Source organism: Salvelinus namaycush, chromosome 10 (genome assembly GCF_016432855.1).
Source record: "Salvelinus namaycush isolate Seneca chromosome 10, SaNama_1.0, whole genome shotgun sequence".
NCBI classification, from domain to species: domain Eukaryota; kingdom Metazoa; phylum Chordata; class Actinopteri; order Salmoniformes; family Salmonidae; genus Salvelinus; species Salvelinus namaycush.
This window is the reverse complement of record NC_052316.1, coordinates 3,198,668-3,270,756: the sequence shown is the minus strand read 5'-3', so window position 1 is coordinate 3,270,756 and position 72,089 is coordinate 3,198,668. Positions and strand designations below refer to the sequence as shown.

At 41.0% G+C, this 72,089-nt stretch overlaps 1 protein-coding gene across 5 annotated transcripts; it reads right to left on the bottom strand.

The window, feature by feature from the left end:
• Positions 1–31,333: 31,333 nt before the first annotated feature.
• Positions 31,334–65,614, bottom strand: vtg3 (vitellogenin 3, phosvitinless). 5 transcript variants are annotated; one of them, XM_039002063.1, is made up of 28 exons: positions 65,499–65,614; positions 65,393–65,413; positions 65,138–65,289; positions 64,656–64,907; positions 64,380–64,541; positions 64,077–64,225; positions 63,318–63,468; positions 63,011–63,168; positions 61,662–61,827; positions 61,148–61,279; positions 60,699–60,917; positions 60,090–60,307; positions 59,899–59,996; positions 59,643–59,767; positions 59,461–59,559; positions 59,221–59,340; positions 58,870–59,059; positions 58,679–58,766; positions 56,561–56,746; positions 56,325–56,460; positions 56,066–56,234; positions 55,613–55,722; positions 55,422–55,517; positions 54,979–55,191; positions 50,528–50,673; positions 39,705–39,847; positions 31,831–31,939; positions 31,334–31,622 (listed from the first exon to the last, which is right to left on the bottom strand). In XM_039002063.1, exons 1-27 carry the CDS (start codon positions 65,536–65,538, stop codon positions 31,887–31,889), a joined length of 3,792 nt encoding a protein of 1,263 aa, XP_038857991.1. In that variant the 5' UTR covers positions 65,539–65,614; the 3' UTR covers positions 31,334–31,622; positions 31,831–31,886. The 5 variants fall into 5 exon arrangements, with proteins under 5 accessions (XP_038857991.1, XP_038857990.1, XP_038857989.1 ...); XM_039002062.1 differs by having other exon boundaries at positions 31,334–31,595; XM_039002061.1 differs by having other exon boundaries at positions 39,709–39,847.
• Between the last annotated feature and the right edge of the window lie 6,475 nt (positions 65,615–72,089).

The window sequence follows — 72,089 nt, the reverse complement described above, 5'->3', positions numbered from 1 at the left end:
GTGGATAGAGATTCCCGTAGAAACCTGTAGAGTGGATAAAGATTCCTGTGGCAACGCTCTTGTAAATGGCCAACCTCAGATGGCTTTTGGGCTGGCTAATTTAGGCTCCCTAATGAGCTGTGTCTCAGTCGGAGTAAGTGAGAATAGGAGAAAGAGAGAAGCGAGGGGTAGGCCTATTCTTCTGAATCACTAGATTTTTCATTTGCTAATGCCTTTGTTCAAAAGTCATTGTCACACCTCTCTGCCTAATGAGATCAGTACAAGGTCTGGTTACCCTTGTCCTTTCTGATGTGACATGTCGACTGATCTGTAACAGATTGTGTGCATTCAGGAAGAACAGCATTGGGACATTAGGTAAATCATAATGTGATGTTAGATATGTAAACTTGAACATAATAGTGCAGCCAATGTTCCCGATTATACTCACCCTGTTTGGATGGTGATATATTTTCTAAGCTTAGCACCATCTGGCTAAATTATCTCATGATAACTGAAGCCATAGGTGAAGTCATGGTAACGGTCTATGGCTGCCAATGTTACTGATGACAATGTCAATTTGTTCAGTCACAAATATGATAATACGTAATGAGGCTATCACTTTATGGTAAGGCAGCCAAATCATCGTCATGGAACTGTATGTTACATTACTGTGACCAACCACACCTGAGAGTATTCAATCAAATGTGAATGTGATGGCCACGCAGCGTAAATATCCCATATTTATCCCAATATCCCTTTGCACTTCAACATTAATTTGTACCAAACATTTTAGTGACCAAACAATTAAGGGAAAGGGGGGCGGAACGACTCCACAAATGGTTTTAATTTCAAATATCACAAGCATAACTTTATTACATTTTTGGGTCCCGCTTTAAATGATGTTCAGCTTATAAGGCTGCATAAAGCCTTCTTAATGCCTTCACAAGTGCTACATAAATGTTACAAAGCATCTATAACCATATGTCATGCTTTACAAAGGGTTTATAAATATGGCATAACCGTGTGACATAATCACCAATGTCAAATATGATATGAACATGTGCTTTATAAAGGGTGACGTGCTCTAAAGTGATGTCACATTACACCTAATCTCATTCCCAGACACTTCCGCCCAAGTGTGCAGAAGGTCTGGTGGAACAACGCATCAAACTTGGCCTTCATTAGTTAGGGTTAGGCTTACAATTACATTTTAAGAAGATAAATTGTGTAAATGGGCAGGGTTTAGCAATAATGACTTTTTAACTGTGTTAAGTAGTGATGATGATAAATACTTTACTCGGTAAGGTCACTCCTATAGAATGCTATCGTCACTCCCACTAAGGCCAACTTTAAATGGTTTATATCCCAGGCTTATATGTGCTGTTTGTGCAATAGCCTGGGGACAACGTTACAGCAAGAAACACTTACCTTGATGAAAGCCCCCAACCTAAAGACATTGAAAGTTTCTTTCTTCTGGAACCAAGTTACATGTTCCTCAGTACGCAAACATGCACACAACAAAAGAACGAGCCATACTGCACAGTGTTTTGGCCCAGTCAGGTCTTTGACACATTCACCCTCTCCCCCGCTGAAAGATCCGCCACAAAATGTTGGCACCATTGTAACAGGTTGTAATCAAGCCCTCGTCTCCAGCGCGGTAACAGAAGACGAATATCTAATGCAGTAGTCTCAGGTTGGAATACAACAAATTATCTTAGTTCTGATACATTCACACACCTACAAAATGCAACATTTGCAGGTCCATCAGCCTATTTGAATACCTCACACCCTACAGTAACCCATGGATCATGAGAGAACCTTCATAAATCAGCAGAACGTTAATAACCTATTTATTGACACTTAATGTCGTGTCCTGTAATGCTTAGTTTGAAGTGAGACACCTTCAGTCATTCATAACACATCCATAAATGTATTCTATCATATGACGCTGTACTTACAATAAATTCAGACCTATTTGGTAATTTATAACACCAGTCAAAAGTTTGGACACACTTATTCATTCCAGGGTTTTTCTTAATTGTTACTATTTTCTACATTGTAGAATAATAGTGAATACACCAACTATGAAATAATACATATGGAATCATGTAGTAAACAAAGTGTTAAAAATCTAAATATATATATTTTTTGAGACTCAAAGTAGCCATCCTATGCCTTGATGACAGCTTTGCACACACTTGGCACTCTCTCAACCAGCTTCATGAGGTAGTCACCTGGAAATCATTTCAATTAGTGTGTGCCTCCTTAAAAGTTAATTTGTGGATTTTCTTTCCTTAATGTATTTGAGCCAATCAGTTCTGTTGTAACAAGGCAGGGGTGGTAAACAGAAGAAGTAAAGTAACAACAAATAAAGTTAGCAGGTCTGTTAGGAAATGCCTTTGTTACACCATCTGGATAAGGGCATTTATGTGCTGCGCCAGAAACTAAATGGGAAGATGGGAAACTCCATTAAATTCATGTTATTATAGTCCTTTTTCATTTACAAATATCATTATGTGACTATGAGACATGGCTGTAATCTAGGTGGATTTGTATTTAGCTGAGCCTGCTATCTAGCTAAATTTAGTCTAGCTAGCAATTGCTGTGAAGTCACCGAAATTATTTGAAATAACAATTGAGGTAGCTACAGTATGTAATGTAACTCAACACTTAACTACTACAAACTAATTTAAATTTCAATAAATAAAGGTTAAATTAATAGGTTTTTCGCTGTCCAGCGGCAGAAAGGATTTGATTTGCTAACTCATTACACTCATCACATAATCATCAACACTAAAAAAGTACTTCCGGGTCCCCCACGTAATAGTAGAAAAGTGTCAATAAACATTCATGATATATGAAAAATAATTGTCTGAACTTTAACAGTGATGCATATGTGTTCATATTTAAGTGACATTTGCATTAAATGTGGATTTTAAAACATGTTCCAAGGTCAAATAACTGCCCCCAATGTGAATAACTGGATTTGGATACATATTATATTATTATATTATACATATTGTCGTAGAGGAATAACTATTCTGGGTGCAACAGTAAAAGTATTGTATACTCAGCAGGGCCTGTATAATGTATATATGGTTTCATTTCATGGGTGTGCATCTACATTAATGTGCATGCTACCATGATTATATATAATCCTGAATGAATTGTGAATAAAGATCTGGCTCCAGTGTCCAGGTGGGAAAGGGCAGCGTGGAGTGCAATAGAGATTGCATCATCTGTGGATCTGTTTGGGCGGTATGCAAATTGGAGTGGGCCTAGGGTTTCTGGGAAAATGGTGTTGATGTGAGCCATTACCAGCTTTTCAAAGCACTTCATTGCTACAGACGTGAGTGCTATGGGTCTGTATTCATTTAGGCAGGTTGCCTTTGTGTTCGTGGGCACAGGGATTATGGTGGCCTGCTTGAAACATTTTGTTATTACAGACACAATCAGGGACATGTTGAAAATGTCAGTGAAGACACCTGCCAGTTGGTCAGCACATGCCCGGAGCACACGTCCTGGTAATCCGTCTGGCCCCGCAGCCTTGTGTATGTTGACCTGTTTAAAGGTCTTACACATGTTGGCTACGGAGAGCGTGATCACACAGTCGTCCGGAACAGCTGATGCTCTCATGCATGCCTCAGTGTTGCTTGCCTCGAAGCGAGCATAGAAGTGATTTAGCTCGCCTGGTAAGCTCGTGTCACTGGGCAGCTCTCCGCTGTGCTTCCCTTTGTAGTCTGTAATAGTTTGCAAGCCCTGCCACATTAGACGAGCATCGGAGGCAGTGTAGTATGATTCAATCTTAGCCATGTATTGACGCTTTTCCTGTTTGACGGTTCGTCGCAGGGCATAGCAGGATTTCTTGTAAGCTTCCGGGTTAGAGTCCCGCACCTTGCCCTTTAGCTCAGTGCGAATGTTGCCTGTAATCCATGGCTTCTGGTTGGGGTATGTACGTACAGTCGCTGTGGGGACGATGTCCTCGATGCAGTTATTGATAAAGCCAGTGACTGATGTGGTGTACTCCTCAATGCCATCGGAAGAATCCCGGAACATGTTCCAGTCTGTGATAGCAAAACAGTTCTGTAGTTTAGCATCTGCTTCTGCTTCATCTGACCACTTTTTTATAGACCCAGTCACTGGTGCTTCTTGCTTTAATTTTAGCTTGTAAACAGGAGGATAGAGTTGTGGTCGGCTGTTTACAAATATCCACAGACCCCCCCCCCCCCCCCCCCCCCATCTTACCGGAGTGTGCTGTTCTATCTTGCCGGTGCAGCGTATATCCCGCTAGCTGAATATCCATGTCGTCATTCAGCCACGATTCCGTGAAACATAGGATATTACAGTTTTTGATGTCCCGTTGGTAGGATATTCGTGATCGTACCTCGTCTAATTTATTGTCCAATGATTGCACGTTGGCGAGTAATATTGACGGTAACGGCAGCTTTCCCACTCGCCTTCTGCGGGTCCTCAACGGGTCATCCCGCTCTGTGTACCCTGTACCTGCGTTTCTTCCTCTTGCAAATAACGGGGATGTTGGCCCTGTCGGGTGTTTGAAGATTGTCCTGTGCGTCTTTCTTGTTGAAGAAAAAATCTTTGTCTAATCCGAGGTGAGTGATCGCTGTCCTGATATCCAGAAGCTCTTTTTTGCCATAAGATTCGGTTGCAGAAACATTATGTACAAAATAAGTTACAAATAATGCTACAAAAAAACACATAATAGCACAATTGGTTGGGCGCCCGTAAAACTGCTGCCATTTCTTCCGGCGCCATTTTAACACAAAATTGCTGTCATTTCTAAATGGTTCACCCGATATGGATGAAAATACCCTCAAATTAAATCTGATAGTCTGCACTTTAACCTTTGCCATTGTATCACTACTGGAGTACAGAGGCAACCAATAGATACAACAATTTCACTGTCCAAATACTTTTGGAGCTCACTGTATATCATAAGGCCTTTCTTTTATGGACTAATTTCACCCTAACATAGCTGTCTGAAACTCCTGGTTTACATACCACATCAAGCCTGCAAGTCACATCATGCTGGCTTGCAATGTGATGTGTAATTCTTATTGGATTCCAGCCGTAGTGAGGATATCCAACAATTGGAACTTTTAAATCACCCGCAACCTGCATTCAGAATGACTGCCAGGGTAGGGAGATTGTTGAGATCATAGAGAATACCTAAATCATAACTACTGGAACAGCCATCTCAGTTACGGGTGCAATACGTCTAACTACTAAAAGATTAGATTAGTATAGAAAAATATATGTTATTTATGTTTGTGTAGGATAAAACGAATCAACCAATCAAAGTATATACATGCAAAACACAGGTATTGAAACACAATTCTGAAAATCAAGCTGCAAGAGCACATGCTTGGAAATATGATAATGATCGTCGTGGATTTGAATTGTTTTGAACAAACATGAATATGTAATTTTACACAACATGCCTATTCAAGCAGAGTTTGTTGAGTAAACGCATTTGAACACTTTTTAACACAAACTCAAATTATTGTATTTTTGAAGTCTAATCAACTCACAGAATAATATTGATTTAAGTAATTGGTTAAGTTGGCTTTTTTACAGTACACTTGAAAACACTAATTATTTACTGACTGCCTCGGACCACTCATAGAACAGCTAAGTGTGTCGTTAGTCTTTTTTGCCAGTTAATACACCGAAGATATGCACTAAACATAGAATCAAGATGTTTATCTTTATCTCTGTGACCGCCAATTACTTCAGAGCAATGTTGATAACTTATACAAAGCTATTTTTTGCAATGTTACTAACAGATTCAAATGCATATCGAGATCTCTGCACTAAAAGATAAATACAGTTTAGGCTACATAGGCCTTTATATTTCAGTTGCATAATATAGCTAAATCACCTTAGATATATTGTGCTAATGTCTTAGGCTTTTTGCCTCAATAGGTCTATTTCATGATGTGTAACAACAGGTGCGCAATGATGTGCCAAATCTGTCATTGAATGCATTATTATAGGGTAAGCATAAGAGTAGTATTTTCTGGGCTCTGATCCGTTGTCAGTATTGTGTAATAATTCTAATGGTAAGATTCGAATGGAGAAAGCTGCTCTGTGAGCAGCGGTACCTTTCCTTCGATTCTATCGGTATCGACACATGCTCAGACGACTCACTTCGTGATCGTTCTGTCTACGTTGTGTTTTGGGAAACACGTTACTTTTTCAGCTGTTATGGAAATGATGCATCGTTAAAACACTTGGCAGCTTAATTCCATTGCTATCAAGAAACCGGTTCCTGGCCAGCGCACTCCCTTCATATTATGTGGGCTAACCTTATGGCTTCCGTTAACCCTTTACTTGAGTTGCTCACCCTGTTCTGTTATGTAGACCTCGGTTATACATTTATCTATGTTGAGGCTTTAGAACAAATGAATTCTCTTTGTCAACAATGTCAATTTGGTAAAATAGAACCCCTAGTATTTGCACCCTACTCAGTTGTCTCTTTTTTTGTCTGTCTGTCTTACATTGAACGAGCACTCAAAATACAACTGTGCTCGATTAATTTGATCAGACAAAGTGAGTTGTTTAAAAATAGTCCATTTAATAATGATTTTACACTTATCTGATTCACCCAATCAACAAGTGTATGTTACATTTCCTGAAAGAAACCCAATAGACAAATTAATAATGCGAAAGTGTTTTTGGTCCGTTTGTGGGGTTTAAGAGCAAACAAGACCAAAGGCTAACATTCAGGAACTTGGATAACATTTACTTATTACCAAATCGTGACAGTCACTATCAGTCTCTCAAACAGAACATGTCAACAAGGCCTTGGCTTGAACACATAATTCTTTGATTGCAAGATATGTCATGTCAGTCTGAGGGTCATGATGAACGCTCGGCATATTTCAATGAAAAGCAGCATGGTTACTCTCCTGCTAAAGTTTTGTTAACCCCTAAGAGACTACGGAATTGTTTGAAGATGGTCATACCATGGATCATTTTGCTGTTTCATTTTACGATTCAGTAGGTATAGACTGTATTACAGTTTTTTTTACAATACACTAAACACACTAAAAGTGGTACTTGAGACACACTCAGTGAAACCATTAACTCGTGTACCTAATCGTCAGACTAAGTCTGCAAAACTGCAAGCACATCTGCTTCACACTCAGTTTGCAATTGTAAAACGCACTTTCTGCAAAACACTAAACCCAGTTCACTACATTAGACACATCATTCAAAACTAATAGGTCTTGTGTTTCGTTTGGAAAACGCCGCCATTCCAAATGCCACATTCATTTACCGATTATCTAAACCCAGTGCTGACATGTGAAAATACTTGCAGCTAAATTCTTCACTTAGAAATCAGAGCTTGAGCACTATAAATAGGCATAAGTTGGCTTTCTTGGTTTGGACAACAATGGGGGCCAATTTTAGACAGAGAGTTAGAGGAAGAGGATTGTGAGTAAGAGGGGGATGAGGACAAGGAGGAAAAGGAGGACAAGACAAGCCTATTTGTTTATCGTCTACTGTATTTGTTTTGTCTGTGACTGTTAATCCTGAAATCTGGATGAAAATACAATGTTTTGAGAAATAAATAAAAAATTCCCCCCCCTTGCATTTCTGTTTATAGTGTAAGTATATACTGAATATGCATACATACTGTATATATTTGTCCACATACATGTACGTGTGAGTGCTATAACAAACTGCCGTGGACTCCACTGAACATGCAAAAGACATAAGATAGTAGTGTTTTACATTTGTCACATCTGTGTTGTTTTGAATTAAGTGTTTTGTTTTGCAAAAGATGTGACGTTTTGCATGTTGTGCGTGCATTTCCGGGTTTTGTGTGTAGAGTCTAGAGAAAAGGAGCCATAGTTTCAGAAATCATGTTTAAACAATTGTCAAAAGCTGTAAAACATTTAATTTGGCCTTACTGCTATTAGAAGAAGAAAAACAAATGTTATGGGCCAGCTTAAATCGGTCTTATGTATCAACATTTGAAAATGTGTTTTTTACATTGGAGTAGAGACGCAGAGCTACAAAATGGTACTACAGTTGAGGTACAATGGGAAAGTAATTCTGCTTTGAAAGTTGATAACCTTGTAAACTCACTTTTGAGAAAATGGCCTTTGAATGTTTTGGTACTAATACTGGAAAGCCCGTCTTTGTCTACACCCATTCAGCACTGTTCACACCCTATTACGTTTTAGCCCCACCCATCTCTTTACGGGTTGATTCGAGCATTCTGTACTAACAGCAGTCAATCACCCAAAATAACTTGCTAGCTACTTCCAGAGAGAAGAGCTCACTGAACATTACTTAGGATTAGGATGTTATGTTATACAGAGCATTGGTATAACAGAGCATTGGTGACTGCAACTGTGCTGTCAGATTGTTTGTTCGTAAGTTCAGAACGTTTCGCTCTCGGAGCGTTCAAAACGCAAACTGGATGCTCTGGCTGATGATTAGGGTTGACCCGAACGTTCTGACCTCACAACGGCAGTCAAGTAGCTTGCTAGCTACTTCCAGACACAAATTAGAGAACATACCACGCTGACCATTTTACTCATCCTAGCAGAGCTGGTTAGGGTGTTTTGTCATGTTATCCAGAGCATTGGTGACTAACTGTGCTGCTGGCACAACTTAAATTAGCTTTTCTGGCTGAAGTTTACTTACACCGGCCATATTCAACAGGTGTTGACCGATAGTAAATTCTTCAGTTATTCTGCGCTCTGGTACACTCAGACGAGAGTGCTCTGAAATCAGAGTAGATGGCCAGACTGGATTTATGAACGCACCCAAAAAGGTTACTTGCACAGTGGAGTATTTTTTTAAGACATGTAGCTAGCTAGATATTAAAGGTCTGTGTTGCATGTATTTTATACATTTTTTGAAAATTTGATTTATTTCACCTATATTTAACCAGGTAGGCTACCTGAGAACAAGTTCTCGTTTACAACTGTGACCTGGCCAAGATAAAGCAAAGCAGTTCGACACATACAACAACACAGATTTACACATGGAATAAACAAACACAGTCAATAATACAGTAGAAAAAGGCTATATACAGTGTGTGCAAATGAGGTAAAATAAGGGAGGTAGGGCAATAAATAGGCCATGGTGGCGACGTAATTACAATATACAAATAAACACTGGAGTGATAGATTTGCAGAAGGTGAATGTGCAAGTAGAGATATTGGGGTGCAAAGGAGCAAGATAAATACAGTATGGGGATGAGGTAGTTGGATGGGCTATTTACAGATGGGCTATGTACAGGTGCAGTGATCTGTGAGCTGCTCTGACAGCTGGTGCTTAACCTCTAACACCTCCCAAACCCGGATCCGGGATCCCCCCCATCAAAAAAGCTGACTAGCATAGCCTAGCCTAAAGCCACAGGGATATCATATAATAAAATGTTCATGAAATCACAAGTCCAAGACACCAAATGAAAGATACAGATCTTGTGAATAAAGCCATCATTTCTGATTTTTAAAATGTTTTACAGGGAAGACAAAATATGTAAATCTATTAGCTAACCACGTTAGCAAAAGACAACTTTTTTTTTACTCCACCATTTTCTTACTGCATCAGTAGCTATCACAAATTCGGCCAAATAAAGATATAAATAGCCACTAACCAAGAAACAACCTCATCAGATGACAGTCTGATAACATATTTATTGTATAGCATATGTTTTGTTAGAAAAATGTGCATATTTCAGGTATAAATCATAGTTTACCATTGCAGCCACCATCACAAATCGACTAGAATAACTAGAGAGAGCAACGTGTATTACCTAATTACTCATCATAAAACATTTCTTAAAAATACACAGCGTACAGCAATTGAAAGACACAGATCTTGTGAATCCAGACAATATTTCAGATGTTATAAGTGTTTTACAGCGAAAACACAATATAACGTTATATTAGCTTAGCACAGTAGCAAACCAAACAACAGCATTGATTCCAGCCAAACATAGCGATAACGTATTCACCACCAAAATAATAATTTTTTCACTAACCTTCTCAGAATTCTTCAGATGACAGTCCTGTAACATCATATTACACAATGCATATAGAGTTTGTTCGAAAATGTCCATATTTAGCGGCACAAATCGTTCTTATACAATGAGAAAAGTTGCCAAGCTCCCCAGAAAATTTTGGGCGCCATCTTGGAGAGTCACCTAGTCTAATCAATAAATAATCATAAACTTGACTAAAAAATACAGGGTGGACAGCATATGAAAGACAAATTAGTTCTTAATGCAATCGCTGAATTACATTTTTAAAATTAACCTTACTGCGCAATACTGGGTGCAATACAGGGTGCGATAGCGCAAGGCTACATGGAAAATAATGTCGTCTTATGCATTTTACTTTTTCAACAGAACAACGAATTATCAGCATAAATAGTACTTACTATTAGCTGAACTCCCATCAGAATCTTGGGAAAGGTGTCCGTTGGCCAAAATAATCGTTGCTGGGTTGGAGAATGTTTCCTTCGACGTTGCAATTAGCAGTACACAATGGCATTCGAGAGAGAGATACCCAACTCAATACAACGTCAGAAAATGAAATGCCCGAAAATCGCAATATACTGACATAAACTGATATAAATCGGTTTAAAATAACAAGATTATGATGTCTTTAAAGCCTATATCGAATAAAAACAGAGCCGGATATATCTAGTTTTTAAAACCAGAGCTTCTAAAAAGACATGCCAAGACCCTCTCTGCGTCAGCGCGAAGTTCCAAAAGGCAGGGCACCTCGGTTCCAACCAATTTATCAACTTTCTGAACTGCGTAGAAACTCAATTTCAACTCTCCCTATTCGCTAACAACCAGGGGAAGGCGTATGCAGTGCATCTCAACCAATAGAAGACAGGCAAAGTTAAAGACAGGTCTCAGAGCAGATGAGAAAATTTGCCATTCTCACACAGACATAGGAAAAGTGCTCTAAGTCCAGTTCTCTTTCACTTACAGACATAATTCAAACGGTTTTAGAAACTAGAGTGTTTTCTATCCAATAGTAATAATAATATGCATATTGTACGAGCAAGAATTGAGTACGAGGCAGTTTAATTTGGAGACGCATTTGTGCTATGTCGAAATGGCACCCCCCTAGTGGCAAGAAGTTTTAACTTCTTATGGCTGCAAGGGGCAGTATTGAGTAGCCAGTTAAATCGTGTCCATTTCAAACGGCCTCGTACTCAATTCTTGCTCGTACAATATGCATATTATTATTACTATTGGATAGAAAACACTCTCTAGTTTCTAAAACCGTTTGAATTATTTCTCTGAGTGAAACAGAACTCATTCTGCAGCACTTTTCCTGACCCGGAAGTTCAAAGTCTGAAATCGATGCTCTCTTCCTCTTCCTGCCTATAAATGGGCACGAGCTATTAGTATACATGCACGTCATACACCTTCCTCTGGGTGTCAAGAAGGCTGTGAGAGAAGAAATGAGGTGATTATCTCGATCTGGGATGGAATAAATCCTCTTGGAATGACGTGTACCCAATTTCCGGTACTCTGAAGAACGCGATTTGGACAGTGGGGTTGCCTTTTGTTTTGCTGACGTTATAGGCGACTATTATTTCCGGCTTTGATTTTATTTGATACATGTCACCATATCATCGTAAAGTATGTTTTTTCAATATAGTTTCATCAGATTATTGACATTTTTTCGGGAGTTTTGCCGTGTTCCGTTCTCTTCCGTTTGTTTACATGGAGAGATCCGTGCAACCAGGCTAGCGCGCTTGCTAAATGGAGAGAGAAAGTTGCCATTCTGAATCCAAACAACGACTCATCTGGACAAAGGACACCTTGTTCAACATTCTGATGAAAGATCAGCAAAAGTAAGACCCATTTTATGATGTTGTTTCGTATATCTGTCGTAGTCGCCGGCGCCCAAGTGTTTCTGGCTATTGTGCTAAGCTAATATAACGCTACATTTTGTTTTCGCTGTAAAACACTTAATAAATCGGAAATATTGTCTGGCATCACAAGATGCCTGTCTTTCATTTGCTGTACACTATGTATTTTTCAGAAATGTTTTATGATGAGTAATTAGGTATTTGACGTTGGTGTCTGTAAATATTATGGCTGCTTTCGGTGCAATTTCTGAATGTAGCTGCAATGTAAAATATGATTTATACCTGAAATATGCACATTTTTCGAAAAAAACATATGCTATACAATAAATATGTTATCAGACTGTCATCTGATGAGGTTGTTTCTTGGTTAGTGGCTATTTATATCTTTATTTGGCCGAATTTGTGATAGCTACTGATGGAGTCAAAAACTGATGGAGTAATAAAAGTGGAGTCTTTTGCTAACGTGGTTAGCTAATAGATTTACATATTTTGTCTTCCCTGTAAAACATTTAAAAAATCGGACATGTTGGCTGGATTCACGAGATGTGTGCCTTTCATATGCTGTATTGGACTTGTTAATGTGTGAAAGTTAAATATTTAAAAAAATATATATTTTGAATTTCGCGCCCTGCACTTGAAGTGGCTGTTGTCATAAGTGTACCGACGTCGGGCTTGCACGCCAAACAGGTTAAAGCTAATGAGGGAGATATGAGTCTCCAGCTTCAGTGATTTTTGCAGTTCGTTCCAGTCATTGGCAGCAGAGAACTGGAAGGAAAGGCGGCCAAAGGAGGAATTGGCTTTGGGGGTGACCAGTGAGATATACCTGCTGGATCGCGTGCTACGGGTGGGTGCTGCTATGGTGACCAGTGAGCTGAGATAAGGCTGGGCTTTACCTAGCAAAGACGTGTAGATGACCTGGAGCCAGTGGGTTTGGCGACGAGTAAGAAGTGAGGGCCAGCCAACTAGAGCATACATGTCGCAGTGGTGGGTAGTATATGGGGCTTTGGTGACAAAACGGATAGCACTGTGATAGACTTCATCCAGTTTGTTGAGTAGAGTGTTGGAGGCTATTTGTATATGACATCACCGTCATAAGTCGAAGATGGGTAGGTTGGTCGGTTTTATCAGGGTATCTTTGGCAGCATGAGTGAAGGATGCCTTGTTGCGAAATAGGAAGCCTATTCTAGATTTAATTTTGGATTGGAGATGCTTAATGTGAGTCTGGAAGGAGAGTTTACAGTCTAGCCAGACACCTAGGTATTTGTAGATGTCCACATATTCTAAGTCAGAACCATCCAGAGCAGTGATGCGGGACGGGCGGGCAGGTACGGGCAGCGATCGGTTGAAATGCATGCATTTAGTTTTGCTTCCATTTAAGAGCAGTTAGAGGCCACGGAAGGATAGGTGTACGGAATTGAAGCTCTTCTGGAGGTTAGTTAAGTTGGCAGGTGGGACGGTAGCGTCCCATCTGGCCAACATCCGGTGAAATTGCAGAGCGCGAAATTCAAGTTACAGAAATATAAATATTTAACATTCATGAAAATACAAGTATTATACATCAAAATAAAGCTTAACTTCTTGTTAATCCAGCCGCTGTGTCAGATTTCAAAAAGGCTTTACGGCGAAAGCACACCATGCAATTATCTGAGGACAGCGCCCCGCATACATAAGCATGAAAAACCTTTTTCAACCAGGCAGGTGCGACACGAAAGTCAGAAATAGCGATATAATAAAGGCCTTACCTTTGAAGATCTTCTTCTGTTGGCACTCAAAGGTCACAGTGTCACGCTCGTCGTCCTCCTCGTCTGAGGAGGAGTAGTTGGAAGGATCGGAGGACCAAAATGCAGCGTGGTATGTGTTCATCATGAATTTAATAAACAGAACACTGAACAAACTATACAAAACAATAAATGAACAACGAACGTGAAGCTATATAAGAAATGTGCTGACACAAGCAACTAACATCGACAATCACCCACAACCCACAATGACAAAACAGGCTACCTAAATATGGTTCCCAATCAGAGACAACGACTAACACCTGCCTCTGATTGAGAACCATATCAGGCCAAACACAGAAACAGACAAACTAGACATACAACATAGAATGCCAACTCAGATCACACCCTGACCAAACAAAACATATAAACATACAAAGCAAACTATGGTCAGGGCGTGACACCCAGTTACATCACAAATGGTCCTTTTGTTCGATAAAGTCCTTCTTTATATCCATAAAAACTCAGTTTAGCTGGCGCGCTTCATTCAATAATCAACTGTTTCCCTCCTTCAAAATGCATACAAAATGAATCCCAAACGTTACCAATAAACTTATCCAAACAAGTCAAACAACGTTTATAATCAAGCCTCAGGTACCCTAATATGTAAATAAATGATACAATTTAAGACGGAGAATTGTATGTTCATTACCGGAGATAAATAAGAACGCACTTTCATCCATGCGCATGGAAACACTACAGCCAAAAAGGGAGCCACTTAGAAAAACTACAACTTCTAGCTAATTTTTCCAAAAACCAGCCAGAAACTCTTTCTAAAGACTGTTGACATCTAGTGGAAGACCTAGGAACTGCAATCTGGGAGTATTTCACCTCATAATAAACATCAAAGCCATTGGAAACAGTGGCAGGCTGAAATGATTTTTTGGATGGTTTGTCCTCGGGGTTTCACCTGCCATATCAGTTCTGTTATACTCACAGACGTAATTGTAACAGTTTTAGAAACTTTAGTGTTTTCTATTCAAATCTACCAATTATATGCATATCCTAGCTTCTGGGCCTTAGGAAAAGGCAGTCTACTTTGGGCACACTTTTCATCCGGACGTGAAAATACTTCCCTCTACCCAAAGGAGGGTAACAGTGTCCAAAGAAGGGCCAGATGTTTACAGAATGGTGTCGTCTGCGTAGAGGTGTATCAGAGAATCACCAGCAGCAAGAGTGACATCATTGATGTATACAGAGAAAAGAGTCGGCTCGAGAATTGAACCCTGTGGCACCCCCATAGAGACTGCCAGAGGTCCAGACAACAGGCCCTCCGATTTGAGACACTGAACTCTATCAGAGAAGTAGTTGGTGATCCAGGCGAGGCAGTCATTTGAGAAACCAAGGCTGTTGAGTCTGCTGATAAGAATGTGGTGATTGACAGAGTCGAAAGCCTTGGCCAGCTCGACGAATACGGCTGCACAGTAATGTCTCCTATCGATGGCGGTTATAATATCATTTAGGACCTTGAGCGTGGCTGAGGTTCACCCATGACCAGCTCTGAAACCAGATTGCATTGCAGAGAAGGTATGGTGGGATTCAAAATGGTCGGTAATCTGTTAACTTGGCTTTCGAAGACCTTAGAAAGGCAGGGTAGGATAGATATAGGTCTGTAACAGTTTGGTTCTAGAGTGTCTCCCCATTTGAAGAGGCGGGATGATCGCTGCAGCTTTCCAATCTTTGGGAATCTCAGACGATACGAAAGAGAGGCTAGTAATAGGGGTGCAACAATTTCGCCAGATCATTTTAGAAAGAGAGGGTCCAGATTGTATAGCCCGGCTGATTTGTAGGGGTCCAGAATTTGTAGCTCTTTCAGAACATCAGCTATCTGGATATGGTTGAAGAAGAAATGGGGGAGGCTTGGGCGAGTTGCTGTGGGGGGTGCAGGGCAGGGGGGTGCAGGGCAACGTGATATCTTTGCCTGATTCGCCCATCCCTTGTAATGCTATTGTTGGATGACTCCTCATAATTCCTTATGACACTGATGATATGACCGTACTGTCTTCCTCCGAGTCCACTGCATGGCCAGATGTCTTTTGTGTACCCCATTCCATTCCTCCTATGACACGGAGATAGAGCTTGACCGGGGCTAATGAGACACTTCATTATGAGCAGAACCTTATATTTTAACCTTTTGTCAATAGGGGGAGCTGTTAGCACTATTTTTTTCTTGACGTTTCCAAATTAAACTGCCTAGTACTCAATTCTTGCTCGTACAATATGCATATTATTATTATTATTGGATAGAAAACACTCTCTAGTTTCTAAAACCGTTGGAATTATGTCTCTGAGTGAAACAGAACTCATTCTACAGCACTTTTCCTGCCAGGGAGTGAGATTTCAGAAATCTTGGCCTCTGTTCCCAGGTCAGTTTAAGTCCCTGTGAATGCTGTGGGGCTACAAACACTGCCTACGCCTTCCTCTAGATGTCAGTAAGTGGTGACAACTTGAATGGGGTCGATTGCGCAATCTGGGACTTTATATAAGACCAAGATGCGGAAGTACCTTTCTTTTCAGCCGTGCGCTCGACGCAGAGTGGACGTCGGACTGGCCTCCTTCCAAGCTTTGGTTTAGCCACTTCTATATCCCCGGTCATGTTTTTATTCGTTATAGGTGTTAAAGACATCATAAGGTAGTTAATTTAAACCGATTTATAGCAATTTATATCCGTTTATTGCGATTTTCTGGCATTTCTTTGTGATGCACTTTCAAGAGTTGGACACTTTTCCAGTACATGCCGAACGTTAGTGGCCATTTCGACAGGACAAGAGGACATCTTTCGACCAAAAGACGATTAGACCGGAGAAAGGATACATTCCCCAAGATTCTGATGGAAGCTCAGCTAATAGTAAGAACTATTTATGCTGATAAATCGTTGTTCTGTTGAAAAATGTTAAACGCATAAGCCGCCATTTTTTTTTGGGTAGCTTCGCTTTGGCATACCCTGTATTGCACAGTAAGGTTAATTTTAAAAATGTAATTCAGCGATTGCATTAAGAACTAATTTGTCTTTCAATTGCTGTCCACCCTGTATTTTTTAGTCAAGTTTATGATTATTTTTGGATTAAACTAGGTCACTCTCCAAGATGGCGCCCGACATTTTCTGGCCAGTTTGGCTACTTTTCTCATTGTATAACCACGATTTTTGTGGCTAAATATGCACATTTTCGAACAAACTCTATATGTATGTTGTAATATGATGTTACAGGAGTGTCATCGGAAGAATTCTGAGAAGGTTAGTGAAAAAATTAATATATTTTGGAGGTGATAACGCTATCGCTCTTTTTGCCTTGAATCAATGCTGGGGTAATGTTTGCACATGTGGTATGCTAATATAACGATTTATTGTGTTTTCGCTGTAAAACACTTAGAAAATCTGAAATATTGTCTGAATTCACAGGATCTGTGTCTTTCAATTACTGTACGCTGTGTATTTTTAAGAAATGTTTTATGATTAGTAATTAGGTAATACACGTTGCTCTCTGTATTTATTCTAGTCGAGTTGTGATGGTGGGTGCAATTGTAAACTATGATTTATACCTGAAATATGCACATTTTTCTAACAAAACCTATGCTATACAATAAATATGTTATCAGACTGTCATCTGATGAAGTTTTTTCTTGGTTAGTGGCTATCAATATCTTTATTTGGTCGAATTGGTGATAGCTACTGGTGGAGAGAAAAAATGGTGGACTAAGAAAAATGGTGTCTTTTGCTAACGTGGTTAGCTAATAGATTTACATATTGTGTCTTCCCTGTAAAACATTTTACAAATCAGAAATGATTGCTGGATTCACAAGAAGTGTATCTTTCATCTGGTGTCTTGGACTTGTGATTTAATGATATTTAGATGCTAGTATTTACTTGTGACGCTATGCTAGCTATGCTAGTCAGCTTTTTTACTGGTGGGGGTGGTGGGGGGTGCTCCCGGACCCGGGTTTCTGAGGAAGTAGAAGTTAAGAACTGACATTTTCAGGTATCCATTTTCAGACAATGCAGAGGTGCCTTGACCTACTGTTTGTTTTGGACATGCGTTTATCAAAGCACTTCATGTTGATGCTTTTAACTTCTTTCAGCTAGGGGGCAGAACTTTTATGTTTGGAAAAATAACGTTCCCAAGGTAAATGGACTATTTCTCAGGTCCAGATGCTAGAATATTCATATAATTGACAGATTAGGATAGAAAACACTCTAAAGTTTCCAAAACTGTCAAAATATTGTCTGTGAGTATAATAACAGAACTGATTTTGCAGGCGAAAACCTGAGGAAATCCAACCCGGAAGTGCCTTTTATTTGGAAAAATCCCTCCATTGCCTGCCCCTCCTCCATTTAAAGGGGTATCAACCAGATTCCTTTTCCAATGGCTTCCTCAGGCTGTGACCAGGCTTTAGACATAGTTTCAAGATTTTATTTTGAAAAATGAGCGAGATTTTTCAAAACGCGTCAAGTGTCCTTTGATTAGTTCCTGCGAGTGAAAGATGTAGCTCGACATTTTCTTTCTCTGTAGTATTGAATAGGTTACTGTCCGGTTGAAATATGTTCGAATATGTATGTTAAAAACAACCTGAGGATTGATTATTAAAAACTTTGACATGTTTCTACGAACATTACGGATACTTTTTGGAATTTTCGTCTGCCTTTCAGGACCGGAACGAGCCTGTGGTTTTCTGAACATAACGCGCAAACCAAATGGCGGTTTTTGGTTATAAAACGAATCTTTATCGAACAAAAATAACATTTATTGTGTAAATGGGAGTCTCGTGAGTGCAAACATCCGAAGATTATCAAAGGTAAGCGATTAATTGTATTGCTTTTCTGACTTTCGTGACCAAGCTAATTTGAGGCTAGCTGTTCCTACTGTTTTGTCTAGTGATTGATAAACTCACAAACGCTTGGATTGCTTTCGCTGTAAAGCATATTTTCAAAATCTGACACGATAGGTAGATTAACAACAAGCTAAATGGTGTTTTGGTATATTTCACGATTATAAATATATTTTTATTTTTTATTTGGCGCTCCAATTCAGCGGTTGTTTACGAAAATGATCCTGCTAAAGGGATCCGTGCGGCAAGAAGTTAAATGAGTGAGCTCGGCGTCTCCATGTCATGCGTCAATGTGCAGCGGTTTGGGACGGAGTCAGGCGCAGGACACAGAACTGAGTAAAAGACGTACTTTACTCGAAAAGAAACAACAAAATTTCCACTCAGGGAAAACACACCAGCTTACAGAAGTCTTGAACACTAAACAAAGAACAAACACACACAAAACCATGTGGGAACGAGAGGGTTAAATAGGGAATAAATTATAACATAATGGGAACCAGGTGTGTACAATCAAGACAAAACAAATGGAAAAAGAACCGTATATCGGTGGCAGCTAGAAAGCCGGTGACGACGACCGCCCAACAAGGAGAGGCACCAACTTCGGCGGAAGTCGTGACAGTACCCCACCAGACGAGCGGCTCCAGCAGCGCGCTGACACTGGCCTCGGGGACGACCCGGAGGACGAGGCACAGGGCGAACCGGGTGGAGACGGTGAAATTCCTGCAGTAAGGAAGGGTCCAGGATGTCCTCCACCGGCACCCAGCATCTCTCCTCCGGACCGTGCCCCTCCCACTCCATGAGGTACTGAAGGCCCCTCGCCCGACGCCTTGAGTTCATGATAGCTCGCACAGTAGAAAGCCAGTGACGACGACCGCCGAACGCCGCCCGAACAAGGAGGAAGTCGTGACACTCCACCTTTAATTCAGAAGTGTGCGACTTGTTCACTCTCCCTGTTGCTAAAAGCCTTTGATTGTTGACAGCATGGCTCAAGGATTTTTTGGACCATATTCCATTTGATACATTTTCAATCCATGAGTATGTGGGCCAATATCAAATCATCCCCTAAACCCTACACCAGGAGTGGGCAATTACAGTCCTCGAGGGCCTGATTTGCCCCAGCTAACCTGACTCCAATAAACATCTAATTATGATCTTCAGTTTAGAATGCAATTTGATTAATCAGCTGTGTTTGCTAGGGATGGAGAAAAAGTGTAACACCAATTAGGCCCTCGAGGACTGGAGTTGCCCACCCTGCCCTACACCCTATGCACTTGTGCAGATCTGAGAGGTTTTGATTGGTATAAGCAATGTTGAGCTATTACCAGATTGATTGCACCTGTCAAATAATTTCAGATCTCCACAAGTGCATAGGGTTTATGGAAAGATTTGGGATTGGACCACAGTGTACCTGTGTTTGTGTGTGTGTGTGTGTGTGTGTGTGTGAGAGAGATTGTAAAATGCTGACTTTGGGACAGTTTTGGTTATGCTTTCATGTGTTAAATGTTGCACTGGTTTTGTTTCATGTGTTTTTCAAAGCACATGTTCAGAACACATTTTTGTATAATTAAGAGAGCTCGGCTTCTCCAACCTTAACTCCCAGAAGTGTGCAGTTGTTCACTTCCCCTGTTGCTAGAAGCCTTTGATTGCTGTACCATTTTATGTATTTTCAATCCATGGGTATGTGTGTATGCCTGCGTGTGAGATTGTGAAATTAATTGGGTTGGGGGTGCTGCGGAAAGGTTCTGTTGACGCTCAAACAGCAGTAATAAAGGCCATATGCACAAATTTTGTGGGAAATCTTTTTTCTTAAAAAAAATTTTTTTTTGTTAATTGTAGCACCCTGAACATCCATTCTTCCCATAACTATGTTTTTGCTGATTCTTTATTCCTAAATTCAGATACCATACCTAAAGAGTAGAGCGTACGACCCAGTACATCACTGGGGCTAAGCTGCCTGCCATCCATGACCTCTACACCAGGCGGTGTCAGAGGAAGGCCCTAAAAATTGTCAAAGACCCCAGCCACCCCAGTCATAGACTGTTCTCTCTACTACTGCATGGCAAGCGATACTGGAGTGCCAAGTCTAGGACAAAATGGCTTCTCAACAGTTTTTACCCCCAAGCCATAAGACTCCTGAACCAGTAATTAAATGGCTACCCGGATTAACTGCATTGTGTGCCCCGCCCCCAAACCCCTCTTTCACTCTGCTGCTACTCTCTGTTTATCATATATGCATAGTCACTTTAACTATACATTCATGTACATACTATCTCAATTGGCCCGACCAACCAGTGCTACCGCACATTGGCTAACCAGGCTATCTGCATTGTGTCCCGCCACCCACCACCCGCCAACCCATGCTTTTACACTACTGCTACTCTCTGTTCATCATATATGCATAGTCACTTTAACCATATCTACATGTACCTACTACCTCAATCAGCCCGACTAACCGGTGTCTGTATGTAGCCGCGCTACTTGTATAGCCTCGCTACTGTATATAACCTCGCTACTGTTATTTTTCACTGTATTTTTACTGTTGTTTTTATTTCTTTACTTACCTATTGTTCACCTAATACCTTTTTTGCACTATTGGTTAGAGCCTGTAAGTAAGCATTTCACTGTAAGGCTGCATTCGGCGCATGTGACAAATACAATTTTGATTTGATTTGAGCAGGCTACACAACTGAGGGAATGTTAGCATGTCCTAAATTTGGTTGAACCATCCCTTCAACACTGTCTTCTGGTGGAGTGGTGTGTGCTTAATGGGGTATCCTGGTCACATTGGGAGGAGAATTTATAAGGTGTAGAAAATCATGTTTGTCATCACTTGAAGATGGACCATTGGCAATGCTTGACATGTCATGCAACATTTTGGGCATTTGCAGTGAGCAGTGAGCAAAATAACCATAACATGTCAAATAGACAGGAAGGTTTATAAGGTGTAGGAAGGTCTGGGATGGTAGAGGTCTGGGCGGGACTGACATTCTGACATTCTGTCCAACTCCCACCTACTACTGCAAGAACTGGTCCTGAACCGAACTGCAGTCCTGCAATGTTATTTTAGACTGTATTTGAAGCAGCTCAATTGCCAGCCATGGTCCCAGCAATGTGGCACCATATAGGCAATATAAAAAACGACCTACGAAATAAGTTAAATTACCAGATTTTCACATTCAAGTGGCACATTATATCGCCTAAACTATATAAAATATAGCTGACCTTTTTAGGCAAACGATTTTCAGGCTGAAACAAGTAAATGGGTAATCAATATTTATTGAAAATGAAAAGGCGCAAAGCTTGCTCACCATGGTAGCCTATGCGTGCGTTGCACCTTCTTTTCAATAGCTAGGTTTCCATCCAATTGGCGACAGATTTTCATGAGAATATTTGAAAATCTCCATAAATAAAATGCGCATTTTCCCCACCATCAAATTTACTTGTTACGGATATAAGTCTGTGCATGATGACATTTCATTTGTGGTTATATATCCATGTATCAAATAAAATGTTTTTTTTTGCGTTATATAGCGAATGTCCCCATTCTGGTATTGGCACTTGCGCTCTAGCCAACAGTGCCGGTATAGCCTATATGATGAGATTATTATGGACAAAAGAGCAAGATAATACCCTCGATATTTATTGAAAATTAGTATCAAGATCATCACGTTGCACTTTCACCACCCTGTTGAAGTTCATCATCATTTATTTAATCGGTAGCCTAATGAACTGAATATCTTCCAGAGTCATTGTGGGAGGACCACACGGCATGTCATCGTGCGACTCCAAGTTTACTTCGATGGGATGTTTATTATATCAATATTTGCGAAAAAAAAAAGTGTTTCCGCCGCCATTTCTGTTGTAATACATTTTACCACCACAAAAAGATCCCTCCTTGTCTAGTGTATTTTGTTTTGTCAACATTTTTAAGTTTACCGATAAATTAACTGTTTCCATCAGGCCTATCATGATTTTTTTTATACGCCATGTACTTTATGCTCATAAAAGGTTGGTTTGAAACCTGGTTAATGGTGATACATTTTTTGGATTGCACCTCGACTCACATTGGTTGAGCGCACTCCACTTCTTTCCATTTACCAATATATATTTACAGACACTGTAGTAAACTACAGTCTAATCATATTTAATTACATTTCCTTGTAAAGATAACTGCCACGTGATTCTCTGCCTAGATTCCCCACCCATGTATAGGCAGCCTACTCTATTTCATTGAGACCACACCTCCTGTATACTAGGCACAGTTGATCTTGTCACGCCCTGACCGTAGATTGCTTTGTATGTTTCTATTTTTAGTTTGGTCAGGGTGTGATGTGGGTGGGTATTCTATGTCTGGGTATTCTATGTTGTAGGTCTAGGTTTTCTGTTTCTGTGTGTTTGGCCTGGTGTGGTTCCCAATCAGAGGCAGCTGTCTATCGTTGTCTCTGATTGGGAGCCATATTTAGGTAGCCTGTTTTCCCACTTTTGTTTGTGGGTGGTTGTTTCCTGTTAAGTGTTTTGTTTCACCTTTCAGGACTGTTCGTTTGTCGTTTTTTTTTGTTTGTCAAGTGTTTTCGTATTTCATAAAAAAATATGACCACTTACCACACTGCACCTTGGTCCTCCTCTCCTTCTCCAGACGGCAATCGTTACAGATCTCCCACGCCCAACTAGAAGGAGACGTAGGCTACTGATCTTGAAGCAGCGAATTCTGAGAGTCTGTGAATAATGCGACAAAGATGTGTTTTTATTAGAATAGATAGGCCTAGGCTAACGCATACAAAGCCAAACATTTAAATAATCTGAGGGACAGCAAAACATTTTCATCCTAAAGTTGTCTGACCGCCCGCTCCCTTGAAAAAATGAAACTGCACTGCAATGATCTTACAACACAATAATGGCTGGATAATTTTTGAAATATAATTTTCTAAACATTTTGGATATCCTTGGTTGGTTGTTTTTAACATACTATAAAATAAAGTGCAAAGAATTTGAATACGTTCATTCTCTGTTGAGGAAAATTATTAAAGAATATTTAATTTTACACACCAGAGAATTTACATATCTTTCAAATTCTGTGCACTTTTATTTAAACGTTTTAACTTCTCTGCGCTACGGATCCCTTTAGCGGGATAATTTTCCTAAACAACCGCTGAATTGCAGGGCGCAAAATATTACTAACAATATTTATAATCATGCAATCACAAGTGAAATATACCAAAACACAGTTTAGCTTGTTGTTAATCCACCTATCGTGTCAGATTTTGAAAATATGCTTTGCAGCGAAAGCAATCCAAGCTTTTGTGAGTGTATGAATCAATGCTACAACAGCTAGCCCCAAATTAGCATGGTCACGAAAGTCAGAAAAGCAATTAAATGAATTGCTTACCTTTGATAATCTAAGGATGTTTGCACTCACGAGACTCCCAGTTACACAAATGTTCTTTTTGTTCGATAAATATTACTGTTCTAACAAAAAAAACGCCATTTGGGTTGCGCGTTATGTTCAGAAAACCAAAGCCTCCTAATGCAAGACAATGCTAGACCTCATGTGGCTGGAGTGTGTCAGCAGTTCCTGCAAGAGGAAGGCATTGATGCTATGGACTGGTCCGCCCGTTCCCCAGACCTGAATCCAATTGAGCACATCTGGGACATGATGTCTCACTCCATCCACCAATGCCACGTTGCACCACAGACTGTCCAGGAGTTGGCGGATGCTTTAGTCCAGGTCTGGGAGGAGATCCCTCAGGAGACCATCTGCCACCTCATCAGGAGCATGCCCAGGCGTTGTAGGGAGGTCATACAGGCACGTGGAGGCCACACACACTACTCAGCCTCATTTTGACTTGTTTTAAGGACATTAAGGACATTACATCAAAGTTGGATCAGCCTGTAGTGTGGTTTTCCACTTTAATTTTGAGTGTGACTCCAAATCTAGACCTCCATGGGTTGATAAATTTGATTTCCATTGATAATTTTTGTGTGATTTTGTTGTCAGCACATTCAACTATGTAAAGAAAAAAGTATTTAATAAGAATATTTCATTCATTCAGATCTAGGATGTGTTATTTTAGTGTTCCCTTTATTTTCTTGAGCAGTGTATAAAGTAGCATTGTTAATAAAAGTGGCTAGTGATACATTACATCAAGATGGCAAAATGCAGTAGATGGTATAGCGTACAGTATATACATATGAGATGAGTAATATAGGGTATGTAAACATTATATAAAGTTGCTAATGATAAATTGATTACATACATTTTTCCATTATTAAAGTGGCTGGAGTTGAGTCAGTATGTTGGCAGCAGCCACTCAATGTTAGTGATGGCTGTTTAACAGTGTGATGGCCTTGAGATAGAAGATAATTTTCAGTCTCTCGGTCCCCGCTTTGATGCACCTGTACTGACCTTGCCTTCTGGATGATAGCGGGGTGAACAGGCAGTGGCTCGGGTGGTTGACCTTGATGAACTTTTTGGCCTTCCTGTGACATCGGGTGGTGTAGGTGTCCTGGAGGGCAGGTAGTTTGCACCCGGTGATGCGTTGTGCAGACCTCACTACCCTCTGGAGAGCCTTATGGTTATGGGCGGAGCAGTTGCCATACCAGGCGGTGATACAGCCCAACAGGATGCTCTCGATTGTGCATCTGTAAAAGTCTGAGTGTTTTGGTGACAAGCCAAATTTCTTCAGCCTCCTGAGGTTGAAGAGACGCTGCGTCTTCTTCACCACGCTGTCTGTGTGGGTGGACCATTTCAGTTTGTCTGTGATGTGTACGCCGAGGAACTTAACTCTCCACCCTCTCCACTACAGTCCCGTCAATGTAGATAGCAGAGGAAGCACCCCCCTGTTTCCTGAAGTCCACGATCATCTCCTTTGTTTTGTTGACATTAAGTGTGAGGTTAATTTCCTGACACCACACTCTGAGGGCCCTCACCTCCTCCCTGTAGGCCGCCTCGTCGTTGTTGGTAATCAAGCCTAACACTGTATTGTCGTCTGCAAACTTGATGATTGAGTTGGAGGCGTGCATGGCCACGCAGTCGTGGGTGAACAGGGAGTACAGGAGAGGGCTGAGAACGCACCCTTGTGGGGACCCAGTGTTGGGGATCAGTGGGGTGGAGATGTTACCTACCCTCACCACCTGGGGGCGGCCCGTCAGGAAGTCCAGGACCCAGTTGCACAGGGCGGGGTCGAGACCCAGGGTCTCGAGTTTAATGACGAGTTTGGAGGGTACTATGGTGTTAAATGCTGAGCTGTAATCGATGAACAACATTCTTACATAGGTATTCCTCTTGTCCAGATGGGTTAGGGCAGTGTGCAGTGTGATGGTGATTGCGTCGTCTGTGGACCTATTGGGGCGGTAAGCACATTGGAGTGGGTCTAGGGTGTCAGGTAGGGTGGCGGTGATATGGTCCTTGACTAGTCTCTCAAAGCACTTCATGATGACGGAAGTGAGTGCTACAGGACGGTAGTCATTTAGCTCAGTTACCTTAGCTTTCTTGGGAACAGGAACAATGGTGGCCCTCTTGAAGCATGTCGGGACAGCAGACTGGGATAAGGATTGATTGAATATGTCTGTAAACACACCAGCCAGCTGGTCTGCGCATGCTCTGAGGACACGCCCGGGGATGCCGTCTGGGCCTGCAGCCTTGCGAGGGTTAACATGTTTAAATGTTTTACTCACGTTGGCTACAGTGAAGGAGAGCCCGCAGGTTTTGGTAGGGGGCCACGTCAGTGGCACTATTGTCCTCAAAGCGAGCAAAAAAGTTGTTTAGTCTGTCTTTGAGCAAGGCATCGTGATCCGCTACGGGGCTGGTTTTTCTTTTGTAGTCCGTGATTGACTGTAGACCCTGCCACACCTCTCGTGTCTGAGCCGTCAATGTTGACATTGAGACTGGTGTTTTGCGGGTACTATTTAATGAAGCTGCCAGTTGAGGACTTGTGAGGCGTCTGTTTCTCAAACTAGACACTCTAATGTACTTGTCCTCTTGCTCAGTTGTGCGCCGGGGCCTCCCACTCCTCTTTCTATTCTGGTTAGAGACAGTTTGCGCTGTTCTGTGAAGGGAGTACTATGCAGCGTTGTACGAGATCTTCAGTGTCTTGGCAATTTCTTATATGGAATAGCCTTAATTTCTCAGTACAAGAATAGACTGACGAGTTTCAGAAGAAATTTATTTGTTTCTTGTCATTTTGAACCTGTTATCGAACCCACAAATGCTGATGCTCCAGATACCCAACTAGTCTAAAGAAGGCCAGTTTTTTTTCTTCTTTAATCAGGACAACAATTTTCAGCTGTGCTAACATAATTGCAATAGGGTTTTCTAATGTTCAATTAGGCATTTAAAATGATAAACTTGGATTAGCTAACACATCGTGCCATTGGAACACAGGAGTGATGGTTGTTGATAATGGGCCTATGTACGCCTATGTAGATATTCCCTAGGAAATCTGCCATTTCCAGCTACAATAGTCATTTACAACATTACCAATGTCTACACTGTATTTCTGATCAATTTTATGTGGTTTTAAGACAAAAAATTTGCTTTTCTTTCAAAAACAAGGACATTTCTAAGTGACCCCAAACTTTTGAATTGTAGTGTAAATATTAGGATGAAGAATTTTGGAATAGCATTGCTCAGTGATTCGCTTAATACAGCAGTTGTCAGATGACTCAGAATTTTTAATTTTAACTAGGCAAGTCAGTTAAGAACAAATTCTTATTTTTAATGATGGGCTAGGAACAGTGGGTTAACTTCATTGGGATAGGGGGTGCTGTTGTCACTTTTTCTGGAAATCGTGTAATTTTTAAACGGCTTCCTACTCAATTCTTGCTCGTACAATATGCATATTATTATTATTATTGGATAGAAAACAGTCTCTAGTTTCTATAGCCGTTGAAATTTTGTCTCTGAGTGGAACAGAACTCATTCTACAGCAATTTCCCTGACATGGAGTCAGATTTCACACATCTTGGCCCCTGATCTGGAGTCAGTTTAAAGGTCCCCGTGAATGCTATGAGGATACAGACACTGCTTACGTCTTCCCCTGGATGTCTTTACGTGATGACGCTTTGAATGGTGTCGATTGCGCAATCACAGCCACTATAAAACAAAAAAACGTGTAGGTAGGAACTCTTTTCCAGCTGCGCCGGACGCGCGGTGGACACCGACCTGCTCTTTTTCCAAGCATTAGTGTAGCCTGTAATATTTCTCCGGTCATGTTTTTACTTGTAATAGGTGTTAAAGACATCATAAGGTAGTTAATTTAAACCGTTTTATAGCAATTTATATCCGTTTAGTGCGATTTTGGGACATTTATTTCTGAGACCCTTTGAATCTCTGGGCACGTTTCCAGTTCATGCCGAACGCAGTGGGCATTTCCACATGGCAAGAGGACAGCTTTCGACCAAAAGACGATTAGACCCAAGAAAGGATTCTTTGCCCAAGATTCTGATGGAAGAACAGCTCAAAGTAAGAACAATTTATTATGATAAATCGTGTTTCTGTCGAAAAATGTTAATCGCTAATGCCGCCATTTTGTTAGACGTAGCTTCGCTTGGCGCAAACTGTATTGAAAAGTAAGGATAATTTAAAAAATGTAAATCAGCGATTGTATTAAGAATTAAATTGTCTATCAATCGCTGTCCACCCTATATTTTTTAGTCACGTTTATGAGTATTTATGTATACGACTAGATCACTGTCTAATATGTCGCACGACATTTTCTGACCAGCTGGGCAACTTTTGTCATTGTCTAACCATGATTTTGGTGGCTAAATATGCACATTTTCGAACAAACTCTATATGTATGTTGTAATATGATGTTACAGGAGTGTCATCTGAAGAATTCTGAGAAGGTTAGTGAAAAAATTAATATATTTTGGCGATGTTGACGTTATCGCTCTCTTTGGCTAGAATCAATGCTCTGGTAATGTTTGCACATGTGGTATGCTAATATAACGATTTATTGTGTTTTCGCTGTAAGACACTTAGAAAATCTGAAATATTGTCTGTATTCACAGGATCTGTGTCTTTTGATTAGTGTATGCTGTGTATTTTTACGAAATGTTTTATGATTAGTAATTAGGTAATACACGTTGCTCTATGTATTTATTCTAGTCGATTTGTGACGGTGGGTGCAATTGTAAACTATGATATCTACCTGAAATATGCACATTTTTCTAACAAAACCTATCCTATACCATAAATATGTTATCAGACTGTCATCTGATGAGGTTTTTTCTTGGTTAGTGGCTATCAATATCTTAGTTTAGCCGAATTGGTGATAGCTACTGGTGTTGGTGGACAAAGAAAAAATGGTGTCTTTTGCTAAGGTGTTTACCTAATAGATTTACATATTGTGTCTTCCCTGTAAAACATTTTAAAAATCGGACATGTTGGCTGGATTCACACGATCTGTATCTTTCATTAGCTGTATTGGACTTGTTAATGTGTGAAAGTTAAATATTTCAAATAATTTTTTTTTTTGAATTTGCCGCTCTGCCTTTTCAATGGAATGTGGGAGGAGTGCCGCTAGCGGCACCCCTTGCCTAAACAGGTTAACTGCCTTGTTCAGGGCCAGAACGACCGATTTTTACCTTGTTAGCTCTGGGATTTGATCTTGCAACCTTCCGGTTACTAGTCCAACACTCTTAAGAACAAATTCTTATTTTTAATGATGGGCTAGGAACAGTGGGTTAACTGCCTTGCTCAGGGCCAGAACAACCGATTTTTACCTTGTTAGCTCTGGGATTTGATCTTGCAACCTTCCGGTTACTAGTCCAACGCTCTAACCACTAGGCCACTTGCCTCTCCAGATGCTAAGCTACAGGACTGTTTTGCTAGCACAGACTGGAATATGTTCCGGGACTCATCCGATGGCATTGAGGAGTATACCACATCAGTCACCGGCTTCATCAATAAGTTAATCGATGACGTAGTTCCCACAGTGACCGTACTTGCATACCCCAACCAGAAGCCATGGATTACAGGAAACATCCGCAGTGAACTGAGCTAAAGGTGCCGATTTTCAAGGAGCTGGACTCTAACCCGGACGCTTATAAGAAATCCTGCTGTGCCCTCAGATGAACCATCAAATGGGCAAAGCGTAAATACAGGACTAAGATTGAATCGTACTTCACCGGCTCCGACATTCGTCGGATGTGGCAGGGCTTGCAAACTATTAAAGACTACAAAGGGAAGCCCAGCCGCGAGCTGCTCAATGACAAAAGCCTACCAAACGAGCCAAATGACTTCTATGCGCGCTTTGAGGCAAGCAACACTGAAACATGCATGATGACACTAGCTGTTCCGGACGACTGTGTGATCACACTCGCCTTAGCCGTTGTGAGCAAGACCTTTGAACAGGTCAACATTTACAAGGCTGCAGGGCCAGACGGATTACCAGGACGTGTACTGCGAGCATGCGCTTACCAACTGGCAAGTGTCTTCACTGCCATATTCAACCTCTCCCTGTCCGAGTCTGTAAGTCCAACATGTTTTAAGCAGACCACCACAGTGCCTGTGCCCAAAAACACTAAGGTAACCTGCCTAAATGAATACCGACCCGTAGCACTCACGTCTGTAGCCATGAAGTGCTTTGAAAGGCTGGTCATGGATCACATCAATACCATTATCCCAGAAACCCTAGACCCACTCCAATTTGCATACCGCTCAAATAGATCCACAGATGATGAAATGTCTTTTGCACTCCACACTGCCCTTTCACACCTGAACAAAAGAAACAGCTATGTGAGAATGCTATTCATTGAATACAGCTCAGCGTTCAACACCATAGTGCCCTCAAAGCTCATCAATAAACTAAGGACTCTGGGACTAAACAGCTTCTACCCCCAAGCCATAAGACTTCTGAGCACCTAACCATTGGCTACCCAGACTATTTGCATTGCCCCCCTCTTTACACCGCTGCTACTCTCTGTTGTTATCATCTATGCATAGTTACTTTAATAACTCTACCTACATGTACACATTACTTCAACTAACCGGTGCCCCCGCACATTGACTTTGAACCAGTTCCCCCCTGTATATATTCTGACTATTGTTATTTTTTAGTTACTTGTTACTTTTTTTTCTTATTCTAATCCATATTTTTTTTTAAACTGCATTGTTGATTAGGGGCTCGTAAGTAAGCATTTCACTGTAATGAAAATTGCCAAAGATTCCAGCCGTCCTAGTCATAGAATGTTCTCTCTGCTACAGCACGGCAACCGGTACCGGAGCAGCAAGTCTAGGTCCAAAAGGCTTCTGAACAGCTTCTACTCTCAAGCCATAAAACTGCTGAACAGCTAATCAAATGGCTACCCGGACTAATCATGTAGTAACCAAATAAAGTGTTGAACAAATATAAATGTATTTTATATTTGAGATTCTTCAAAGTATCAACACTTTGCCTTGATGACAGCTTTGCACACTCCTGGCATTCTCTCAACTAGCTTCACCTGGAGTGCTTTTCCAAAAGTCTTGAAGGAGTTCCCACATATGCTGAACACTTGTTGGATGGCTACTTTGAAGAATCTAAAATATATTTAGATTTGTTTAACACTTCTTTGGTTACTACGTGATTCCATATGTGTCATTTCATAGTTTAAGCCTTCACTATTAATTATACTATGTAGAAAATAGTAAAAAGAAAGAAAAAACCTTGAATGAGTAGGTGTGTCCAAACTTTTGACAATTGCTGTATATCAAAAATGTCCCTAAATGCAATTTTTGAGGATTAGGATGGAATCAAATCTTCTAGTTATATTTTGGGATCTCATTTTTATTCAAATTCACAATATCTGTGAATAATATAATTTTGGGAATGTTTACATATTCGTGAAACCGACATTCTTTCAAATAATGAATGTTCAATGAATTTGAATGATGCAGAATACCATTTTATTTCACATCAATAGGCAAACTGTCAAGTGAAAGAAGGTAGACATTTGAAAATATTGATTTCAGATATGATATCCAAATGAAAGTCTAACACATCTTTTTGTACAAATAAGACTTATGGACTGTTTGTAGGATGCCTTCTCCAGATCTTCACTTTTTAGAAATGGGAATGTATGCAATTTGCCTCATTGCTGATGAAAAGATTCACTGCATGGTCATGGATGTCTGTTCCTTTCGTTGTCCTTCTGCAGTGCACAATGGCAATGGTAAGACTAGTAAAACAATCAACATGATTCATAACCTTTATGCTAAAAAACAAAGGCCCCTGATGTTTTGAGCACAACACCTAATGAAGTAAGACGGGGGAATAATGGGGCATTAAGAACAATCCATATCAAATATATAAAAGTCACCTGTACATTTATAAACTGAGCTCAGTACACACTTTTTTTCAAACCCAAAACATTTATTGTAATTTACCTTATAGCTCTCTATCCATCTCCAATGTTGAGTTTCCCATGTACTGTTGACCATCCTCAAAATCGGTCACTTGGATTGGAATAGCGATCGCCTGATGATATACTGTCAACTGATGTAATGAGAAATACATACTGTTAGAAAAGCACCAAAAACAGCTAGAAACACTTCATAATAAAGGTCATGAGCAAGCATTAAAAATATTAATAAATAGTAAGCATGTATTTTGTATTACAATTAGGGCAGCACAATATTGGCAACAAATGTAATTGCAATTTTTTTTTAACCAAATATTGCAATTTTACACTGAACAAAAATATTAACGCAACATGCAACAATTCCAAAGATTTTACTGAGTTACAAGGCAAATGAGGAAATCAGTCAATTGAAATAGATTCATTAGGCTCTAATCTATCGATTTCACATGACTGGGAATACAGATATCAATCAATCAATCAAGTTTATTTTATATAGCCCTTCGTACATCAGCTAATATCTCGAAGTGCTGTACAGAAACCCAGCCTAAAACCCCAAACAGCAAGCAATGCAGGTGTAGAAGCACGTATGCATATGCATCTGTTGATCACAGATACCTTAAAAACATGGGCCTCTGGATCTCGTCACGGTATTTTTGTGCATTCAAATTGCTATTGACAAAATGTAATTGTGTTCATTGTCTGTAGTTTATGCCTGCCCACACCATAATCCCACTGCCACCATGGGGTACTTTTGTTCACAATGAAAATTTGGCAGACATCAGCAAACCGCTCACCTACACGATGTGATCAACAGATGCATATCTGTATTCCCAGTCATGTGAAATTAATAGATTAGGGCCTAATGAATCTATTTCAATATCTGCGGTTGTGAGGCCGGTTGGATGTACTGCCAAATTCTCTAAAACAACGTTGGAGGCGGTTTATGGTAGAGCAATTAACATTCAATTCTCTAGCAACAGCTCTGGGGACATTTCTGCAGTCAGCATGCCAATTGCACGCTCCATAAGCTACGGACAACAAACACAATTGGATTTTATCAATAGCAATTTGAATCCACCAAAATACCGTGCCGAGATCCTGAGGCCCATTGTGAGGGCAATTTTTTAAGGTATCTGTGACCAAAACTTGAAATATCTGTAGCATTTTGTTGTGTCATAAAACTACACATTTTAGTGGCCTTTACACAAGGTTAATCTGTGTAATGATCATGCTGTATAATTAGCTTCTTGACATGCCACACTTGTCAGGTGGATTGATTATCTTGGCAAAGGAGAAATGCTCACTAACAGGGATGTAAACAAATTTGAGAGAAATATTGTCACATTCCTGACCTGTTTTCTGTTGTTTTGTATGTGTTTAGTTGGTCAGGACGTGAGCTGGGTGGGAATTCTATGTTGTGTGTCTAGTTTGTCTGTTTCTATGTCCAGCCTAATATGGTTCTCAATCAGAGGCAGATGGTAATCGTTGTCCCTGATTGAGAATCATATATAGGAGGCTTGTTTTGTGTTGGGATTTTGTGGGTGTTTGTTTCCTGTCTCTGTGTTTGTTCTGCACCAGATAGGACTGTCTCGGTTTTCACGGTTTGTTATTTTGTTTGTTGTTTGTAGTGTTCACTTGTTATTATATTAAACATGTTGAACACTAGCCGCGCTGCACTTTGGTCCTCTCCTTCACCTATGGAAGAAAGCCGTTACAAATATGCTTTTTGTGCATATAGAACATTCTTGGATCTTTTATTTTACTTTACATGTTGCATTTATATTTTTGTTCAGTGTAGATCAAAACACTTCAGTACTTTTGGAATCATAGAAATGGATGATCATTAGAATGATCATGGTGAAGCCCCAAAATTGCCCTCCCAAAAAGCCTGTGTTTCAGACATAAGGAAGTGGAAAGTGGGAAATGTTCTACTTTTAAACTTGGACAAAACAGAGATGCTAATTCTAGGTCTCAAGAAACAAAGATATCTTCTATTGAATCTGACAATTAATCTTGATGGTTGTACAGTTGTCTCAAATAAAACTGTGAAGGACCTCTGCGTTACTCTGGACCCTAATCTCTCTTTTGACTAACATATCAAGACTGTTTCAAGGACAGCTTTTTCCATCTACGTCAAATCTTTCTGTCCAAAAATTATGCTGAAAAATTATTCCAAGGTTTTGTCAATTCTAGGTTAGACTATTGCAATGCTCTACTTTCCAGCTACCCGGATAAAGCACTAAATAAACTTCAGGCTAAGGCTGATTTCAAGGTTTCAATGCAAATGTTTTATGATGAGTATTTAGGTATTTCAATTTGGTCTCTGTAATTGTTCTAGCTGCTTCGGTGCTATTTCCGATTGTAGCTGCAATGTAAAACTATGATTTATACCTGAAATATGCACATTTTTCGAACAAAACATAGATTTATTGTATAACATGTTATAAGACTGTCATCTGATGAAGTTGTTTCTTGGTTAGTTTGGTTGGTTCTTGGTTAGTTTGGTTGGTTTTGTGCATGCTACCTGTGCTGTGAAAAATGTCTGTGCTTTTTTGTATTTGGTGGTGAGCTAACATAAATATACGTGGTGTTTTCACTGTAAAACATTTTAAAAAATCGGACATGTTGGCTGGATTCACAAGATGTTTATCTTTCATTTGCTGTATTGGACTTGTTAATGTGTGAAAGTTAAATATTTCTAAAAAATATATTTTGAATTTCGCGCCCTGCACTTGGACGGGCGCGAAACCGGCCTGCAGCCATAAAAGGTTAAAGGTCGGGACCGAGTCTGCATCTCTCACATGGATAGTGATCTTCCTCTATGGGTTGGCGCCCCCCCTTGGATTCGTGCCGTGGGGGAGATCTTCGTGGGCTATACTCGGCCTTGTCTCAGGAGAGTAAGTTGGTGGTTGAAGATATCCCTCTAGTGGTGTGGGGGCTGTGCTTTGGCAAAGTGGGTGGGGTTATATCTGCCTGTTTGGTCCTGTCCGGGGGTATCGTCGGACAGGGCCACAGTGTCTCCCAACCCCTCCTGTCTCAGCCTCCAGTATTTATGCTGCAAAAGTTTGTGTCGGGGGGCTAGTGTCAGTCTGTTATATCTGCAGTATTTATCCTGTCTTATCCAGTGTCCTCTGTGAATTTAAGTATGCTCTCTCTTATTCTCTCTCTTTTTCTCTCTTTCTCTCTCTCACACTCTTTCTCTCGGAGGACCTGCGCCCTAGGACCATGCCTCAGGACTACCTGGCCTGATGACTCCTTGCTGTCCCCAGTCCACCTGGTCGTGCTACTGCTCCAGTTTCAACTGTTCTGCCTGCGGTTATGGAACCGTGACCTGTTCACCGGACGTGCTACCTTGTCCTAGACCTGCTGTTTTCAACTCTCTAGAGACAGCAGTAAAGATACTCTGAATGATCGGCTATGAAAAGCCAACTGACATTTACTCCTGAGGTGCTGACCTGTTGCACCCACTACAACCATTATTATTATTCGACCCTGCTGGTCACCTATGAACATCTTGGCCATGTTCTGCTATAATCTCCACCCAGCACAGCCAGAAGAGGACTGGCCACCTCTCATAGCCTCGTTCCTCTCTAAGTTTCTTCCTAGGTTCCGGCCTTTCTAGGGAGTTTTTCCTAGGCACCGTGCTTCTACACCTGCATTGCTTGCTGTTTGGGGTTTTAGGCTGGGTTTCTGTACAGCACTTTGTGACATCAGCTGATGTAAGAAGGGCTTTATTATGACATTTGATTGATCATTCTAATTGCATTGTTGCAATACAGTGAGCACTTGGAAATCAGTTTTGTTTGGCATGACAGCGGAACTAAGGGAGGAGATGGTTGTGACAGAGTAGGAACAAATTGAAATGGTACATTCACCAATTATTGTATTTTCCTCTCTGGTTAAAAACAAGCTGTTTAACTGACAATGCTGATATACTCCACCGCTGGTACTGGCCTGTATATAACACAATTGATATGGTAGGAGAAAAGCCAAAGAAAACCAAACAGAATTTCTTTGGGGGGAGAGCCCATGCTCTTACAATGGAAAGCTATGTGGCATATGCAATTCCATATGCTCCCAGATTGCAATTCCTGTTGCTTCCACTAGATGTCAACAGTCTTTGTTAAAGGTTTCAGGCTTGTTTATTCCCAAACGAGGATGAATTTTGAGTTTTGGAACTGGGAGTCAGAGTTGGTTAATCAGTCTGTGTGCGCATAATGAAGAGGACGCGCACCTGCTTATTTTGCTTTTTTATTGAACATACTTTTTCCCGTATTAAATATTATAGTGTAATTACATTTTAGAGTACCTGAGGATTCAATAGAAATGTATTTTAACCTTTAACGAGTCACCAACCCGGATCCGGGATCACCCCCCACTCCCCCCCCCACTGAGTAGCATAGCTAGCATAGCGTCACAAGTAAATTGTAGCATCTAAATATCATTAAATCACAAGTCCAAGACACCAGATGAAAGATACAGATCTTGTGAATAAAGCCACCATTTCAGATTTTTAAAATGTTTTACAGGGAAGACACAATATGTAAATCTATTAGCTAACCACGTTAGCATAAGACACAATTTTTTTACTCCAACAGTTTTTTCCTGCGTCAGTAGCTATCACTAATTCGACTAAATAAAAATATATATAGCCACTAACCAAGAAACAACTTCCTAAGATGACAGTCTGATAACATATTTATGGTATAGCATAGTTTTTTTTGAAAAATTTGCATTTTTCAGGTATAAATCACAGTTCTACATTGCAGCTGCAATCTGAAATAGTGCTGACGCAGCCAGAACAATTACAGAGACCAACGTCATATAACTAATTACTTATCTTAAAACATTTCAGAAAAATACACAGCGTACAGATATTGAAAGCCCAACATCTGGTGAATCCAAACAATATTTCAGATTTATTAAATGTTTTATAGCGAAAACAAAATGTAGCGCTAAATTAGCATAGCCACGCCAGCCAGAACCAGCTGGGCGCCCGCGACCAGTTCACATGCACGACAGATATATGAAATAACATCGTAAATTGGGTCTTACTATTGCTGATCTTTCATCAGAATGTTGATCAATGTGTCCTTAGTCCTGATGAGTCGTTCAATCCATTCATAATGGCAACTTTCCCTCTTCATTTAGCATATGTACTGGTCGACTGGCCAAAGTAAAAAAAAGTCACAGAACGGAACACGGCAAAACTCCCGAAAAAATTCAAATAATCTGATTAAACTATATTGAAAAAACATACATTAAGATGATATGGTCACATGTATCAAACAAACTTCGAGACGGAGATAGTTTTCATCCGTAACGGCAGCAAAACAGTAGACAATCGCACCTCCAAATAGCGCGAGTCAGAGAACCGGAAGTTGTCGGTCACGCCAAAGAAATAGGTCTTATTTCACGTTAGTACAAGGTAAACAAAAAATTTCTCCTCTGACGTCGTCTTGACACCCAGAGGAAGACGAATGAAGTGTGTTTCGGGTCATAGGTGGCGTGACCATATATAGGCAGAGCGTTGAAGCGAGCATACACATCTTGCATTCTTCTTCTTGGTCAGGGAAAGTGCTGTCAAATGACTTCTGTTTAACTCAGAGACAAAATTGAAACGGTTTTAGAAACTATAGATTGTTTTCTATCCAATGGTATTAATTATATGCATATGTAAGAGCAATAATTGAATAAGAGGCAGTTTAATCTGTAGAGGAAATTATGCTAATGCGAAAACAGCACCCCCTATAGTGGCAAGAAGTTAACTTGTTTTAACAAAGTTTAGCGGTAGCTTTTTGGATTATTTTCTCTGCATGTTGAATGAGTGGATTACACAAATCGAAGGCGCCAATTAAACATACTTTTTGGAATATAAAGAAGGATTTTATCTAACAAAACAACCATGCATGTTGTAGCTGTGACCCTTTGGATTGCAAATCAGAGGAAGATTTTCAAAAAGTAAGTGAATATTTAATCGCTATTTGTGATTTTATGAAACATTTGCTGGTTGAAAAATATTTTGAATGTGGGGCGCCGTCCTCAAACAATCGCATGGCAAGCTTTTGCTGTAAAACCTATTGTAAATCGGACAATGCAGTTAGATGAACAAGAATTTAAGCTTTAAACTGATGTATAACACAAAATACTGCCCCCTAGCCCAAAGAGGTTTTAAAGAAAAAAATAAGCAAACATGTTTGGTGTTCGCCTAAAGGCATGTGGGAGACTCCAAAAAACATATGAAAGAAGGTACTCTGGTCAGATGAGACTCAAATTTAGCTTTTTGGCCATCAAGGAAAACGCTATCTCTGGCGCAAACCCAACATCTCTCATCACCACAAGAAAACCATGATTTTCATCGGCAGGGACAGGGAAACTGGTCAGAATTGAAGGATTGATGGTGCTAACTACAGGGAGATTCTTGAGGGAACCATGTTTCAGTCTTCAAGAGATTTGAAACTGCAAGGGAGGCTCACCTTCCAGCAATACAATGACCCTAAGCATACTGCTAAAGCAACACTCAAGTGGTTTGATAAGGGGAATTATTTAACTTTTCTGGCGCAGGCGTTCCTCTAGCGACCCACCTCGACAACATCCGGTGAAATTGCAGAGCGCCAAATTCAAAATACAGAAATAGTCATAATAAACATTCATAAAAAATACAAGTATTATACATCGGCTTAAAGATTAACTTCTTGTTAATCCAGCCGCTTTTTCAGATTTCAAAAAGCCTTTACGGCGAAAGCATACCATGGGATTATCTGAGGACAGCGCCCCGTTTACAAAAGCATACAAACATTTTACAACCAAGTAAAGGAATTACAAAAGTCAGAAATAGCGATAAAATTAATCACTTACCTTTGAAGATCTTCATATGGTTGCAGTCACAAGAGTCCCAGCTACACAAATGTTCATTTTGTTCGATAAAGTCCCTCTTTATGTCCCAAAAACTCAGCTTTGTTGGCGCGTTTTTTTCAGTAATCCACTGGCTCAAAGGCGGTCAAAACATGCAGACGAATACATCCTAATAGTACTGGTAAAGTTTGTCGAAACATGTCAAACGATGTTTATAATTAACCCTCAGGTCGTCAATTTTTTTGAAAACAAGCCTGAAACAATGTCTAAAGACTGTTGACATCTAGTGGAAGCCATAGGAACTGCAATCTGGCTCCAATCCCAGTAGATACTCTTTAGGCATTCAATTGAAAACACCTACATCAAAAAAATCCCACTTCCTGGATGGATTTTCCTCAGGTTTTCAACTGCCATATCAGTGCTGTTATACTCACATACATTATTTAAACAGTTTTGGAAACTGTAGAGTGTTGTCTATCCAAATCTACCAATTATATGCATAGCCTAGCTTCTGGGCCTGAGTAACAGGCAGTTTACTTTGGGCACGCTTCTCATCCAGACGTCGAAATACTGCCCCCAAGCCATAAGAAGTTTTAAGAAGCAAAGTGGTAAGCATGTTTGGAAAAATCTGTTGACTGTATGCTGTTGTTTGGTCCATGCATGCAGAGTGAATCTCGAGCACGAGGAACTATCTGCATGATTGACTGTGTGGGTTTGGTGTGTGGGATTGGGACTGGGAAGCGGCCAAAAGACGAACAATAAATCAAAAGAAAAAAAAATTGTTACAGAAGGGGTGTTTCAAAATATCGCAGCCTCTTCCTATATGGATATTGAGCATGCAACAATTGTATTAATCGTGCAGCCCTTATTACAATGGATTACAATTACATTTAAATGGTTAACATTTATAACAATTCATAAAGCATTTATACACTTATGTTTTTCTATAAGCCATTATAACGTTTTATAAAGTGAGTCTTAGAAATTATTAATATGGATAAAAAACAGATTTATAACCAATGTATTGATAGCTTAGTGTATTACCCACATCAGGGAGCTTGATCGTCATAGCAATGCTGCCTCTTGTTGCTGCAACAACTGATGCAGAAACTTCATGTTTGGCATTTGTGTCATGTTCCTGGTAAAACCCCAAAAGGAATGCCATGCCTGGAATGTACTTATCAATACTAAAGGAGAAAGAGATAATGTAGTTATTTTAGTTATTTAACTTTTATTTAAGCAGGGGGAAATCCCATTGAGACCAATGCCTCTTTTACAAGGGAGCCCTGCATTACAAAAGCAGCAAGAAGTTAGTGACACGATAATCAATCAATCAAGGCGGGAGCACAGCAAACACAAAAATACAAAAACACAAAACAAGAAAACATGCACATTACTCTGAACTGCCCAAAAGGGCACTAATGCATATTAAAATCTGTTCCATGTGTGGTGTGTAAAAACAATCTAAATCTGTAGTAACGGAAGGAATTTGAAGAGTTCCCATACCCGCTCACAGCAATGGCTATCTCGTACTTCTGTAAATTAGCAATGATATATAAGGTAACACGGGAGTTTGTGCATAAGAGTTTTATAAATTAACAGGATGCCATGTTCAGATCTACGAGTTGTCAATAATGGCCATCTATGACCGAAAAGAGGTTCTGGACATCAGAACAGCGATCACTAACCTCGATTTAGATGAAGATTTCTACTTCAACGAGTCGGAGAAGCAGGACATACTGCTCACCCCGGACCAGGCCCTAATCCCAGAACATGGGAGGGGACTGAGCTCCCATGTTGAGGGTCAGTGTGGCTGATGTGTTGTTGCCTACCCTCACCACCCGGGAGCGCCCCGTCAGGAAGTTTTGTTGCCTACCCTCAGCACCTGGGACCGGCCCGTCAGGAAATCCAGGATCCAGTTACAGAGGGAGGTGTTCCGTCCCAGGGACCTTAGCTTAGTGTTGAGCTTGGAGGGCACAGTGGTGTTGGATCTGTAGTCAATTAAGAGCATTCTCAAGTAGGTGTTCCTTTTGTCCAGGTGGGAAAGGGCAGTTTGGAGTGCAATAGAAATGGCATCATCTGTGGATCTGTTGGGGCGGTATGCGATTTGGAGTGGTTCCAGGGTGTCTGGGATGATGTGTTGATGTGAGCCATGACAGAGCATTTCAGGGCAAACAGATGTGAATGGCACGGGGCGATAGTCATTCAGACAGGTTACCTTGGTGTTCCTGGGCATAGGACCTATGGTGGTCTGTTTGAAACATGTAGGTATTGCAGACTGGGTCAGGGAGAAGTTGAAAATGACTGAAGACACTTGCCAGCTGGTCAGCACATGCTCTGAGTACGCATCCTGGTAATCCGTCTGGCCCTGCAGCCTTGTGAATGTTAACCTGTTTGGGCTGCAGGGGGAGTATTGAGTAGCCAGATAAAAGGTGCCCATTTCAAACGGCCTCGTACTCAATTCTTGCTCGTACAATATGCATATTATTATTACTATTGGATAGAAAACACTCTCTAGTTTCTAAAACCGTTTGAATTATATCTGTGAGTCAAACAGAACTCATTTGGCACAAACTTCCTGACCAGGAAGTGGAAAGTCTGAAATCGAGGCTCTGTTCTACTTCCTGCCTATAAATGGGCATGATACGTATTAGTATACATGCACTTCATAGACCTTCCCCTGGGTGTCAAGAGGCGGTGAGAGAAGAAATTGAGTGTTTATCTTGGTCTGAAGTGGAATACAAGCTCTTTGTATGACGTGTCCCCCATTTCCGGTTTTCTGGAGAGCGCGAAGAGGGACATGGATTTGCCTTCTGTTTAGCTGCCGTTATAGGCGACTACTATCTCCGGCTTTGATTTTATTTGATACATGGGACCATATCATCGTAAAGTATGTTTTTTCAATATAGTTTAATCAGATTATTGAAATTTTTTCGGGAGTTTTGCCGTGTTCCGTTCTCTGACTTTGTTGACGATGGAGAGCTTTGTGCCACTTGGCTAGTGTGCTTGCTTATTCAAGAGGGAAAGTTGCCGTTCTAAATCGAAACAACGATTGTTCCCGACAAAGGACCCCTTGTACAACATTCTGATGAAAGATCAGCAAAAGTAAGAAACATTTTATGATGCTATTTCATATATCTGTCGTACATGTGAAGTAGTCGTCGGCGCCCAACGTTTGGGTACTCTAGCTATACCGAAGCTGGATGTCGTAATGAAGTTATTTTTTAGAATTCTAACACTGCGATTTCATTAAGAACTAAAGGATCTATCATTTCTTATACAACATGTATTTTTTTGTTATGTTTATGAATAGCTATTTGGTCAGAATATGTGTGTCAGAAAAAGTGTCAGAAAAATATCTGGACGTTGTGGAAAAAGTAGCTAAGTTAGCACACTGTATAACCATTGATTTCAGCTCTAAATATGCACATTTTCGAACAAAACATAAGTGTATGTATAACCTGATGTTATAGGACTGTCATCTGATGAAGAATATCAAGGTTAGTCAAAAATTATATATCTTTTACTGGTTTGTTATGATCGCTAACCTTTACTGCTGGGAAATTGCTTGTGTTTCTGGCTATTGTGGTAAGCTAATATAACGCTATATTGTGTTTTCGCTGTAAAACACTTAATAAATCAGAAATATTGGCTGGAATCACAAGATGCCTGTCTTTCATTTGCTGTACACTATGTATTTTTCAGAAATGTTTTATGATGAGTAATTAGGTATTTGACGTTGGTGTCTGTAATTATTCTGTCTGCTTTCGGTGCAATTTCTGATTGTAGCTGCAATGTAAACTATGATTTATACCTGAAATATGCACATTTTTCGAACAAAACATAGATTTATTGTATAACATGTTATAAGACTGTCATCTGATGAAGTTGTTTGTTGGTTAGTTTGGTTGGTTCTTGGTTAGTTAGGTTGGCTTTGTGCATGCTACCTGTGCTGTGAAAAATGTCTGTCCTTTTTTGTATTTGGTGGTGAGCTAACATAAATATACGTGCTGTTTTCGCTGTAAAACATTTTAAAAATCGGACATGTTGGCTGGATTCACAAGATGTGTACCTTTCATTTGCTGTATTGGACTTGTTAATGTGTGAAAGTTAAATATTTAAAAGAAATATATTTTGAATTTCGCACCCTGCACTTGAGCTGGCTGTTGTCATAAGTGTACCGACACCGGGCTTGCAGCCATAAGAATTAAAGTTCTCAGTCACATCAGCTACAGAGAGCGTGATCAAACAGCTGGTGCTCTCACGCATTGTTCAGTTTTGCTTGCCTTCAAGCGAGCATAGAGGGCATTTAGCTCATCTGGTAGGCTTGTATCACTGGGCATCTCGTGGCTGGATTTCCTTTGTAATCCGTGATAGTGTGCAAGTTCTGCCACATCCAACGAGCATCAGTAGAATTCAATCTTAGTCCTGTATTGAAGCTTTGCCTGTTTGATAGTTTGTCAGAGAGCATAGCGGGATTTCTTCTAAGCGTCTGGGTTAGTCCTCCATTTTTTGAAAGCGGCAGCTCTTGTCTTTAGCTCAGTGCAGATGTTGCCTGTAATCCATGGCTTCTGATTGGATATGTACAGTACCAGTCAAAGGTTGGACACACCTACTCATTCAAGTGTTTTTCTTAATTTTTTTTACAATTTTCTACGTTGTAGAACAATAGTATAGACGTCAAAACTATGAAATAACACATGGAATCATGTAGTAACTAAAAAAGTGTTAAACAAATCAAAATATATATTTGAGATTTTTAAAAGTAGCCACCCTTTGCCTTGATCACAGCTTTGCACACATGGCATTCTTTCAACCAGCTTCACGAGGTAGGCGCCTGGAATGCATTTCAAAGAACAAGTGTGCCTTGTTAATTTGTGAAATGTACTTCTTAATAATGCGTTTCAGCAACGCAGTTGTGTTGTGACAATGTATGGGTGGTATACAGGAGATAGCCATATTATGGTAAGAACTGCTCAGATAAGCAAAGAGAAATGACAGTCCATCATTACTTTAAGACATAAAGGTCAGTCAATCTGAAAAATGTTAAGAACTTTGAAAGTTTCAAGTGCAGTCGCAAAAACCATCAAGCGTTATGATGAAACTGGCTCTCATGAGGACCGCCACAAGAAAGGAAGACCCATAGTTACCTCTGCTGCAGAGGATAAAGTCATTAGTGTTAACTACACCTCAGATTACAGCCCAAATAAATGCTTCACAGAGTTGAAGTAACAGGCACATCTCAACATCAATTGTTCAGAGGAGACTGAATCAGGTGAATCAGGCCTATATGGTCAAATTGCTGCAAAGAAACCACTACTAAAGGACACCAATAATAAGAAGAGACTTGCTCGGGCCAAGAAACACGAGCAATTGACATTAGACCGGTGGCAATCTGTACTTTGGTCTGATGTGTCCAAATTTGAGATTTTTGGTTCCTACCGCCGTGTCATTGTGAGATGCAGAGTAGGTGAACGGATAATCTCTGCATTCCTACCTGGACAAAAGGAACACCTATGTGAGAATGCTATTCATTGACTACAGCTCAGCTTCAACACCATAGTGCCCTCAAAGCTTATCACTAAGCTAAGGACCCTGGAACTAAACACCTCCCTCTGCAACTGGATCCTGAACTTCCTGACGGTCCGCCCCCAGGTGGTAAGGGTTAGTAACAACACATTCGCCACACTGATCCTCAACACGGGGGCCCCTCAGGGGTGCTTGCTCAGTGCCCTCCTGTACTCCCTGCTCACTCATGACTGCACGGCCAGGTATGACTCTAACACCATCGGCATTAAGTTTGCCGATGACACAACAGTGGTAGTCCTGATCAATGACAACGACGAGACAGCCTATAGGGAGGAGGTCAGAGACCTGGCAGTGTTGTGCCAGGACAACAACCTCTCCCCTAACGTAATCAAGACAAAGGAGATGATTGTGGACTACAGCAATAGGAAGACCGAGCATGCTCACATTCTCATCGATGGGGCTGTAGTGGAGCAGGTTGAGAGCTTCAAGTTCCTTGCTGGCCACATCACCAACAAACTAACATTGTCCAAGCACACCAAGACAGTCGTGAAGAGGGCATGACAAAACCTATTCCCCCTCAGGAAACTGAAAAGATTTGGCACTCAAACTCTGATAAGTCAATCTGTTTTCACCATGAAGACAAATGATACATTACGCCATTGCGAACAATCACTCAACTGTGTGGGGAATATGACCACAAAACGGAACTCAAAGACTGCTTAACCCATGATGCGCTAATTGATTCGGGCTTGACAATGATCTCAAAAGTGCTGTGAACCCAGGTAACGTTGGTTAAGAACAGAACGATAAGACAAACTTTGAGGGTTAACTCAGACTACCTCGCCTCTCACAATGCGACTAACGCTAAAAGTATACTTCCAAGATGTTTCGCTTATTCACCCTGTGTATGTTACCAGCCTCAACACTGAACACCTGCTACTCGGAGCAGACTTGATGGATCGTTTGGTTTCTCTGATGGATTGGAAAAACAACCAATTGTGGTCAAAGGTAACCGTGCCGTCTCCACTGACCACACTGTCTTCTCCTAACGCTGGCTGTAACACAGTCATCCACAAGGAGCATCTGTTGACAGGACCCCTTGGGAAAAAGACATTTCGATACCTCTTGGTGCAGAATCTGACTCAAGAAGATATGACGATATCTCGTCACATTCAATCAGCAAACCTGATGGACTATTATTTTCAATATTTTGAGCCAACATTCTCTGTGAGTGAGCAACTTCCCTCCTCCTTGGAGTCATGCGATACCATAGCTAAGATGAACTTCTCTTGTCCTTCAGACACTTCCACAAGCACTGTGGTCGTATCAGGAAACAAAGCATCAACTTTCAGAGTGGACTCTGCTTCCGATGATACGCTTTCTGCTTGGAGTGGGACTGAAACCCCTTACAATAAAACTAACGGTGTCAGTCCCACCACTGACCCGGTGACTCCAACTGGTGAAAAACTGCAATATTGCCGAAAGATATCCTTGTCTCAGTTCGCAGGTGCTGGAACGGTTGCCACATGCAGATGTTGTGGCGAATGGCAGGCCACGTCAGCCACTGAGTGTTTTGAAGCACAAACACTAGGAGATTTGGTAGAAGAGTTACAGCCAATCTACAAAAAATGCGGCTGCTGACAACTCGTACAAAGGGCACAATCTTTTCGTTTGTGCCTCGGACACCAACACCAACCGCTGGTGGGGAGGTCCCGAGACACAAAGGGCGGGATTACTAGTCCAGACTCATGGTAAGCGTCGTCAAGGCCAGTGGGGGGTGGATCGGGGCTATTTGCAGCACTGTACGAGGCCGCCCGATCAGGAAACAAATGAAGTTGTAAACTTCCCCACGAGAACAGAGAGGAGTGGACAAGCCTCTCGACGGGGATAACCTTAGAATACATCTGCCATATCACTGAGGTGTCCCACACTGGTCATAAAAGAAGTCCAGTGGACTTTGCAACTCCCCCAAAAAATGGTAACAATAATCCCTCCTTGCCATGCATAGTCTCAACTACAATGCAACTATTTAAATACTCTAATCATGTGTAGGATAACATTACGGAATAAATTGGTAGCTTAGCTGGTCCCCTTGGATACTAATATCAATGCCAGCAACGGTCAGTCCAGCCACAGTCAGTAAGAAGGTTTGAGACCTAACAATTCGAATTGCCCTTGATAACAGCGACAGAGGAGTTAGTAGTCACTTAGTGGAAGCGAATCTCCAAAACACTCTTCTGATGGTTAACACACATGCTGGTAATAACTTATCATGTAGTTACCAACTTAGGATAGCGCCTTAACACACCACTAAGTAGAATCACCCTAGATATGGGTGGCGCAGTGGTCTAGGGCACTGCATCGCAGTGCTAGCTGCGCCACCAGAGTCTCTGGGTTCTCGCCCAGGCTGGGCTGGGTTCGCGCCCAGGCTCTGTCGCAGCCGGCCGCAACCGGGAGGTCCGTGGGGCGACGCACAATTGGCATAGCGTCGTCCGGGTTAGGGAGGGTTTGGCCGGTAGGGATATCCTTGTCTCAGTATGTAAAATGTATGTATGTATGTAATATGTAAATATGTAAAAAATAATGTATTGAAATGTATGCACTCTACTGTAAGTCGCTCTGGATAAGAGCGTCTGCTAAATGACTTAAATGTAAATATGACAAGATCGTGGACGTATATAGAATAGAGTCCAATTAGATGATTAAGGTGTGGTAACTATGTTTTGTATATCTTTTTGTTTGTTTTATTCTTAATTTCATTTTCATTTTCTTTGACACTTAGGAAGTGATACTGCCACAAACAAGTGCCCCGACGCCGCTCATTTGGGGAAGAAATGTAATACCGTATTGCGTGAGTGTTGTGCATTATTAACGTCTGTCAAAGTTACTGCCTAGATCCACCAGTCTGGACAACTAGACGACCGGTCCGGAACGATGATCCACAACCAGGCCATCCCATGACCATTCTTTTGGTGGGTTGCAACTTGTAGAATCCTTCCAAGATTGAACCCACCAGAGGGGGACTGTCATGACTATTGTGTGAGGATCCGAATAGGTCAGATCAGCTTTGCAATAAATAACTTCAACCAAACCCCCTCTCACCTGCAGAGGGGGGGGGGGGGACTGGTGGGGGTTAACACCTCACACCCTGTTGTAAATCAACAGTCAGCATCTCTCTCCAATGTTTACCAGAGGAATGTGACTTTGTTTCACATACTCCCGACTAAATATTTCTAACATTGAACGAGGGATATGGTCAGAGGCGATCTAAAGAACAATAATTACATTTTGGTTGTTATTTTGTGATGTAAAAAACATGTTTTAAAGGAAATACTAACTTGGAAAGTGTCCATCCCATGCGTTGTGCATGAAACATGAAAAATTATGAAAGTGTTTTTGTGAAGGGTGGGACATGAGTTTAGGAGCCATAAGAGATAATAGTTGTACATAACTTTCTACAAGTGACAAGTCACGCCCCTGAGTGAGGTCAGAGAGCGTGTCAGCCTGACGGAACCGCCCCTCTCGAACAAACTGCATAAATGATGGGTAACGAAATTAACATATCAGACCAGAGAGATGTAGAGCTGCAGCTCATGTTTAAAGTGGTTCGAACTCTGAATCTCAACACGAGGTAGAGACGATAATGTCACCTCTCAGACAATCACTGGTATGGCTGATTAGCTGTCCTAAGTAAAGTATCTAGAAAAGCGAATTTAAGTGGGACCATTCCATTACTCTGTTCAAATCATCATATTACGCTATTCTCATCACCCCACTGGGAACCATTGACACGGCTGGCTAGCCTATCTTCAAAGAAGCATCTTCCAGAGCGAACGGAAGGAGAATCAACTCTGTAGTTCTGTTCAGGACTACATGACAACTACAAACAGTATGAGACTTGTCGGAACCATTTTGGACAATAAGAGCCTTACAAGCATGCCACGAAAAGACCCAACCCCCTTTCCAATGTGGCCCAGTTCTGACAGATATGACCTTTCACGTAAATAAATTAATGATTTCTTACTCCAAGCGGGCGGCGGTTTGTGTGCAAAGTACAGGACTACTATAATTGAGAGTAGTTTCTAAATGTAACAACGTGAAGTGTCTCTGTCTGTTAGCTAGTAAAGAAATAATTATTCCAATTTGTGTAGTACTGAATCATAAGTAAGACTCGGGTTTTAGCAGATACAAGGAGGTTACGACTGTTCTGAATTATGATATGATACGAGGTTATGATTTAATAAGTTGACTGTTTATGAAAACCTTTATAGAGTTATCATCTCACAAATTAAACTCTAAAGAACCGCTTTCGTGGTGCCCCAGATCTTAATGAGTTAATTGTTACATCATTCATTTAATCAGTAACAATAAAATATATTTAGGTTGATTAGATAAATAACAGTCTTCAGATTAATGAAAGTAAAGTCACAACACAATCAATAATATTTCATTTACAATCCATAGAAACTATAAGAATAGAAAGGTTAAAATCTTTAGTGAAACATCACAACACAGTTGAAAAATATATGGTACCTAGATGGAAGGGAATGTGGGTAGCTGAAGGATTAGACAAAAAAAAAAGATAACTGAAGTAAAATATACTTTGTCCATAACATATACAGTGCATTCTGAAAGTATTCGTACCCCTTGATGTTTTCCACATTTGTTACATTACGGCTTTATTCTAAAATTGATTAAATAGTTTTTTTCCTCATCAAGCTACACACAATACCCTATAATGACAAAGCAAAAAATATATTTTTAGTGTGAAAATGTATTAAAAACAGTTATCACATTTACATAAAGTATTCAGACCAATCCTTTAATCAATACTTTGCTGAAGCACCTTTGGCAGCGATTACAGCCTTGAGTCTTCTTGGCTAAATTCTGCCAGATTGGATGGGGAGCGTTGCTGCACAGCTATTTTAAGCTCTCTCCAGAGATGATTGATCGGGTTCAAGTCCGGGCTCTGGCTGGGCCACTCAAGGACATTGAGAGACGTGTCCCGAAGCCACTCCTGTGTTGTCTTGGCTGTGTGCTTAGGGTCGTTGTCCTTTTGGAAGGTGAACCTTTGCTGTGAACCTTTCAGGGTCCAGTCTGAGGTCCTGTGCACACTGGAGCAGGTTTTCATCAAGGATCACTGTACTTTGCTCTGTTCATCTTTGCCTCGATCCTGACTAGTCTCCCAGTCCATACAGCATGATGCTGCCACCACCTTGCTTCACCGTAGGGATGGTGCCAGGTTTCCTCCAGATGTGACGCTTGGCTTTCAGGCCAAAGAGTTCAATCTTGTTTTCATCAGACCAGAGAATCTTGTTTCTCATGGTCTGAGTCCTTTAGGTGCCTTTTTGGCAAACGAAGCGGGCTGTCGTGACTTATACTGAGGAGTGGCTTCCGTCTGGCCACACTACCATAAAGGCCTGATTGGTGGACTGCTGTAGAGATGGTTGTTCTTCTGGAAGGTTATCCCATCTCCACAGAGGAACTTTAGAGCTTTGTCAGTGTGACCATCACGTTCTTGGTCACCTTCCAGACCAAGGCCAATGTGCAAAGCTGTCATCAAGGCAACGTATTTCTATTTGAAGAATCTCAAATATAAAATGTATTTTGATTTGTTTAACACTTTTTATTCTACAATGTAGAAAGTAGTACAAATAAAGAAAAACCCTTGAATGAGTAGGTGTCCAAACTTTTGACTGCTACTGTATATATAAATAATATAAATATAATATATCATAGTTGGTACAGTTTGAATGAGTAATTTGGTGAAATGTTGTACAATTTAAATACTCGAGTGTTAATTGTTTTTTGATAGTGAGTGTCTTTACACAATGGGAGACAAAATTGGTTTTATTCCTATTGACATTAATGTGATGTCATATTTAACCTAAGTTGACTTGTGATTGTCATTTGTTTTTTGTTCTTGAGCTATGTCTGTTTATTTGAAATTTGTGAGAAAATGTGCTTAATCTTGAAAATTCTCAGTAATCTACAGCAGCATTCTATAATTCTATTGGGGTCCAAATGGTTAAATCAGTGGAGTCAATGTTGTGGGCTCTCTAGAAAACAACTTTTTTCCAAACTACTTGTTTAAGGTGAACAAGTGCTTTTTGTATGACATTACATGCAGTCTGTAGATCGGCTATAGCCTGGTTCACAGAGGAGTCAGTACATCACAGTGTCATCAGCATAAAAGTGAAGTTGTTTTTCATTAAGGAACCAATAGCGTTTATATACAATGTGAATAGTCACACGACCTGCTAATACATTACTCTGATTGCAGTAGGTTTGGGAAACTGAATATACTTTTCAGTGTACTGAATGTGTGCTTGTCTCACCTTTTTCCAACCTCTGTCATGTACCCTGAAACAGTCTTCCAGTGAATCTTGGCCTTCAGAGTGGGTTTGGACCCAGGCAGATGTGCGGTGGCAGTTTTCATAGACATCTCATATGACTGACACTCATCTCCCCATCTTACGTGCATCTAACATGAAAAAGAGAACACATGAAGCCATCACATTGAATTAACATGTCATGTTTCTCCAATCCCTATTGAGAGATATCTCTTCCCACCTTGTATCTACACTATTTAGAGTTCGAAAAGGGCTCTGCCGCTCTCCTGATACGAGAACCCTTTTTGGTTCCAGGTAGAACTGTTTTTGGTTCCATGTAGAACCTTCTGGGGAAATATTTCTACATGGAACATAAAAGAGTTCTACCTGGAACCAAAAAATGGTTCTTCAAACGGTTCTCATATGGGGACAGCTGAAGAACCTTTTAGGTTCTAGTTAGTACCTTCTTTTCTTAGATTGTACTGCCTATAACCTTCAGGGTTGGGGGCGGGGGTAACAGATTACATGTAATCTGTAACATGTAAGGATTACAAAAAATGTTAACTGTAATCTGTTACGTTACCAGCAAAAATATTGTAATCAGATTACAGATACTTTTGAAAAACTAGATTACTTCGATGATCACTTTTAAATTCAGAAATTATGTTTGCAAAAACATATTTGTCACTTCTGTGTTTTTTAAATTGACATTCAAATGTACATTTGTTCCACCTGAGTGTCTGACCACAAGTCCGAGACCACTATGATGACACACCAAATGTGTTTGATGGATCGCGGGAAAAGAGCAGGAATAGACTTTTGTAGTCTACAGTCCAAGCTATGTCTTCCAATGGTGTGACTACTGCCGGCATACAAAGATTATCCAACTTGAACAAACGCTTGGAGGTAAGGATAACAGCAGTGTTGTAGTCTATGGCGAAACGGATATCAATTATTATTGATATCTACATAGCACATTGATGTGAATCACACTGCTGCTCTCTCATTTAGCTATTTGCGCCTTACGGATTGTGGTTGTTGTGGATGGCTGTTCACAAATGTAAATATGCATGTGAACCAAATAATGGTTGAATTCAAGAAGTTAAATTTGCACAACAATCACTGTTTTTGAAACCAGTGGACAGCCAGTGAAATATGCACTCTTAGAACAGCTACATAGTGTGGATCCAAGCCTATGAGCAATAAAATGCCCACCTTTATTCCAATCTAATTCATACTGATAAGAAAAGAAAATACATAGGCCTAATGGACACATGCTCAAATTCGTACACTTTTGATAGACTTAAAGGGGCAATATGTAGTTGCTACATCCATTTTTGGACTAATACATTATATGTACAATAATATATATATATATATATATATATATATATATATATATATACATTGATTCTTGACGAATAAAACTTGTAAATGCCTCATGAGCTTAGTTCAACTGTCACACTCCATAAGAACCCAACATAAGCTTGTTTTCCTCCCTTGTTTGTAAACATTGTAAATGTAAACAAACAAGGTATATATATATTTTTTTATTTCACCTTTATTTAACCAGGTAGGCTAGTTGAGAACAAGTTCTCATTTACAACTGCGACCTGGCCAAGATGAAGCAAAGCAGTGCGACACAAACAACAACATAGTTACACATGGAATAAAACATACAGTCAATAACACAATAGAAAAAAAGTCTATAAACAGTGTGTGCAAATGAGGTAAGACAAGGGAGGTACGGCAATAAATAGGCCATAGCGTCGAAATAATTACAATTGAGCAATTAAACACTGGAGTGAAAAATGTGCAGAAGATGAATGTGCGAGTAGAGATATTGGGGTGCAAAGGAGCAAAAAATAAAAAATAACAGTATGGAGATGAGGTAGTTGGATGGGCTATTTAGAGATGGGCTATGTACAGGTGCAGTGATCTGTGAGCTGCCCTGACAGCTGGTGCTTAAAGTTAGTGTGGGAGATATAAGTCTCCAGCTTCAGTAATTTTTTTCAGTTCGTTCCAGTCATTGGCAGCAGAGAACTGGAAGGAAAGGCGGCCAAAGGAGGAATTGGCTTTGGGGGTGACCAGTGAAATATACCTGCTGGACCGCGTGCTACGGGTGGGTGCTACTATGGTGACCAGTAAGCTGAGATAAGATGGGGCTTTACCTAGCAAAGACTTATAGATAACCTGGAGCCAGTGGGTTTGGTGACGAATATGAAGCGAGGGCAAGCCAACGAGAGCATAGAGGTTGCAGTGCTGGGTAGTATATGGGGCTTTGGTGACAAAACGGATGGCACTGTGAGTAGAGTGTTGGAGGCTATTTTGTAAATGACATCGCCGAAGTCGAGGATCGGTAGGATAGTTAGTTTTACGAGGGTATGTTTGGCAGCATGAGTGAAGGAGGCTTTGTTGCGAAATAGGAAGCAGATTCTAGATTTAATTTTGGATTGTAGATACTTAATGTGAGTCTGGAAGTAGAGTTTACAGTCTAACCAGACACCTGGGCATTTGTAGATGTCCACATGTTCTAAGTCAGAACCGTCCAGACTAGTGATGCAGGACGGGCGGGCAGGTGCTGGTAGCGATCGGTTGAAAAGCATGCATTTAGTTTTACTTGTATATAAGAGCAGTTGGAGGACACGGAAGGAAAGTTGTATGGTATTGAAGCTCATCTGGAGGTTAGTTAACAGTGTACAAAGAAGGGCCAGAAGTACACAGAACGGTATCGTCTGCGTAGAGGTGGATCAGAGAATCACCAGCAGCAAGAGTGACATCATTGATGTATACAGAGAAAAGAGTCGGCCCGAGAATTGAACCCTGTGGCACCCCCATAGAGACTGCCAGAGGTCTGGACAACAGGCCCTCCGATTTGACACACTGAACTCTGTCTTAGAAGTAGTTGGTGAACCAGGCGAGGCAGTCATTTGAGAAACCAAGACTGTTGAGTCTGCCGATAAGAATGTGGTGATTGACAGAGTCGAAAGCCTTGGCCAGGTCGATGAAGACGGTTGCACAGTACTGTCTTTTATCGATGGTGATTGTGATATCGTTTAGGTCCTTTAGCGTGGCTGAGGTGCACCCATGACCAGCTCGGGAGCCAGATTGCATAGCGGAGAAGGTATGGTGGGATTCGAAATGGTCGGTGATCTGGTTTTTAACCTGGCTTTCGAAGACCTTAGAAAGGCAGGGTAGGATAGATATAGGTTTGTAACAGTTTGGGTCTAGAGTGTCTCCCACTTTGAAGAGGGGGATGACTGCGGTGGCTTTTCTATCTTTGGGGATCTCAGACGATACGAAAGAGAGGTTGAACAGGCTAGTAATAGGGGTTGCAATGTTTTTGGCTGATAATTTTAGAAAGAGAGGATCCAGATTGTCTAGCCCTGCTGATTTGTAAGAGTCCAGATTTTGCAGCTCTTTCAGAACATAAGCTATCTGGATTTGGGTGCTGGAGAAATGGGGGAGGCTTGGGCAAGTTGCTGTGGGGGGTGCAGGGCAGTTGACCAGGGTAGGGGTAGCCAGGTGGAAAGCATGGCCAGCCGTAGAAAAATGCTTATTGAAATGTTCAATTATCGTGGATTTATCGGTGGTGACGGTGTTTCCTAAACTCAGTGCAGTGGGCAGCTGGGAGGAGGTGCTCTTATGCTCCATGGACTTTACAGTGTCCCAGAACTTTTTGGAGATTGTGCTGCACGATGCAAATTTAAACTGCCTAAATTTAAGCATCAGCTGTCAGAGCAGTTTACCGATCACTGTACCTGTACACAGCCAATCTGTAAATAGCACACCCAACTACCTCATCCCCATATTGTTATTTATCCTCTTGTTCTTTTGCAGCCCAGTATCTCTACTTGCACTACTCTTCTACATTTGCACACACTGTACATAGATTTTTCTATTGTGTTATTTACATGTAACTCTGTGTTGTTGTTTTTGTCGCACTGCTTTACTTTATCTTGGTCAGGTTGCATTTGTAAATGAGAACTTGTTCTCAACTGGCTTACCTGGTTAAATAAATGTGAAATAAAAAAATATGAACAATTTGGCTAATCTATCAAGGAGCATATCATTTATTGGAATGACTGGAATTCTGATAGACTTTGGTTTTCAATGTAAAGATATAATTTAAACGTGTAGTTTATATGTAGTAGAAAGCGATGGGTTAGAATAAGCCTACATTACCAACCCGTAAAGTAATATTTAACTTCCATGTATTGCCAGCTATGTAAACTTTAACATTGATTTATCCTGCAATAGATGTTGTTCAATTGGTAGCATACATTTTTGTCTTCTTCTAATGTTTCTTACGGGGAAAGTAATCTCAAATTAACTCAATGTAATCAGATTACGTTACCGAGTTTGAGTAATCAAAAAGTTAAGTTACTGATTACAATTTTGGACTGTTAACTAGTAACAGAGTACATTTAGAAGGTAACCTACCCAACCCTGATTACCTTTAGCTGCTCCTGCCGGACCTTATCCACATTAGCATCTGTGCACAACTTCCAGTTGGCATCCTCCCCAACCTGAGACACGATCAACTGGGTGTTGTCCATCTGGGCAGCAGGAGTGTAGTAAGCAGCTGCTTCGTAACCCTCTGGCTTTGTCTTGCCACTCATGGCCAGAACCTTGATGGTGAACAATGGTTCAGGATTGGCATTCCAAGCCTGAGGAGGAGTACAAGAAGGCACAAAGGTCTTTATACCACCATCACTGTTTTGTAAACACAACTAGGTTTCAGAGTGAAATACATAATACTGTCGCCATGTCTGAAATAATGCAGACAGTAATGAAACTGTCTTTGAATATTTATTGAGATTGAATACACCCCCCCTTAAAACAACAACCACAACAAAAAGTTACAGTAGTCAGTGGTGCACTTCAGCCATAGCCCTACCTCAGAAGCAGAAGCTTCTTTGGCTTTGAAGCTTGCTTGATGAGACGTTCTGCTGCTTGAGGAACCAGAGGAGAGATGGAAACTATTGGTTGCGTCCTGCAAACACAAAAATAGAGTAGAAATGGTCACATACTGTATGAACTTAGCAATGCATGTGTGCAGATCATGACAGTACAACCATGACCAAGTACCTTGGAAAGCCTCCGCAGGGTGTCAAGCAGGTGGCGGACACTAACTGGGTCCTTGGTTGGGCTGGCGTTCATCTCAATGTGAATCTTGTCAACAGGTTTGTTGGACTGGACTGATAATGAAAGAGAGGAATTCGATTATATAGTCACACTTATGAAATCTAATGAGGATTGTTTTTTAAAATGGAATTCCATTTTCTTTTCAAATGTTTTTTGCTTTATTGTGAAAGAATGAAAGGCAAAGATAGATTAGAGGGATGTATAGAATAGGTCCAGTTAAGTAAGGTGTAAGCAAGGACTGAACCCTGCCACAGGGCTGATGTGCCGTCCGGGGTCGGCAGCACTACCACTGGACCAGTTCCTGGCACATCCAATAAGGCTTAATAAATGACAGTCCAAAACAATGTACAAGAAAAGGCATATTATGTCATACTTTATACTTGTATATGCTGTTACCTGGTTGAATTGTATATGCAAAGTTGGTGTATCCCAAGAAGTAGTAAAGGGGGTATTCATCAATGTAGTGTGATCTCGTTGCCTCTGACTCAACACAGAAAGCTGCCCCATAGATGTTAGCCTCTGCACACACCTTTACTTGTGGATGGTAAGTGTCAAATTTGACAATCTATTTAGCAAAAAAGAAAGCATATTAGGAGTGCACACATATCTATCTTACTTTGCGTGTAATAATCTTTGCCTTGGAGAGTGGTTGTACCTTTTGTCCAGAGGTCAAATAGCTTTGCTTAGGTGGCTCTATATCCTCATTAGCCTCAATAGAGTCAGGCATCATTGGGGTCATTTTAGCAAGTGATGGCTCCTCAATATTCCTTGAGACCGCATATACGTCAAACCTATTGTAACAAAAAGAAATCTAGCATCTGTTAAATTACTATCCATTTCGACACGTAAAATATTGTTTTTGACAGGTGTAATGAAATGTGAGAAACATACTTGACTGAGAAAAGCTTAGTCTCCTCTTTGCAAGCAGGAAGGTCAATTTCAAATGTATTTTGTTTGATGTTCATTTTCATGCTGATTTCCCATGGCATGGCAACTACTGTTTTACTCTTCAGTTCCACACCACACTGGAAAATGTCAGTGTTTATCCCATGGAAGACAAATTGGTCCTTGGAGAAACTGCAGCAAAATTACATATAAAACACAATCAGTTATACAGTGAGGGAAAAAAGTATTTGATCCACTGCTGATTTTGTACGTTTGCCCACTGACAAAGAAATGATCAGTCTATAATTTTAATGGTAGGTTCATTTGAACAGTGAGAGACAGAATGGCAACAAAAAATCCAGAAAAACGCATGTCAAAAATGTTCTAAATTTATTTGCATTTTAATGAGGGAAATAAGTATTTGACCCCTCTCAATGAGAAAGATTTCTGACTCCCAGGTGTCTTTTATACAGGTAACGAGCTGAGATTAGGAGCACACTCTTAAAGGGAGTGCTCCTAATCTCAGTTTGTTACCTGTATAAAAGACACCTGTCCACAGAAGCAATCAATCAATCAGAATCCAAACTCTCCACCATGGCCAAGACCAAAGAGCTCTCCAAGGATGTCAGGGACAAGATTGTAGACCTACACAAGGCTAGAATGGGCTACAAGACCATCGCCAAGCAGCTTGGTGAGAAGGTGACAACAGTTGGTGCGATTATTCACAAATGGAAGAAACACAAAAGAACTGTCAATCTCCCTCTGCCTGGGGCTCCATGCAATATCTCACCTTGTGGAGTTGCAATGATCATGAGAAAGGTGAGGAATCAGCCCAGAACTACACGGGAGGATCTTGTCAATGATCTCAAGGCTGCTGGGACCATAGTCACCAAGAAAACAATTGGGAACACACTACGCCGTGAAGGACTGAAATCCTGCAGCGCCCGCAAGGTCCCCCTGCTCAAGAAAGCACATATACATGCCCGTCTGAAGTTTGCCAATGAACATCTGAATGATTCAGAGGACAACTGGGTGAAAGTGTTGTGGTCAGATGAGACCAAAATGGAGCTCTTTGGCATCAACTCAACTCGCCGTGTTTGGAGGAGGAGGAATGCTGCCTATGACCCCAAGAACACCATCCCCACCGTCAAACATGGAGGTGGAAACATTATGCTTTGGGGGTGTTTTTCTGCTAAGGGGACTGGACAACTTCACCGCATCAAAGGGACGATGGACGGGGCCATGTACCATCAAATCTTGGGTGAGAACCTCCTTCCCTCAGCCTGGGCATTGAAAATGGGTCGTGGATGGGTATTCCAGCATGGCAATGACCCAAAACACACGGCCAAGGCAACAAAGGAGTGGCTCAAGAAGCACATTAAGGTCCTGGAGTGGCCTAGCCAGTCTCCAGACCTTAATCCCATAGAAAATCTGTGGAGGGAGCTGAATGTTCGAGTTGCCAAACATCAGCCTCGAAACCTTAATGACTTGGAAAAGATCTGCAAAGAGGAGTGGGACAAAATCCCTCCTGAGATGTGTGCAAACCTGGTGGCCAACTACAAGAAACATCTGACCTCTGTGATTGCCAACAAGGGTTTTGCCACCAAGTAATAAGTCATGTTTTGCAGAGGGGTCAAATACTTATTTCCCTCATTAAAATGAAAATCAATTTAGACAATTTTTGACATGCGTTTTTCTGAATTTTTGTTGTTATTCTGTCTCTCACTGTTCAAATAAACCTACCATTAAAATTATAGACTGATCATTTTTTGTCGGTGGGAAAACGTACAAAATCAGCAGGGGATCAAATACTTTTTTCCCCTCACTGTAATAGCATTGAACAATAATTGAGCCCTGAAGCCATTGATCTGGGAGGGTTCCTCATAGTATTGTTCTTCTCATAATATGATGCAAAATATTGAATAAATACTTGCCGAGGCCTGGGGTGGTCAAGCTGTGTAAGCCGCTGCCCTCAGTGCCTCCCGATCACACTTACTTGGTAGTGCAGCAAGCAACCCACTACTCTAGCACTACCTCTCTTTTCTCACAATCCTTTACAAGAAACATACAAATATGCAAGGACTTTGACTGCCCCAGCTACCAAAACATAAATACATATATTACCCAGCAAATCCATCAGTCACTAGTGAAACATCTGAGGTCAACAATTGTCCCAGGCGATCAGTCAGTGGTGGGCTGATTGCAGCCTCAGCTACATAAGAGAAAATGTTTGCGTTTTATTGATTATGTATATATTTATTTAAAAAATGGTATTCTGCTTTGGAATTAAAATGGCCTTGGTATTCAATGTTTACCATTGACGGTAATGGTTGTTACTGTGTTATAATATTTGCTGATTTCCAGTGGGAGACCGAGGGAGGTGGCTTGGATGTAACGGGTCTCAAACATAAGGAAGGCCTTGGTCCAGTGCCATGACATCCCCTTCTGAAGATTTTCAATCATTCTCCAGACTGGGCTCTTTTTGCCTGCAGATGGACTGACAGTCTGCATGGAGATACCGTGGCAGAAGAGCACAGTGTGTAACAGCTTATGGAGACCACAGGAAATGTGTATCATGAGGTTTTGTTATTGCCCAGAGTGGATAGAGAGGGACATGATGTTATACTGAGTAACATGCAATACTTGATTGACTGTAGAAATCTCACCTTGATAATACTCTGAATTAAGTCCTTGTTCAAATCCGCGAAGAAGAACTCTTGACCAAAGATTCGTGTATAGGCAGACAAAAGAGGCTTATCCTCGGGCAATGTCTGCCAATCTTGCAGCTGAAAGAAGATGATTCAATAGAACAAAGTTTAGTTTGAAGGAATGATACAGTACATTTGAGGGCACTTTTTTAGTGCCCTCAACAGTGCAGTATGCGTTTTGAAAAGTCATGAACTCACCACTTTGAATATGGCCTCGAAGTCAGTGTAGCTGAGATGGCCGTTAACTTGAATGTTCTGTCTAAACAGTTCCTTAATTCCATCAGCACGGAAACCAAGCTTTATGACACAAACAATAGTCAAATAATGTTTTACTTCAGCATGAAACAGAACAAGTACAAAACAATTAATATGAACATTACCTCCACAAGTTGTAATATTTTGCCAATGAAATGGAATTTCCCTTTAGTCACTATTTCTGTTGGGATGTAGCTTGCAGCATTTTTCAGCATGAAGATCTCAGTGGCTGTACCAATCAAGAAGTCGTCTGGATATTCAAGAGATATGTGATCAGTCAATGTTTTTTGCTGATGAGCGAAGAAAACAGTTTCCTCAGCCTTTCATATACTGTATGTTCTCAAAGTAAACCCATGCCGCTTACAGGTCCTTTGAACTTACCATTAAACCAATCTAGGCGCATAGCTTTGCTGTAGTGGTAACTGACACGACCAAATTTAGGGGCCAGGATTTTCTCAGCGACATTGCAGGCTGTTGAGCTTTAACAAAGATAACAAAACAGCCATAGTTGAAATGCATAATCAGAAGCATTGACAGAACAAATGTCACTCTTCCCAGATAAAAACACTCACAGGAAGTGGTTGTCCGGAGTGCTTGATTTGGCAATGCTCCTAATGAGAGAGTAAGAAAAGCTAGCCACATGCATGTCAGCCTCCTCCAATAGGAATTCAGTCACTGTAGACACCAAAGCCAAAGGTGGCTTAGTTTCAAACAGGATCATACATGCCAACATACGGATCTCAGTGGGAAGGTGCCTCTGCACAAACAGGCTCACTGTGATGTCCTGGACCTGAAAGCACATACGTAAGACATACAGTAGCTAAAGTCATATTATCAAAGAGATTAGACTGGGACTAATACAAAATCCGACTGTATGTCAACTGGTTATCATTTCATCTGATATAAAGTCAATTTAGTAAATCAATAGATACTCAGTTGCATATTTGTCAATGAGGTATTTAATTAATTTTCACTTTGGGAATTGACTTGATATCCTAATGTGAGTGTGAGTATGTCGAAATGTTAATGACACCAATTCAACTCTGACACCAGAACCACAATATCTATGACGCACTTCCTAAATATTATCACCTTTTTCTTTTCTTGTTTGTATTCTGAATTCAGCGTTTAGTTGTGAATGTGTACACAATGAAATAAACCAAACTACTGCTACTACTAACGCTGTGGGGGTCTCTGACTGCCAGGTGTCTCAGAGACTGCACGGCTGCACTTAGCACACGGGCTGGGAGGGTCACAGGAGTGGCAGACACTCCGGGGAGGAAGCGCCTGATGGTCTTAATGCTGGAGGGGTGGCCAGCATTCCCAATGGCCTTCAGGGCTAGCAACATGTCCAGTTCACTGTTTCTCTTCAGGCCATCGATCACCATGTCCAACAGGGGCTGTTTGAGACAGACGTGTCACATCTTGAATTCTCTAATCCGCAGTGATTTGCAGCTAATATCTATACAGAATGAGTCTGAACAACAGCAACGCTACACAAGATTAACGCAGCAGTAGTTATAACATTCACAATTCCATCTTCTGTCATATAACCAGAATAAACTGGAACATAGCTTATGCATTTGGTTTCTTTACCAGTAAGTAATGCAATGGTAATGTAGCCTATTACCTGAACAACTGCCACCGGGCAAGACGGACCATACTCATAGGTACAGTACCTGTAGACCAGTGATCCATAGGACAGCACCACAGTGTTCCACAGCATTGGGTGGGACTTACTGAAGGGCATGGACAGAAACTCCTACAGAGGGACGATTGATAGATTATGAATCACTCTGAACACATCACATCGACCACATGATTTTGTCATCTAGTGTAAAAAAAAAAGTTAAATGGTCCATAAGCCCATGTAGGGACAATGTACTCTTTGTCTTTCTACCGTATAACAATACCTCCTGTAATATAGTGAACATTATGCCAAAATCCAGTCTGTGTATTAGTACGGTGGGATTCCAGTTCCATGTTTTACAGTAGCCAGACAGTGGGAGTGATATGCCATGTGAACTATGTAATACCAGCATACGTAAAAGTTAAACTAAAGTATACGAATGCCCCAACCTCAGTTCTTATAAACATATGCAATTTAAATAACTGTATGTTACACCTCCAACCAAGACAATCACCTTGGCCATCTCCAGCAAGTCAGTCTCTGCTGCTAAATGATTAAAAGCGATCAGAAGTGTTTGTCCAGCCTCGTTGGCTGATACATCACCGGCTTGGAATCTGTTCTTCAGGAATTTGAGAACTCTTGCGTCTGCAACTTCAACAATCGTGTCCAAAAGCCATCGTCTGACAAGAGAGAAGGATGACAATAAAAAAAACTCACATTGTAGGAAACATAGGCAATCCTTTGATATATTACACTTAACATAGAAATGTTTACAATGGAAACCATAGAATGTTTAAATTAATATAAAAATGTGCCTATATCTACACACTACCGTTCAAAAGTTTGGGGCGACTTAGAAATGTCCTTGTTTGAAAAACATTTGTTTTTGTTTAAAATAACATCAAATTGATCAGAAATAAAGTGTAGACATTGTTAATGTTGTAAATGATTATTGTAACTGGGAACGGTACATTTTTAATGGAATATCTACATAGGCGTACAGAGGCCCATTATCAGCAACCATCACTCCTGTGTTCCAATGGCACGTTGTGTCAGCTAATCCAAGTGTATCATTTTAAAAGGCTAGTTGATCATTAGAAAACCCTTTTGCTATTATGTTAGCACAGCTGAAAACTGTTGTTCTGATTAAAGAAGCAATTAAACTGGCCTTATTTAGACTAGTTGAGTATCTGGAGCATCAGCATTTGTGGGTTTGATTACAGGCTGAAAATGGCCAGAAGCAAAGACCTTTCTTCTGAAACTCGTCAGTCTATTCTTGTTCTGAGAAACAAAGGCTAGTCCATGCGAGAAATTGCCAAGAAACTGAAGATCTCGTACAACGCTGTGTACTACCCCCTTCACAGAACAAAGCAAACTGGCTCAAACCAGAACTGAAAGAGCAGTGGGAGGCCCCGGGTGCACAACTGAGCGGGAGGACAAGTACATTACGGTGTCTAGTTTGAGAAACAGACACCTCACAAGTCCTTAACTGGCAGCTTCATTAAATAGTACCCGCAAAACACCAGTCTCAACGTCAACAGCAAAGAGGCAACTCCGGGATGCTGGCCTTCTAGGCAGAGTTGCAAAGAAAAAGCCATGGCTCAGACTGGCCAATAAAAATAAAAGATTGAGATGGGCAAAAGAACACAGACACTGGACAGAGGAACTCTGCCTAGAAGGCCAGCATCCCAGAGTTCCAGCTACAATAGTCATTTACAACATTAACAATGTCTACACTGTATTTCTGATCAATTTGATGTCATTTTAATGGACAAAAAAACAAGGACATTTCTAGGTGACCCCAAACTTTTGAACGGTAGTGTCATAAATATGATTATACATTTAATAAACATGAATATGCACCTGTGTTCATCATTCCCTGAGAGCTGTTTCCACAGAACCTCGTGGTTTTCTAGCGATGTCACACGCAGGAGTTGGTAAAGAAAAACAACATCCTCACTTGTTGTACTGTCTGTCTGGTAGATGTTCGCTTGGGCCAAACGTTTGATCATGTCTGCAATCTGTGAACAACAATGTGGTTGCATGTGTTTGTGGCATATCACATGTTAGCAGTAAATAATCATGAGCCATAAACATCTTCATGACAGGGTGAGGGGGAAAAAAACATTTTCGAGCAAGTTTTGAGTATTATTGATACGCTGTTCTTTACCTTGGGCACTGGATCATCCAACTTCTTCATCAAAATGGGGATTTGGGCCAACGCTTTCACAAACTTGTAAACCAGATTCCCTCGGCTAATCATGGGACCAACAGTAGGGGTCACCACTGTGTCAGTTACCCTGAGCAGCACAAGCTCTTTCCTAAAGGAGAGTCAACACGAATAGCACCTTACACATACACATTTTGGCAGGTAATTGGTCATCCTGGTTTGTTCCTCACTGTAGCCCCAAGACCTCTTCGGTGCATTTCATCTAAGGCTGTGTTTACAGGCAGCCAAATTCTCATCTTTTTTTATCACTAATTTGTCTTTTGACCAATAAGATCAGCTCTTTTGCCAATAATCGGGCAAGAAAACTGAATTGGGCTGCCTGTGTAATTGCAGCCCTATAACTCACGTCTGGACATCTCCTTCTGGACATTCCTTCACATAACTTAGTGTTAGGCTGTGTTTTCACTAAGGAAGCCCAATTGTTATTGTTTGCTTAATTATTGGCAAAAGATCTTATTGGTCAAAAGACCAATTAGTGGATTTCATCAATTATCAGAGTTGGGCTGCCTGTGTAAACGCATCCTTAGTGTGTACATGGCAAATAAACCACTTTCACCTATTATTCTGTATGTTGGTGTTTAGTCATTACGCCTCTAACCGTGGGATCTCTTTCGAGTCCTCCAACTACCAGGTGGTTCTCATTTTCAGACACCCAATTTTATATAGTGAAATGAAAGAAAACAATGAAATTTGTCATACATGGCTTGCAGTTTGGAGTTCCCCCCTTTCACGTTGAATGGGGAGAAATGCTGGCGCTCCAAGGCATGAGCCTTCTTGATCAGGCCTCCGTCAACTGTTGGTTTCACTGTGTAGACATATCTCACTGTTGAAATGACAGAGTCACCTCTCTAGATGACGTGAAAGAATACAAAAATGATTGAAAGTGAGTGACTGTTAAAGTATACAATTTACCTCGATGGTCTCTGTAGTATTGGCACTGTATACTCATTTAAATAGAATTGTGCATGTTGACATATAGGTTTATGGATTGGAAAGACAAACCTCTTTGGAAAGTTTGTTGTCGACAGCAAGTGCCATTCCTCTGTAAATGGCTGCCTTTTTTTTGCAGTTATTAATGTCAACAATTTGGGTGACTGACAATTCTTGGGAGTTGGCATCCTCCTCATTGGCATAGGTACTCTGGCACAATCCATGGATCCCAACCTGATAACAAATACGTAGAATAAACCTCACATTAACAGTGCTCTCTGCAATTTCTTTACAGATGAAAATGCAATATAACGTAAGCATTGTTTATGTAAAACCTGTTTTAGTTACCTCCTCCAGCTCATACACTCTTTGGGTGGTCTTGACTGTGACTTGGAAAAACCCAAGTATGCCTCTCACAATATTGACGATGGTGTCAGATACTTCAGCAGAGGTGCGAATGTCACCAACCCGTCCCTTGGCGTACTCGAACATGAAGGGTTTGCTGAGCTCGGCAGCAATCCGTTTGGTAAGCTTTGGTGACGTAACAAATGCATTCTTCCCTGGGATGCCATTGAACTCCTCGAAGTTCAAGTTTGAAACCTTAAAACAAGAAAATATAATTGGATCACCAGGTAGAATGAATTGTTTATTTACGATTAAATAAAACATTGTCAAATGAGTTTGTTTAAATTCTCAGGATATTGACACATTTTATGTTCATCAAAAGAAATGTAGATCCTTAAAATAACACATGCAGTATATTTCGCTTCTGAAAATGAGGTAAAGGCCTATGAAGTACCTTGAATTGGTAATTTTAATTGAATGCATACCCGGAGAAGGAATTTTTGTGCAGACACACCAATGATCTTGACTTTGCACATGAGTCTCACGCCAGACTCTGCAAGGTTTGGCATGCCACGCCCAATATTCACCATTCCCTCATATTTGTACTCATAGGTTTTCTTAGGGTTCAAGCCAGGCTCTACAATACATCATTGATATAGAATTATTCATGAAAACATGCTCATTTGAATGTAGCGTTAGTTTTAAATGATACATTTCAAATCACTTGATAAAGAACTCACCATAACTGATATGGTCACATGCTGAAATGAAAAAATGAAAAAAAAGATTCAAAAAGTGTCATAATTAGCTAATTAAAAATTATTTTCATATTTTTAACACACTTACCGGCCAAGGCCACAAGGTGACAAAGAAAGAACCACCACATGGTTAAATCCAGGAGTGGGATCCTGCAGCTCAGCGTTTCCTTTTATATGCAATGCTATGTTCACAATGACTATACGAGTACATGACCCAGTGTCTGCACAGCACATCTTTGGCAACAATGAGGGACATAAAGTAACAAGGGGGCAAAGGTGTGTCAGATGAGTGTAACCAGTGACATTGACAGTGGTCAGTATGACATGCAAAAGGAGGACATTTCAGGAAAAATAAACAGTGACCTAAAATGGACACTAATAATCAGTGCTTTGTGAAACTCACATATTGTATATTACAAAGAATTGTTTAAAATTCAACGTCTTTGACCTTATTTGAATGCACAAAGTGTGCTGCTTGCACAAATAATATATTCACAGAATGTACACAACATTAGGAACACCTGTGCTTTCCATGACATAGACTAACCAGGTGAAAGCTATGATCCCTTATTGGTATTAATTCCAATTCAATCAGTGTAATGAAGGGGAGGAAACAGGTTAAAGAAGGCTTTTTAAGCCTTGATAAAATTGAGACATGGCTTGTGTGCAATTCAGAGGGTGAATGGGTAAGACTAAATATTTAAGTGCATTTGAACAGGGTATGCTAGTAGATGCCAGGTGCAGCGTTGTTTCACGCTCAACAGTTTCCTCTGTGTATCAAGAATGGTCCACCATCCAAAAGACATCCAGACAATTTCAGGCCAGTTGTCGAAAACGGGTCATTGATGAAAGAGGATAAAGGACTCTTGACACAAATTTTCCAGAGCAACTGACAGTCAAAATCAAATCAAATCAAATTATATTTGTCACATGCACCAAATACAACAAGTGTAGACCTTACATGCTTACATGAAATGCTTACTCACAAGCCCTTAATCAACAGTGCAGTTCAAGAAGAGTTAAGAAAATATTTACCAAATAAACTAAAGTAAAAAAAAAAGTAAAATAACAATAATGAGGCTATAAACAAGGGGTACCGGTACCGAGTCAATGTGCGGGGGTACAGGTTAGTCGAGGTAATTTATACATGTAGGTGGGGGTGAAGTGACTATGCGTACATAACAAACAGCGAGTAGCAGCAGTGTACATAACACATGGAGGGGGGTTCAATGTAAATAGTCCAGTGGCCACTTGATTAATTGTTCAGCAGTCTTATATCTTGGGGGTAGAAGCTATTAAGAGCCTTTTGGTCCAAGACTTGGCACTCTGGTACCACTTGCTGTGTGGTAGCAGAGCCGTACGCACTACCTTCTGTAACGCCTTATGGTCAGATGCCGAGCAGTTGCCATACCAGGCAGTGATGCAACCGGTCAGGATGCTCTCGATGGTGCAGCTGTATAACGTTTTGAGGATCTGGGGACCTATGCAAAATCTTTTCAGTGTCCTGAGGTGGTGGTGTCGTGCTCTCTTCACGACTGTCTTGGTGTGTTTCAACCGTGATCGTTTGTTGGAGATGTGGACACGAAGGAACACCACCCCTCCTTTTCCTGTAGTCCACGATAAGCCCCTTTGTCTTGCTCACATTGAGGAAGAGGTTGTTGTCCTGGCACCACACTGCCAGGTCTCTGACCTCCTCCCTATAGGCTGTCTCATCATTGTCGGTGATCAGGCTTACCACTGTTCTGTCGTCAGCCAACTTAATGATGGTATTGGAGTCGTGTTTGGCCACGCAGTCATGGGTGAACAGAGAGTACAGGAGGGGACTAAGTACACACCCCTGAGGGGCCCCACAGTTGAGGATCAGCGTGGGGGTGGCCCGTCAGGAAGTCCAGGATCCAGTTGCAGAGGGAGGTGTTTAGTTCCATGGTCCTCAGCTTAGTGCTGAGCTTAGTGGGCCCTATGGTGTTGAACACTGGGTCTAGGGTTTCTGGGATAATGGTATTGATGTGATCCATGACCAGCCTTTCAAAGCACTTCATGGCTACATACGTGAGTGCTATGGGGCGGTAATTATTTAGGCAGGTTACCTTCGCTTCCTTAGCCACAGGGACTATGGTGGTCTGCTTAAACATGTAAGTATTACAGACTCAGTCAGCGAGAGGTTGAAAATGCCAGTGAAGACGCATGCCAGTTGGTCAGCACATGCTTTGAGTACACGTACTGGTAATCTGTCTTGCCTTGCGGCTTTGTGAATGTTGACCTGTTTAAAGGTCTTGCTCACATCGGCAACCGAGAGCGTTATCACACTGTCGTCCAGAACAGCTGGTGCTCTCGTGCATGCTTCAGTGTTGCTTGCCTCGAAGCGAGCATAAAATGCATTTAGTAGGTAGGCTCGTGTCATTGGGCAGCTTGCGTCTGGGTTTCCCTTTGTAGTCCGTAATAGTTTAAGCCCTGCCACATCCGACGAGTGTCATTGCCAGTGTAGTAGGATTCAATCTTAATCCTGTATTGACGCTTTGCTTGTTTTATGGTTCGTCTGAGGGCATAGTGGGATTTCTTATATGCGTCCGGATTAGTGTCCAGCTCCTTGAAAGTGGCAGTTGTAGCATTTAGCTCGATGCGGATGTTTCCTGTAATCCATTGCTTCTGGTTGGGATATGTACGTACGGTCACTGTGGGGACGACGTCGTTAATGCACTTATTGATGAAGCCGATGACTGAGGTGGTATACTCCTCTATGCCATTGGATGAATCCTGGAACATTTTCCAGTCTGTGCTTGCAAAACTTGTAGCGCGTCTTGTAGAGTGGCATCCGCGTCATCTGACCATTTCCGTATTGAACGAGTCACTGGTACTTCCTGCTTTAGTTTTTGCTTGTAAGCAGGAATCAGGAGGATATAATTATGGTCAGATTTGCCAAATGGAGAACGGGGAGAGCTTTGTATGCATCTCTGTGTGTGGAGTAATGGTGGCATAGAGTTTTCTTTCCTCTGGTTGCACATTTAACATGCTGGTAGAAATGTGAGGTAAAACGGCCTCCCGGGTGGCGCAGTGGTCTAGGGCACTGCATCGCAGTGCTAGCTGCGCCACCAGAGTCTCTGGGTTCGCGCCCAGGCTGGGCTGGGTTCGCGCCCAGGCTCTGTCGCAGCCGGCCGCAACCGGGAGGTCCGTGGGGCGACGCACAATTGGCATAGCGTCGTCCGGGTTAGGGAGGGTTTGGCCGGTAGGGATATCCTTGTCTCAGTATGTAAAATGTAATGAAATGTAAAAAATGTAATAAAATGTATGCACTCTACTGTAAGTCGCTCTGGATAAGAGTGTCTGCTAAATGACTAAAATGTAAATGTAAATGTAAAACTGTTTTTAAGTTTGCCTGCATTAAAGTCCCCGGCCACTAGGAGCGCATCATTTGGATGAGCATTTTTTTGTTTGCTTATGGCCTTATAGAGTTGGTCTTAGTGCCAGCATCAGTTTCTGTTGGTGAATAGATGGCTATGAATAATATAGATGAGAACTCTCTTGGTAGACAGTGTGGTCCACAGCTTATTATAAGGTACTCTACCTCAGGCAAGCAATATCTCAAGACTTCTTTAATATTAGACATTGCGCACCAGCTGTTATTGACAAATAAACACACCCCCACCCCTCGTCTTACCAGACGTAGCTTCTCTGTTCAGCCGGTGCATGGAAAATCCCGTCAGCTCTATATTATCCATGTCGTCGTCCAGCCACGACTCAGTGAAACATAAGATCTTACAGTTTGTAATGTCCCGTTGGTTGGATAATCTCGTAGGTCATCGATTTTATTTTCCAATGATTGCTTGTTGGCCACTAGAACGGATGGCAGTGGGGGTTTACTCGCTCTCCTACGAATTCTCAGAAGGCAGCCCGACCTCCGCCCTCTTTTTATCCGTCTTTTCTTCAAGTAATGACAGGATTTGGGCCTGTTCCCGTGAAAGCAGTATATCCTTCGCGTCGAACTCGTTAAAGGAGAAAGCTTCTTCCAGTTTGAGGTGAGTAATTGCTGTTCTGATCCAGATGTAATTTTTGGTCATAAGAGACGGTAGCAGCAACATTATGTTCAAGTTATAAAAAATGCAAAGAAACCTAACAAAATAGCACAATTGGTTAGGAGCATGTAAAACGTCAGCCATCCTCTCCGGCGTCATTTTGTGTACAACATTGGTGGCCAAAGACCAATAAAAGAATGCACAACTCGTCGTACATTGACACGAATGTGGTATGGCAGCCTTCGACCTTACAGAGTTCCACTTCTTTCAGCAAAAAACAACAGAGGTTACAGTGGGCTTAGGAATGAAACCAGTGGACACGGGAGAATTTGAAAAACATTGCCTGGTCTGATGAATCCCAGTTCCTGCTGTTTCACGCTGATGGAAGGACTAGGGTACGGGAGAAAACCCCATGAGTACATGCATCCATCATGCCGTGTGTCAACATTAAAGGCTGTTGGTGAGATGATGTGTTTTCAAGGCCAAATTGGCCCCCTTGATAAAAGTAGAGCAACATTTGAATGCCACAGGATATCTGAACATCATTGCCAATCAGGTGCAGTGTATCCATCTGCAAATTAGAATTTTTTCAGCAGGATAATGCTCCATGCCAGAAGGCTAGGATTGTCCAGGAATGGTTCCACGAACATGACAGTGAATTCAGCTTACTGCAATGGCCTACCCAGTCACCAGATCTCAATCCAATTGAGCATCTGTGGGATGAGATGGAACAAGCTAACTTAGAGATCCACTACCAGCCAATTTGACACAACTGTGGGAAGCATCGGACTCAACATGGGCCAGTATCACTGTGGAACGCTTTCGACACCTTTTAGAGTCCATACCCGACAAATTGAGGCTGTTCTGATGGCAAAAGGGGGTGCAACTCAATATTAGGAAGGTGTTCCTAATGTTTTGTACACACAGTGTATGTCTTACTTAGGCATTTGGATTGATATGGATTTGACGTTTAAAACCCATGTAGATGAGCTGGTTAAGAAGCTATGATTTAAAGTTGTATTTGTCTACAGTAACAGATCGTGCCTCTCTCTAAGAAGTAGGAAGCAGATTATTCAGTCAACTGTTTTATCTGTTCTTGATTATGGTGATATTATTTATCAAAGCGCAGCTACTACTATTCGTAAACCTTTGGATGCCATCTATCATAGTGCACTTTGTTTTGTTACAGGTAACAGTTTTGATACCCACCATTGCATCCTGTATCAAAAGGTTGGCTGGATTTTGCTAAGGACCTGTAGATTTCTACATTACTCCCTTTTTGTTTACAAGGCCCTACTTCATAAACTTCCATCTTATCTAACTTTGCTGTTGAAGTATAGACACCTGAGTTGCCTAACCCATTCACAGGATTGGTTAACTCTTGAGGTTCCTAAGACTTCACCGAGCTAGGTCAATCTGTTTTTTATAACGACACAAGGCGAGACCCAGATGCAGACACATGAGTCAGATGGTTTGAGCTCTGGTATTTATTATAATCCAAGGGATAAACAAAAGGCAGGTCAGGGACAGGCGAGAGTTCATAACCAGGGCAGAGTCCAAAACGGTACAGGGTGGCAGGCAGGCTCGAGGTCACTGGCAGGCAGAGTGGTCAGGCAGATGGGCTGAGTGTCAGGACAGGCAAGGGTCAAAATCAGGAGGATGAGAAAAAGAGAGACTGGGGAAAAAAACAGGAGCTAAGAGAAAACCGTCGGTTGACTTGGCAAACAAGACGAACTGGCACAGAGACAGAATCACAGGTATAAATACCCAGGAGAAAAATGGGGAAGATGGGTGACACCTGGAGGGGGGTGGATACAAGCACAAGGACAAGTGAAACAGATCAGGGTGTGACACTTTTAGTTTTAATGCACCGTATTGGTCGAACAAAATTCAAAACATATTTCGTCATGATGTTGTGCCGTTCAGGTAATTTCAAGCATTGATTGGGGATTTATTTGTTGAGGAATGTATCTGTTTTTCTGGTTGATTGATGATGTTTTATTTGTGCTTCCCATGACTGAGTTTACATTTTTTAATGCATATTGTTATATTTGGTAGCACTTATTTGTTTTCCCTTGCCCCCAACCCCTTTCGATGCGTGGAACGAATGGGCTAGTGAAACTGGAGGGTGCGCAATTCAAATAAATAATCATAAACAATATGGATTTTAAATATTTATGTATATGTATATTGGCTGAAAGCTTAAATTCTTGTTAATATAACTGCACTGTCTGATTTACAGTAGCTATTACAGCGAAAACATGCCATGCGATTGTTTGAGGACAGCGCCCCACATCAAAATATTTTTCCACCGGCACAGGATTCATACATTCACAAATAACAGTCAAATATTCACTTACCTATCTTCCTCTGATTTGTCATCCAACAGGTCCCAGCTATAACATGTCGTGTTGTTTTGTTAGATAAAATCCTTTATATCCCAAAAAGTCAGTTTAGTTGGCACCATCGATTTAAGTAATCCACCCGTTCAACATGCAGAGAAAGGAATCCAGAAATCTACCCCTAAACTTTGTTTCAACAAGTCAAAATACATTTTTATTTACTTCTAAGAAACCCTAAAATGTAATCTAACTATAATATTTCTTATGGAAAGAAGTATGTTCAATAGGAAACCGATTTTAGCAGGTGCGTAATTTCTTCAGGGTGTG

What these genes read in the sequence shown, in the direction of transcription:
- vtg3 (XM_039002061.1), bottom strand. Translation starts at nt 65,538, where the DNA reads ATGTGGTGGTTCTTTCTTTGTCACCTTGTGGCCTTGGCCG. An exon ending in ATTTGACCTCTGGACAAAAG is followed by an intron (nt 56,235 to 56,324) that starts GTACAACCACTC and finishes TTTGCTAAATAG; the next exon opens with ATTGTCAAATTTGACACTTA. An exon ending in AAGAAGCTTCTGCTTCTGAG is followed by an intron (nt 55,192 to 55,421) that starts GTAGGGCTATGG and finishes ACTCCTCCTCAG; the next exon opens with GCTTGGAATGCCAATCCTGA.